Source organism: Mytilus californianus, unplaced genomic scaffold (genome assembly GCF_021869535.1).
Source record: "Mytilus californianus isolate M0D057914Y unplaced genomic scaffold, xbMytCali1.0.p SCAF_7, whole genome shotgun sequence".
Classification (NCBI taxonomy): Eukaryota; Metazoa; Mollusca; class Bivalvia; order Mytilida; family Mytilidae; genus Mytilus; species Mytilus californianus.
Window position 1 is genome coordinate 90766354 of NW_026262723.1, and position 72089 is coordinate 90838442.

A 72089-nucleotide genomic window follows, 5' to 3' on the forward strand; every position below is an offset into this window, starting at 1 on the left:
ACTTATCATCGGGTTTGTGCTAACATGAGCAACACGATGGTTGCAACATGTGGAGCATGATCTGCTTACCCTTCCAAAGCCCCTGATATCATCCCCGGTTTTTGTTGGGGTTCGTGTTGCTCAGTCTTTATTTTTCTATGTTGTATTTTGTGTACTGTTGTTTGTCTTTTTGGTCTTTTTCTTGTTTGCCAAGGCGTGTCCCTTTGGTATCTTTCTCCTCTCTTTTGTAATACATTTTAATATATTTTCCAGCTCTTAATTGTTATATATTGAAAAAAATGCTTATTTTATATTCCAGTTTTGATAGTGACTTAAATTTCTCCAATGCAACACGAACTAAAGCAAAAAGGGAAGTAATTTTTCCGCCTTTAATGAAAAATACGCATCGGCTGTCTTCGGCTTTTTCATTCGAGCGAAACTTATATTATTTGTTTTGATATACATATAATTATATGGCCTTCCAAATACCGTTTCGATTCCTAACATCACTGAAGAGAAATCCGGATATGGTGTACAAAATTTTTCCAATTTACACCTTTTGTTTGCGGTATACCATCTTTTTCGCAAGTTTATTGTTTTCTGTTTAGTATTAAATTAATAATTCAGATCCATTTTGTTACAACTGTGATCCGTTTATTTGGCAAACGCCAATGGCAGTCAGCAGGGTTTAAGAACATTTGTTGTTCGACCTATTAGTCAAATGCATTTTGTTAAAATATACTTTTTCACTTTTTTGGTCTTTTGAAAAATGTTGTTTGTGCTGTATTTAGACCCCTCTACCAAGAAATTTGTTTTGCATGCACACGTATAAAAATTGCGGTTTTTATCCAACGCAATCATAGGTTTGAACGTTTTTTTCAATTTAGACTTGCATATATGTATAGTCATATACAGTTGAGAGGTTCATAGAGATTAAAGCTGTGTTAAACAATATTTGCAAAATATTCTTTTCTTATGTACCTAAGTAAACTAATGACACTCTACAACTAGTCTTTTTATTGTTTCCTTTATAATTGTATTTCACGTTTAGCACCAAAATTATCTTTACTTAATGCTTTAATGATAAAAATCTTTACTTAATGCTTATTATATTTATTGTACTGTATAGCTTATAAATTGTATGCTCATTAACTTCGTACTGTATTTGGCCTTTTTAACTTTTTTCAATCGAGCGTCATTGATGAGTCTTTTGTAGACGAAACGCGAGTCTAACGTTCAAAATTTTAATCCTTGTATCTATAATGATTAGATATAGGAAGATGTGGTATGAGTGCCAATGAGACAACTCTCCATCCAAGTTACAATTTATAAAAGTAAACCATTATAGGTCAAGGTACGGCCTTCAACACGGAGCATTGGCTCACACCGAACAAGCTATAAAGGGCCCCAAAAAATTACTAGTGTAAAACCATTCAAACGGAAAAACCAACGGTCTAATCTATATAAAAACGATAAACGAGAAACACGTATGAACTACAAAAACAGACGAATTTATTATTAATCATTCATGTGTTCCCATGCCCACCTTACCCTCCTAAATATCAACATTCATTTTTTTTTACCTTTTTGGTGGACTGTCATTTTTATTTCGCATGAACTTATTTTAACTTAGACTTTATGAAGTTGAACGAAACCGCATTATGACAAAACAAAAAGATCAAGTAGAGCTATTTTCTTATCAGGATCAAACTTACTCCTCTTATCCATAACTGGCGACCATATAGAATCATGAATAAAAGAGAAAAACCTCGTACTATGCAATTTTTAACTAAACTGGTTTCTGTTAGAAGTGCAAAAACCCATTTAATCATTTCAGCTAAGACATTGATTCTTCTCTTTCCGTATTCAAGACATCAAAAGAATGCGACTTATCAACGGGTTTTAATTGTCGTGACTCTGCATTTCGTCGGCTGTCATTAATGAAGGAGAAACTGCTACACTTCCGAGACACTTTTGTGCCAGATTTCAAATGCTTTTATTCATAAAGATAAATAGCAGGCTATCAGAAAAATGATTTTCAGAAGGTAATAAGATAGCATTGAGGCAACTTAACATCAAAGGTCTGAGAAGGACAGGCAACTCCATGACCAAAAGATTTAAAAAAAAAGTCTACAAAACAGTACTCAGTAAACTAAAGATAAGAAGAAAGTATGTAGCGTGCACAATCTGGCTTAGATCTTTCATATCATACATAAAAAGCTCGTGGATTCCTTAAACCATTTATATGTCTCATAAAAACGTTTTAATAACTCAAACCCGATTCTATACTCCTCAGAGTTCTTTTGTTGACTACTAGTTTATTTTGAAAAAATGATTGCTCACTTAAACAATCTTACTAAAAAATATCAAATGAAAGTTATCATACTAGGCTATTATTGTGGAATAAGAATATTGAATTAGACTGCTACTATAAAAGAAACAAAACCTTTTCTTAAATCTAAAATTTGTTTTTAAAGTTGAAGACAGTAAAGTTATCATAATCCCTATAACTTTATTTTGGTACATTTGAAGCTATTTTTTAAACAAATATAAATTCTTTCTCCTCGAGCCTTTAATTATACAATGTCGGTTTATGGCTTCAACGTGTAAGCGGGTTCACATGATATTCTTGCTGATAAAGTTATTATCAAAAACAAACATGCCATTATTCTCTATATACTATTTTTAGTAATTTTGGATATTAAAGTTAATCCTACTGTTCTGTATAATATTTTAAAAGGTAAGTTTGACACTGTATCACTGCTTTAAAAAAAACATAACACGTTGTACCTAATGGCCTAATATCCATAGAGACCTTAACAAGCTCTATAACAGAATATTACTACGCTAATATTCGAGTAATCAAGAAGCCATATTTTCTTATATGTAGCTAGTTTGTTCCGTCAGCCATTAATGACCGCCTGATCCATCATAGATTATCGTGCTATAGGATCAAATCTAACAGCTTAAACTAATTTGGTTTCTTCAAGTACAAAATGTTTTATTAAATGCAGGTTATTGACATAATTATATTTTCAAGTAGGATCTGTGTTACTCGAAAACAATATTTTGTACAATGTATGATAGTTATAATATTAATGTATTAAATTCTACTTATACGGAAATTGTTAGGATTATATAATGATCTTATTTAAGTATTTTTGGTTATTATTAGTCCCCTAACCTTATATTTGAACTAGAGCTACTACCCCCACCCTTTCCCCAATTTTTAGCAACTATCACAAGTACCAGATAAGTAACCAGTTGCTATTGACTGTTTATTCTATTCTTATATAAAGTCATAATTATAAGAAAGTCTCGTAAATAATAGCTATTTGTTGAACTTGTTGATTATTTGAATAATATGAACATGTAATGCTGAATATCTCATTGTCAGTCTAACTTATTGAATTCACAAATACTTATTTTGAGATACAACTTCGTATTTATTGAAATGACCAGGCTGTCAGGCAAACATACCCTCCCCCTTTTTGCCCTGTATTTACCAATTAAAACAAGACGACGGCGGCAGTTGAGATGTATGTTTATTGAATAGACACCTGTTTGCAACAGTCCAGTATTTTAATGTTAGCCGTTGCATAGCAGTCATAGTAGCTGAGATACCAGGCCAATACACTATTAAAACGCTACCAACTCTCGGTCCGCTACAATATATACATTACGTAGAACGCGTGTACCTTTATGAGATTAATGGCACCAATGTCGAGGAAATAACACCAATCAATTCGATTGGTTTTTCCTTATGTATATATCAAATAAATAAATCTAATCAGTAAAGATTCAACAACAAGAGTTATTTCAGAATAATATATGTTTACCTTTATGATTATAGTGCGATGATAATATCAATACTACAAAACAAAATGCAATCTGTCAGGACATAAACGGCTTTGTAATATTAGCTACTAGTATGTATGAAATTTGTTCTTGTGACACATATTTTTAAATATATAAATATATAAATATTGGTATTTTTTGGAAAATGTTGTTTGTGCTGTATTTAGACCCCTTTACCAAGAAATTTGTTTAGCATGCACACGTATAAAAATTGCGGTTTTTATCCAACGCAATCATAGGTTATAACGTTGTTTTCAATTTAAACATGTAAATATATAAATATATATAGCTTACTATACTGTATTAAGCTTGGACGCAACTAATTATAACACAAAACATAATGTACGACGTGAAAAGTCTTGAATACTCTATGTAGATTACAACTAAAAACGTCTAAACAAAGTAAAACAACCTTAGATGTTCATAAAATAATCCTGATTTGAAAGATGAGAAAATTGCAATCAGTACGTACGGCTAAGCAGGCTTTTATATCATTATTAATTCCTTATCTACATATAACTTTTACAGGCCGAAGGATTTAAAATGTAAAATCAGTGTTTGCGCAGAAAATTGATGAACCTGGGTTATTTCCAAGAACGTCTCGTCCTTTTTCTAAAAACGTTCATTGGACGATAACAAGACCTTGTTGATATATATTCCGTATCAACTTCATAAATAATACATGATGGTCTTGAAGTATAGATTCTAGGTACTGACATTTTTTATCATCTTAATTACGTGTTATAGTGTTCTTTTTATTTGTCCTTGTATATTTTCAAAATTTATTGTTTAGTCCATTTTTGGTAATATCCTTTTGGCATGGCTCAGTATTTATATATCCAGCCATTGTGTTATTATGAATCCATCGTCTCTATATCTGCCATGATAGAATATTTTGTCTCTATGTTGAAATGCAGAAATTATTTGATTTATTATTTCGAACATAAGTACGTCACAGGTGAAGGGACTGCACCAATTGCCGTGCCTATTATTTGTTTATATATTTTCCCATCATATTCAAATACATTGTTTTCTAAAATGAGTCTCAACAGATGTATTATTACATTGACTGGCGGAGCATTGACTATTTTAATATTCTTGTAAAGGTTAGAAAATACATCAAGTAACACCATTACAAACTTAATTCCAATTTTAAATTCTATTTTTAGAAATTTACACGTGACGTCACTTTTTGTGGCGTTGATACATTCGTGTGACGCACAGTTCATAATTCTATTGTGCTGTACTTGTGTACTGTCGTAAATTAATTTTAGGTGTTCGTTGTTATTCTGTGGTTTACATGTTTAAATGTGCTATTATATTGTTTATCTATGTGTTTCTCTGTCCTGAGTGTTCTTGCATTTGTTTGTAATGTATTTCTGTCACGTAGTGTTGTCATTTTAGCGGTATTTTTAACATTGCCATATAATCGGGAGGTTTGGCTAGCCATAAAATCAGGTTCAACCCACCATTTTGTCTTAAAATGTTCTGTACCAAGTCAGGAATATGGCAATTGTTATCACATAGTCCGTTTTTATCTATGTTGGCGTTTGTTTTTGTAGCAGTTCAGTGTTTCTGTTGTTCCGTTTTGTTTCTTCTTATAGTTGATGTGTTTCCCTCAGTTTTGGTTTTTAACCCGGATTTGTTTCAGGTAAATCGATTTATGACTATTGAATAGCGGTATACTACTAATGCCTTTATTTATTGTGCTAAGGTCATTATTTGTATTAGTGTCTTTCATTTTTTGCTTATGTGCCTTGTCTATAGAGTGTCTATATGTCATCTTCTTTTTCTTTGTTAACATAGTTGTTTGTTTTAATAGTGATTAAGATTATAACACAATATTGACTACTGTTCCCAAATAACCTATTGTGTCAGTTTGTTTTGCTCACACATTGATGTCAATATCATGGAATTATATGCGTGGAAGTGGAAGTGAAAGTTTAGCTAGCTATAAAACCAGGTTTAATCCACCATTTTCTACATAAGGAAATGTCTGTACCAAGTCAGGAATATGACAGATGTTTTCCATTCGTTTGATGTGTTTGAACATTTAATTTTGCCATTCAATAAGGGACTCTCCGTTTTGTATTATTCTTGAGAGTTTGTTTTTGTTTTTTGTTTTTTGTTTTGTTTTGTTTTCTTTTTATTAAACTAGAAAGTTACTGGATTACTTGATATATACATTCCAAACAGGCTTGTTGTTGCCGGCTGTCCATTGGTGTTTGGTTATTATTTTAGTTAATTATTTATTGTTGAAATGCGCATCTGGTGCAGAAAATGTAGTACCGTTAATGTTATTACTACCACTTGGTTTATACCTCTACTGGTGGACTGATAGTTCCCGAGGGTATCACCAGCCCAGTAGCCAGTACTTTGGTATTGGCATGAAAAATTGGTACCATTAATATTATTACCAGTATGGCTGTAATTTATTTCATTTCATCTTATTTATAAAATCTGTACTTCAGAGACATTGAACACTTATTAATTTATATTCAAGGTACGCTCGATACTTTTTTTCATATGACCACGGCTGTCATTCGGTATATCGAGAAAAAATCATCGTAAAGAATAAGTAATGGTGGTCAAGTATTTCGATCTAACGTGAAAAATCTGGTATCGGAGCAGAAGTGCAATTTTATACAATTCAACTTCAAAATTGTTGGAAAACTCTGTTGTAATATAATCTACCGAAAAGGTAAAATAATCTACCGAAAGGCAGATCAAATCAGAAATAACAAATGTGTCTGTCAAAATGATTATTATTCATCAATAACAATGTGCACGAAGGTAACGAAAAATCAGTACTTTTGATGAAAACACATAAGATGACAAATGACTGCATGCGGATCAACAAAGAAAAACACATTTTAGAACCAATTGTGGTTACTTTCGAATTTATCATGCTACATTTGAAACTAAATCTTAAGTGTCTGATAGCGCAGTAAACTTTAACTTTTTTTTTTACTGAAAAACGTTCATATTAAAGAAAAGGAAAGATTTGTAATTTTTTTAACTATAAAGGATCGTAAAAGATCAGTCAACATTATAGTAATAAAACAAAGAGGAGATGGCGATAGAGCAGATTGTCACCCCGAGAAAACATTGTCTACCGAGGCGTTTCATGTATTTCTTTTTTTACATGTTCATTAAAATTGTCTCCATAAAAAGCTTCATATATGAGTTAGAGCTGATATTTTATAATCAGCTTGTATACATTATTGATACTTAAATGTTATTGGGTGTTTTGTATAATGAAAACAAGCTGAAGTCCCGCCTATCTATTGATTGCAGATAGCAATCTTAATTACAATGCTTGAGCAAACATTTATACAAACAAAGCAAGCAAGCCAAACAAACCTTTAAATTGCTAGCATTAGGATAACAGCTTTAATACATTTTCCTGCTCTTAGTTGTTATATTTGGTATACATTGTTTATTATATTTTCCAGTTTTAATATTGACTTGAATTTCTTAAATACAACACGAACTTTAGGCAAGAGGGGAATTATAATCACATTGTACTTACATTACTACAAAATCGTGTAAGACATCTTTTAGAAGAAGAAAAAATGAAAATTTGGACAGCGTCACCTTGATCATTTTTGAAATGTCTCGCCTGCTTATTTTTTAATCATAATTGAATAATGATGAGGTCAAGGTAAAATGAACCCTGCATAACAGACATGTTCACCTTAAAATCATTTCATTCACCAAATATTGTTGACCTATTGCTTAATGTACCTGGTAAACTGACAAAACCATGCAAAAATAACATTGACCAATAAACCATGAAAATGAGGTTAAGGTCAGACGAACGCTGCCAAACAGACATGTACACCTTACAATCATTTCATGCATCAACACCAAATATGATTGACCTTCTGTTTAACGTACCAGAAAAACTGACAAATCATCAACAATCAATATTGACCAATGAGTCATGAAAATAAGGTCAAGGTCATATGAAACCTGTTAGACAGACATGTACAACTTACAATCATTCCATACACTAAATATAGTGACCGCATTGCTTATAGTACCCGAGAAATAGACCAAACCACAAAATCTAAATATTGTTTAATGAACCATGAAATCAAGTTAAATTGAAACCTTCCAGTAAGACATGTACACCATACAATAATTCTATATATCAAATATAGTTGACCTATTACTTATAGTATCTGAGATATGGATTTGACCACCATACTTTAACCTTGGTAACTGATCCATGAAATGAGGTCGTCAGGTGAACCCTGTCTAACGGACATTTAGACGTTGCAAGGAAACCAAATATGGTTATCCTGTTACTCAAATGATAAGTGAGTAATTCACATGACAAAAGAACTCTATTTTTTTATCAAGCAGTCGCTGAACTATGAAAATGAGGTAAAGGATAATGGACATATGACAGCCGGAATCTTCGTAACATAAGGTATCTGCATTCAAGGTATGAAGCATCCATGTTTTATATCTTTTGAAATATAAAGCTTTATTCAAATATTTTACGCCCCCGGATTGTTATTCCATTCCTTGTCTCGCAAGTGAGACAAAGAATTACTAAATAATATTGCTGAAACTCAAACATAAAGTGTGATATTATATAACATTTTTAACAATTTGAGTGTCAAAAATCTAATGCAACCTTGTTATAATCCTACAATTAGTAGAAATTTGGCCTGATGTTACCTGTAGAGAACTGTTATAGATGAGAACTGGACATAATTCACCGCAAAAATGAAATTATACTACTTGTAAAACTCCATTCTGTAAAATTATGTGATATTTAACTACTCTTTAACTGACTTTCACACATCAAATATAATTACGATATCCACAATGATGGTCAAAGTATACTACGTAAGTTTCATATATGATCTGCAAATACAAGCTAGTAATTAAAATCATGAGTACAGCTTCCTCCTTGGATATTTGTGTTGCGGAATAAAATCAAAAATATCCAATATGTTAACTCGCAGCTACAGAAAGGAAAGACTATTTAAAACACGAAATAAATTTGATGTGCCAAACAGTCAAGCATTTCAAAATTGTATTTATCGTGATCATGCTCAAAATAAGATAGCGGCAATTAAGCAGCATCAAACGTTTAATATCAATAAGCCAAAATAAAACCAAACGTGCAACAAAACAAAATAAGGAGCACCTGTGCATCAGGAGGTTTTACAAAACAAATCAAACTTAAGAAGTACCTTGATGCATTTCATAGTAAAGGATTAAATTTTTTTTATAACTTAATTATCTTTACGTTAGATTCATACAACTCTCACCAGCGTAATTGCATTTATGTCGACAACTGTCAATGCTGCTTAATGAACACTTAATATTACTCACTAAGCATAGATTTTTTTAAGATAATTGTGATTTATAATGTATGTTGTTATCTTAACCTTAAATTCATTGTATTACAAAAGAAAGTCCGCTATATTTTACATTTTTTTTTTTTAGTAAATTCCTTCCTTTGAAAGCGTTTTAACTTCCTATTTTAAATTGAGTAATTTAAAAATATTTGAAAATATAATTTTGAGATGTTCAGTCGTTTTTTACATAGAAAATCTTACTTTTTTTCCTTAAAACGTTGAAATTCATCTGGAAAATATAATTGTACTGTTATATTGCCATATCAATTTAAAAAATGATTATTATTTGAAGAGTTGCAATGACAGTCTGTTGCAGTAATATATTTAGGCCAAAATTCCTTATTATCTATAGTTTCATGAAATTCTGTAGTTTGGTTTCACAGAAGTTTTGATGACAAACTGTTGCAGTAGTTTATATAGGCCAAAAGTTTAAAGGGGCAAAGCTCCTACAAAAAATGAATCATAATTTCCGGTGGATATGCACATCTACATAGTATGTCCTAATTATCTTCAAACATGAAATTTTGTTGTACGGTTTCAGAGGAGTTGCGATGACAAGGACAGGAATGACGGACGAACGGACGAACGGACGAACGGACGGACGGACGGACGGACTGAAGGACTGACAGACGGACGAACTGGTCAAAAACATTATACACCACAGAAGTTTGATCCATGGGGTATCATTATTTGAAGCATTGTCCACAGGAACAACAACATATTCATCGTGACATTTAACAGCTTTTTTGTCTCTGTATACGACTTGGTCGATCATTCACACAGTTTTTGAACTTATGGATTTGACGTTTTATCAGACCTGATTGTTTAGAAAAAAGTAAATCACAAAAATACTGAACTCCGAGGAAAATTCAATCGGAAAGTCCCTAATCACATGGCAAAATCAAATGACAAAACACATCAAACGAATGGACAACAACTGTCATATTCCTGACTTGGTACAGGCATTTTCAAATGTAGAAAATGGTGGATTGAACCTGGTTTTATAGCGGTTTGACCCATTCTGACAAAGTATCCCGTTCAACTTCTTCTCGTTTACCCCATACTCTGGCGTAGTCCTCAATGAAATCCATAATTGTTTTGAAATTATGGTTCCAATTGAAGTGTAATGGTTCTCTGAACTAAGGACCATGAGATATCACGGTTCGAAGATGTTCATGTTGATTATGTTTCGATCCCAGTAATAACATGGCCAGAGGGGCTGTAAATATTAGGCGAGTTGGATCAGTCACATGTCAGAGGATTTTTTTTTTTAGGTATTATCATAAATCAAGGTCAGCTAGCTTATAGTTAAATACTTTAGGTACAATGGGTTTGGTGTAACTGTAGGATACAATAGGAACAAACTGATATTGAAAATAAAGTAGAATTTTAGATGTTACCTCTTTGTGATGAAGACCGTTGCAGATGTTGATAGCATCAATTCCTTTATTAGAAAACTGAACACGAAGGAAATTGTACAAGTAAATTTGTGCTATTGTATTTGTACAAGTAATAACTTGTATGATGGCATCATACAAGTAATTACTTGTACAAAATGTTTGAACAAGTAATAACTTTTACAAAATGTTTGAACAAGTAATAACTTGTACAATTGAATAATTCATAGAGATTTCAGCTGTGTTAAGCAATATTTGCAAAATATCCTTTTTTGACGTACCTAATTAAGTAAACCAATGACACGCTACAACTAGTATTTTTAGTGTTTCCTATATAAAATTCTTCATATAGCTAATTACATGTTGTATGCTCCTCAAATTGCACTTAATTTGGCCTTTTTAACTTTTTCAATTCGAGCATCACTGGTGAGTCTTTTGTAGCCGAAACGCGCATCTGGTGTACACAATTATAGTCCTTGTATATCTATGATGAGTTTATTATCAAACATGTGTTCCCATGCCCACCTTACCTTCATATTTGTTACTTTATAAATTTATAATGCGTTTTAATTGTTTTCGACATAAATATGATTTCTCAAGTTGTGTAAAACTATTCATTCTTAGAATAAAATAATGATGATGGACCAGAAAAATCAGTAAGAAGGGAAGATATTGGCACCTTTTCTTGATTTTCGTATTCAAGGGGCCAAAATGTGTCCTTATTCTTCACTAACCCGAAATTAAAGATTATCGGCATATGCCGTTTGCTTGTGAAATATGGTATTTATTGTTATCAAACCTTCAGCTTATAGACGTCTCTTGGGGTTAAAACAAATCAATTATGTATCCACAACATATACCAGGGCCTTTTTTTACGTTTTTCTTTTCAGCTATGTACTCAATTTAAACACTGACATACCAATGAATGAATAAAAAAATGCTCATCTAAATCTATCAAATTGTATTTATTTTGTCTTTATCATTCCGTCTTATAATGTATTAAAAAAATAATTTTGCAGTATATTAGTTTTTTTTCTATAAAACGAGAAAAGTTAACGAACTTTACAGCGGAATGAAATGTACTTTAATAATATGAATTAGTATACGACAATGTATTGTTACTTTTGTTCGCTTGTTCGTATAGTCCATGATGTTGTCCGTCTTCCTCGGCTTATGGTTTTGATTGGCAGCTTTTCTCATCACTTGGCGTCCGTCGTCTGTCGTCCGTCGTCCGTCGTCGTCCATCGTCGTCATCCGTTAACTTTTACAAAAATCTTTTCCTCTGAAACTGCTGGGCCAAATTTGACCAAACTTGGCCACAATCATCACTAGGGTATCTAGTTTAAAAAAAATATGTCCGATGACCCTGCCTGCCAACCAAGATGGCCGACATGGCTAAAAATAGAACATAGGGGTAAAATGCAGTTTTTGGCTTATATCTCTGAAACTAAAGAATTTAGAGCAATGAGGTAAAAATGTTCATCAGGTTAAGATCTATCTGCACTGAAATTTTCAGATGAATCAGACAGCCCGTTGTAGGGTTGCTGCCCCTGAATTAGTAATTTTAAGGAAATTTTGCAGTTTTTGGTTATTATCTTGAATATTATTATAGATAGAGATAAACTGTAAACAGCAATAATGTTCAGCAAAGTAAGATCTACAAATAAGTCAACACGACCAAAACGGTCAATTGACCACTTAAGGAGTTATTGCCCTCTATAGTCAATATTTGTAATCTTTTACAAAAATCTTCTCTCCTGAAACAACTGAGATAAATTTAACCAAACTTGGCCCCAATCATCGCTAGGGTATCTAGTTTAAAAAATGTGTCCGATGACCCTGACTGCCAACCAACATGTCAGACATGGCTAAAAACAGAACTTAGGGGGGAAATGCAGTTTTTGACTTATGTCTCTGAAACTAAAGCAAATATATAACGGTTGCATTATTTCATGCATCAATTGTAAATATAAATATCAGGTGAGCGACACAGGCATATGATTATCACTTGACCTACGTTCTGACCGAAATACATCACAGAAAGATTAAAATAAACTATAAAACAATAATATTTTTTGATAAACAAAACTTTAAAACAAATGTATTTTCGTTAACTAAACATCCAAATTGTATAATGTCTACCTAAAATAAAGGAGAAGTACGATTTGAAGCTAAAATGGCTTCAGAACCTTTATTTATTTTTTTTTTTTATTGTTTTTTTTTTTTTTTTTTGCATATTTATTACTCCCTTATTACGTTTCATATTGATTAAACACACTGTTATTTTATTTTTCCCTTTAATAAAAGCATAACCAGCTTGTCATTTCTTACTTTCAATAATTACTCTAGTATTTTTCATTAAAATATCATCCTCGTAAAACAAAACGGTTCTAAAACTGTAAGGAGAAATAGTAAAAAAGTTTATAACATATATACGGATGGACGGACATGTGCAAGACATTCCATCCATCTCAGCTCATCTTCGTGTCTGAAAGTAAAATTTTCCTGACATTAATTCACATGCTTCAAGTTAAAATATTAAAACATGTTTACGAAAAAAAAAATCAACACAAAAAAAGAAAAGAAAAAAGGAGGGTTTATGCCCCAAGCACCTGTGAAATAGACGTAAACTTATATCGCAGAACGCGAAGATGACCCCCTCCCCTCTAAAAAAAATATTGAACTGTGAGGTGAACAGTATATTTCATATTAACCTTTTAAAAAAGAGAAAGGATACCAGAAGACATTGTATATTACACAACTAAAGCAAAACTAATTAACTTGTATACCTGTTATTTGTAAAAGAGATTACTGATTTTAAGATAGAATATAGGTTTAGCCATCTGAAACACGACCATTGTTATTTAGTTATATTATTTTGCTGTTTCGGTCAATTGAAACAAGTTTCATAGTTGTGTTTACTTTATTTATCCAATTCAAATAAGTGCTTGTTATCTAATATGTAACTAATGAACTATGTGTTATAAGCATTTAAGTATGCACACATGTGTGCTAATAAAAGAAATGCACTATAAACAAATCTGTTATAATTTTATTATCAATTGAATGACTTTGCGCCAATTATCTTCACGAGCTACTCCGTTTTGGCTGAAACTTGAAAATATTGGACAAGATTGTGATAGCATGTAAAAACTTAAATATCAGTCCTGTCATAAATATTAAGTTTAAATCAATGTTAAATGTCTAAATAGAACGGGTCAAACAACCTTTTTCTCTCCGGGCTTTTGCTGATTGACGGCAGAGGAAGAAATTCAAATCTAACGGACATTTTTTCAAGTGTATCTTTATCTACATGCGTTCCGACAAGCTCTGTTCCAGCAATTTTGAGTAATACTTGGCCTTGGACTACTTGTGGCCACATTCCATTTGGCGGAGAGATAAGTATGGATCCATGTTCCTTGCAACCTTCATCTGTAGTGTAGAAAAGGTCTTTTTTATTACTTACCATGAATTGACATTTAAGTGGATCATATCTACGGATTTGCATATAATCTGAAAGAAAAGTTTTTGACGCATCAATTTTTTTAGTTTGTCCAATACGAACTTCTTCGTCAATTTCAAAAAGAACTTCAAAAAGATTGTTGCACATTTCTCTCCCGTCCCTGAGAACCTTTTTTTCCGGATCATGAATACTTGGGTCGAATGCTTTAGAAATAGCAATGCCATAGGTATAATAGCATACTCTTGATGATACAACGTTTGGATTGTGGCCATAAATAACAGCCCCTTTCAATACCGCAAGCGCTCCATCTGTTGGTATAAACACTTCCAACGATGGGAATTGCTTTTTAATTGCATGTTGTAATGTGTCATCCTCTGAAAAACCACCTGCCATCATTATTACACTTACATCAGAGCATCTTTCGTGTTTCAGTAGGGATACTACTTCATCAATGATCGTTCGTATGGTTTCAGAAAAAAATGTTTCAACCAAAGAACCTGCAATAGATAGTTTGTCTCGTTTAAGTCGAACAGTTTCATTAAATCTTGAACTTGCAATAGCTGTTTGAACGTCTGATTCTTCAATATCAAGGAACAGTTCAATCAGACTTAAAGGCATGCGAATGGTTAGTGATTCCTCGTCTACCACTCGAAACATTTTTTTCTTTACCTCAAAATCTCTCAGTAGTTGTAAGAAATCTTCTCCGTTGTTCCTTTTAAACTTATTCATAACTTCCTTTCCGAAAAGTTCTTTAAGCATATTTACGTATTGTTTGTTTATGCATTCACCACCCCATGGACCACCGCATTCTTTGTGAATTATTTTGAGCTCACCGTTTTCTAAAACTTGTTGAGCAGAAATGTCTACGGTACCACCTATCAAAAAGTTAGAAAAATATACTTATAGAACTGAACAGATTATAGTAAAGAATATGTTAATATAGAAATAGACAAAAAATATGAAACACCAGGGGTGCAGAAGCCGTGTTGATATATACATGGATTTGTAGCAGATTGTTGAGTCGGGAACTTTTTTTGTTTTGTTTTTGTCGATGAAGACTGAAAAGGCATTTAACATGATGAAAACAAAATAGTTCCGTTTCAGTCTATTAACTGCTAATGCAACAATGACCTTGACCAAGTGACCCTAAAATGAATAGAGATCTTCTCATCCACAAGGCACAATGTCCACGAAAGATTTGACCTTTACCATATTCCTGACCCCCCAAATAAACAATTGGAATCTCTTTCTTTTTAAGGGACTTACTAAAATTAAGATTGGTGAAGGTTGGATATTTAACAACAAAAAATTAGTATCCGTAAATCAAAATTATCCCAAAATCCTTTACAATGTATATCAATTACTGCTGTTATCTTGACCCTTGTTCTATTGGCTTCAAAATCAAAATGTTTTTTTTTTAACTCCGTGTCACATTATCCACAAAAGATTGGTGAAGATCTAACTCAAAAGACATTGTCCGGAATAATTTTTTTTCTAAATTTCAATATAATTCTAGGTACTGTGACCTTTACCTTTAACTACTGACCCAAAATGTTGATACCACATTAAACCAAAATATGGTCTAAATGTCAGTCTATAAATAAAAACTTTGACCTTGACCTTTGATATAGTGACATCAAAATTAATACGGGTCTTATTCATCTTTTGGGGCAAAATCATACCGACTTTGGTAAAAGTTAACAAATAACATCCGAAAATTAAAACATTGTCCAAATTTTAGTTTATCAAAAACTGTTGTAACCTCGATTTTTGACACATTAACTTCAAAAATTGAAAATTAAAAAAAAAAATTCTCACCGCATGGTAAATTATCAAAAAAGGACATTGCTCAAACGATTTTGTCCCGATACCGAAATGTTTGGGTCAAGATTTTCATCCTTCAAGATCACTTTATATTTGTTTCAAACACTGTTACTGTACTGTATCTAACCTATTATACTGTCTTTTACTGGTGAAAAACAGATATACTCTTTACATTAAGTTCAAGTCTATAATATTCTGACATTATTTAAGAAACAAGATTTTGTTCTTTGTAGGTCCAAGTGTTACATGAACATACAAAATTACAAAATTTGATAATTAAGAATATAAACAAGATTGTTAAGCCATAGCGAAATGTCCCCGTGCTGTAAAAATAAGGAATGAAATGCGCCATTGTGGTACAATAGTCAAAATATGGTAGAGTCCGATACATTCCATACAAATGATCAAATCAAAACGACCGTATAATATGGTCAACTACACATGATGGCAAACAGTCCTAGAAAGTATGAAAACTTCTGTCAAACGGTCTCAGAAGAGTTGCGTTCACAAGGTGACACTATTACAATACTCAAAAAAACAGTCAAAGTCAAACAACTTTCGTATAGATGGTCGGATCAAAGTGCCAGAATGTAATAATAAACAATCCTACAAAGTACGAAAGCTTTCTATAAAACGGCATCAAAGAAGTTGCGTTCGTAAGGTGTTATTAGAGATTTCCAATAAAATGACATACGTACCTAACTCGACGTACGCACGTAACGGGACCGGTTATTGCTAACCTATTAATTTTGTTAAATGCGTCATTCAAGTTTTAACTTAGTATTCTTAAACTATAAAACCCATTCAGGATAAATTTTATCAACATCAAGTATTTCTAAGATGATGAAAAACGAAAGAAATCATGATATTTATATATCACGTGATTATTGAGATTCCCGCCAAAACTTCACTGTCATAAGACCACGTATATACACGTATCTTTACCTATCATACGATTGATTGGAGTTGTCTTTCATGGTTTTGACCATGACTTTGTTTTCGATATACTTTGCTAATGAACCTTTTATTATTTAATATTTGACATGCTTTTATTTGTCGTTATCAGATTGGTGTCCCTTTTTCCTTTCGTCTCTTAATGTTTTATAATATTTAATTTCCTAGGGTATTTATTATATGACAGAGATTTTTCAAGCAATTTCAGAAATATCGAATTCAAAGTGTTAGTCAGAATTTGTCTCTGTTAAAGTTGATAACTGGGATTGCATCATACTTTATTAAGCATCATTTTAAACAATATCTTCTTCTGCAGTTAATCTTGTTTATTTACAATCTCCGATTTTTTTCCCCAAGGGAAAACGTTCGACAAAGGGATGTGTATATTTAAAAATAATTAATACATGTCCTGTACTTCTTTAAATTTTAATAGTTGACATACACTTTTCTTTCAAATAAAAGTCAACTAACATTAAAAAAGAAGAATTTTGTAATTAATAATATAATGATATATGTAAATAAATGTGTACACCAATTCGTTATATAGATTGTAATTTGGAAGGTGTGATTTATTAGCAATTGATGACTAATCTGCATATAAACATTGACCGCTGTGGATAGTAAAATATCAATTAATAGTTCATAGTAATTGGCTAAAAAAATGTCCTGTCCCAGGTATCTCTGATTAAAAGTGGACGAAAATGCCAATTTATATACTTGTTACACTTTTAAGACAACTATATTGCCACTTCAGTCTTTACAGTAATTTTCTTTTTAACACGTACTTTTAATAAGTAAGGCTTGATATTGTCATAGTTGTTTTTGGATTAAGACAACTCTTACTAATCCAACTAGAAGTGGATTCTAAAAGTATCACATATTGATTGAGTTAAGCAAAAATGTTTAGTTTCAATTTTTGTCTCGCATTAGAGGTATATATTTATATATAAAAGTTAAACTCTACGACATATCCATGCATAGGATCACCACTGAAGGTGATATACGGCTGAAAACACATTTTATATCAATAATTACTTTGAATATGTATATATGTGTAAACCAAGCTCTCTGAAGGAAGGTTTTTACAGGTTGTTCTTATGTCGTGCTGTTGCACCACTGTCCAAGGCTTAGGGGGTGGGGGTAGAGCACTCATTCTTTATGTGTCTGTCCCATGTCAGGAGCCTGTGGTTTACTTGTTGTCGTTGGTTCATATCTGTTATATTTGTTTTTCGTAACTTGTTTTGTTTTAAATCAGGCCGGTAGTTTTCTCAATTGAATTGTTTCATATTTTTCAAGTTGGTTCCATTTATAGTCGACTATACGGTATGGATTTTTCTCATTGATGAAGGCCGTACGGTTGCCTATCATTGCTTACATCAACTTCATTTCTTATTGGCAATTATGCCATATCTCCTTATTATTTTTTTTTAACTAAATACGTTTAATATTCTCAGGTAATTTAACATTTAAGAATAAGCTTTCAGTACCTGGGAGTACTTGAAGATCGGTATTCTGTGTCTTTCATCATAAAAATGTGATTGTTTTGGGCTTAATTCAATATTGATTAGTTGAGCTATTTCCAACTGAATTTTACAGGTTTTTTTTTCTTATATTGTGCTGTTACACCAGAGTGTCGAGCGCTGGTAAACGCGTTTAATCAGGCCAAATTTTATATTGGCTTTCCCAAGTCAGATGCTTTCAATTCAGTGGATGTCGTTGGTTACTTTCTGTCATTTTTGTGTTAATTTTACTCTTGTAAAAATGTTTATTTTCGTTTGAAAAGTTTACATTTTTCAAAGTCAATGCCTTATATACTAGTATCTGATAATACGGTATGAGTATTTGCTTATTGTTGACGACAGCACGAGCCACTGTAGTCGTAATTCACACCATTTGGACTCTGTTTGATAGTTTGACCTCAGGAGTGTAAGGAATAAATCGACAAAAGAATGCATGCTAAGCATACTAATGGTTTTGAAGAGAAAATTAAAAATATTTGTTGAACGGACAGACTGGCGGACGGACAGACAGGATGATTGTAATATGAGTGCGGGTACAATATTTTGTCAGTGTATGTATCGTATATGCTAGTGGTAAGGAAGTCTGGATCAAAACGGGGTAATCTCTACTTGTTAAAATTTTTTTTTAACTATTTAGAATATTAATTGCATGCCTACTGGATATCAGTACAATAGCAAGTCACAAGGATAATGGAAGCTGTGGAACACCATTTTACAATAAAAACTAAGCTTTTTGATACAAAGAAACAAGGAGAAAAATCAAACAAATTATGCAACAAAAAGTGATATCAAAACAAAACAAGTGGTGCTAGACTAATAGTATATGCACTTTATATGCACTTAAAGCATAAAATATATGAACAGGTTTTTATTAAATATGGAATTGACTGGTAGCAGGCCAGCCTCGATTACGGGTTCAATTATTTTGTTGGACAATTAGATCCAGCGAATCGCTATCATTTCATCATCCTTAATATATATGTAATATTTGTCGCTGGATATAAGACATACATCAGTATCATCATCATCATCATAAGTATTATAGTTTGAGGCTTAATCTTCGTCGCATTAATTATAGCTTGTAAGTTTTATAGCTTGAGGCTAAATTCTTATCTGATATTTTAGCCAATTTATGTCGAGAACTTATTTTATGCATGCATCTCTTTGCTACATAATTTTTATAAATGTCCAAGTTAAAGCCAATAGAGATCATAGAAGTATGTTTATCAAATGATCATGTCTACTCATAATTAAAACAGTAAGAAAGCGATTGACTCGTCCGACTAAAAAGAAGCACAAAAACAGCAATTACTAGAATTTCAAAATAAACTCCATGTACCGATCTTAGAGTATTCACAGCTACTGAACACTATCTTAAAAACAACTACAACTAATAAATACAGAATAATTATGCAGTCTAGAATATTAATCAATTATTTCGTACTGTTACACCAGGCCCGTTAACATGTTTAACCCCGCCACATTATGTATGGATGTGAGTGTCAAGTAAGGAGCCTGTAATTCAGTGGTTATCATTTGTTGCTGTGCTTTCGTTCATTTTTTTGTACATTAATTAGGCCGTTAGTTTTATCGTTTTTGTTGTTTTACATTTGTCATTTTGTGGCCTCTTATAGCTGACTATTCGGTATGGGCTTTGCTCATTGTTGAAGGTCGTACAGTGGCCTATAGTTGTTAATTTCTGTGTCATTTGGTCTCTTGTGAAGAGTTGTCTCATTGGTAATAATACTACATCTTCTTTTTTGTACATATCGCAAATTAAGTAAAAGAGTACATAAACACTCTAGAAAAGCAAGACCTTGTGTCATTTCAAAAGCACAGAGTGTCTGTAGGACCATTAGTGTTCATAACTGTATAGCAGATTATATGTAGTTTCTATAAAATGTAATGATAACTTATCAGTAAAAGATACATAATTATTAGTTAGTGGGATTATATATAACTAAATAAATGAATATTTATATTAAAAGAAACATCAGAAACAAGAATATGTGTACATTAGATTACACGCCAGTATCACATTTCCGTGTTAAGTGAGCTCTAAATCCAGGAAAAAATCCAATTCAGTATGTAGTCTTAAACTTCTAAATCTCGTGCGAGATGTCTAATGTTCAAACATTGTTGTTTTTAAAACGTATTTATCAAAGTCAAACGACAATCATTTATTTTTTTTTTGGTGCTATACAATTTGTGGTTATGGCCGGATCCAAGATATTTGAAAGAGGGCGTAGTTCCCGATAATTGAATTTATACTGCCGAGCGAAGTTACGCGAAAAAATATTGGACGATTTTATACTAAACATTTGTATATAGATAACGTGGAAAATGTGAGATGTTCAAAATTACTTGGCAATTGAAAGGGGGGAGTACCCCCTCTACCCCTGTATCTGCGAATGCACGTTTAGGTATACATGATCAAAACCTCGTCCCATGCATTATTATAGTTAAAGACTAAAAAGCACTTTTTGATAAATGTATCAATGATATGAATTTCTGCCCACGTCAAATTATCTTGAATTAAATTATAGAAAAAATTTTTTTTTAAAGTTAGTCGCGTACACCTTTTACATTCGGGTGTGTTGGAATCCACTTTTTAAACGTTAAAACTTATAAAAACAAAAAAAGAGATAACCTTCTCGCTTCGGATTTCATTATTTTAATATTTTCATGCTAAATATTTACTTGGTAGTTTTTTAAATTCATATGTTGTGAAGAACTGAAATATGGGTCAAGTGAAATGACAAGAAATGATGGGTGTATTTGATTACAAGTTGCTAGCTTAATTATTCCATTACAAATTTGTTTGTCAATAAAATCATTAAAAATTTAATAACAAAATATTTAAAGATTAAAAAAATTAGTTGGGGTTGATTTTTACATTAAGTCTATATCAGCAAAAAATGCGTGTTCAAAGAGCAAAATATGCATGCAGTGTATGCTCCCCTCCGTCATGCTTCGATGCAATAGGACGATATACGTTGAGTTAGGTCGGTTGTGTCGAGTAAAGTCATTTTATTGGAAATCTCTAATGTCACAATACTATAAAAAAAAAAAAAGGTCAAAGAACCATTACTCCTGCAAATATATCGGTAAAATATGGTCAAAACCAATCCTTCTTAGTATGAAAAGTTTTGTAAAACAGGATCAGAGTTGCGTTCACAAAGTGTCATTCCAATAAATCCTGTAAAAATTGTCAAATCAAACTGACGATTTAGCAGTCAACAGGATATGAGGACAAATAATCCTATCAAGTATGAAAGTTTTATGTCAAACGGTCTGTGAGTGTGAATGTGTTACGAACGGACGAACGGACAGAGACTGTTACCATGCCACTTGCGCCGCAACCCGTTGGGGATAATAAAAACAGTTTAAGTTTTAAAATAGTACCTCCAGCATCAACAACAATAAATTTTCGACCCGGATCATTTTGTCCAACTAATTTATCAACAGGAAGAAGGCTTGAGTAAATAGATGCAGCCTCTGGCTCATATACTAGACTAAACTTTTCACCTTTTATACCAACCTGATAAAAAAAAATCAATATGAGATAAAATTCAATATGGATTTTTAGTATGTGTACGGATAAGTCTATACATGTGTAGTTTACACTTAGATTAAGGTCTTTGACTACCCATAAGGGTATCGCATAGTGTGTAAGCTTAAAATTGTACATTATCTTCGTGATATTTGTATTGATCACGGATTTTAAAGAATATTTAAATAAAAAAGTAATTCATTTCTATCCGATAATTGATGTTTTATTCTAATTCCCTTTTATTCTTTGGCATCTGTTGCACTCAAATGTAGTAATAATATACATTGATGGTCCCACAGAGATGTAAGTTGATATTTGTTTTATATTTATTACAAAGTTCAATTGTCTAGAAAAAGATAGAACCTTATTGATTGTATGATATAAAGGACTCATGTCTTACTATGCACGCAAACTGATTTTCAACTAGATGCTGACTTGCACATTTAGATCGAAAACTCAAAGGGGGATTTAAACTTTTGTTTTATATGAAAAAAATATAAGGGATGTTTACTTAATGCTTAACACATCATAAAAAAAAACACGTTATAAATTTCATGCGTCCGCAGCGCTTTTCTGGATTTACCTTCATCAGGAACGCTCCAACCCGAATATTTGAAAGCCAAGTTAGGATCTTATCATCTTTTTTTCCAAACATTATCATTTCCAACCAAAGATCCACTTGCACAATTGGAGTGTCTTAAAAGGGGATTTTTTTTAAATTCATATATCCTAACATTAAGTAGTTGATCCTATGATTTAACTAGGATTATGAATGGAAATAACACTGCTACTAGAGATTTCCAAGAAAATGACATTACTAGACATAACCAACCTATCTGAACGTATTTCGGCCTATTGCATTGAAGCATGACGAAGGGGAGCATAGACTGCATGATATTTTTGCTCGTTGAATACACATATTTGGTTGGAATAGATGTTATTCGAAAATCAACCTAATCTGCCATTTCAAATCAAAACATATTTTATTATTGAATTCTGGATTATTTTATTGACAAAAACCTTTTAAGGGAATAATTAATCCAGTTAATTGTAATCAAACGCACTTATCATTACTTGGTCATTTCACTTGACCCATATATTTAGTTCTCAAAGGAAGAATTCTTAAAACTACTAAAATCAAAATTAAGTTTGAAAGAATAAAATAATGAAATCTGAAGCGAGATGATATTTTCATTTTTGATTTATAAGTTATAAGGTTGAAACAGGGGTTTCAAACACACCCGAATGTCAAGGGTTTACACGACTAACATCTTTTTTCGCGTAGTTCTATCAATTATTTCAAGATACTTTTGTCAGAGGGAGAAATTGAGATAACTGATGTATCTGTATCTGATAACACTTTATCATCTTTCTGTAGAATTTTATAAGATGGAATTTATTAGGATGCATCTTCAAGTAAGCAAATGATTACACTTTATAAAATCAGGGTTTTTTTTTAATTATAAAGATGCATGGGTTCTATGGAGCGTTTGCATACGTAATTTAAGGTCATTGCTCACAAAATGTGTTTTATGAAATGTTTGGCGTTCAGCTTATAAAAATACGTCTAAAAAACGGACATGTATAGAATATTTGATTGCAATTTTGTTAAGTACGATACTTTTATTTTCATGAACAACTTATGATATCAAAGGGATGTTATATTTTCTAGTTTGTGCGTCCATTCATTCATTCGTCCCGTTCCAAATTTAAAATTTTTGAATTATAAACCAAATCAGGGTTTTACCTGTATCAGGTGGTTTACTTAACATAGAGATGTGATAATGTAATGGGGCTCGGTGTCTTATGACCGCATATTCTTGGTTTGAATATACATGTACATGTATGTGTTTTTGCAATATTCATAACCGCCTCGGTGGTCTTGTGGTAGCGTGCTTGCCTCTACTACGGGAAGTCTTTGGGTCTATCCTCGGCTGGTGCAAATCAAATATTGGTAGACTCTCTGCTAAGCACGCGATATTTTTGAGTAAGAGCAAAACATGGTCGGTCCTGAGTCAGAATAATGTTTCCCGGTAGGACATGTCTTTCTGCGTACTGTTACCTTGTAAACTAACACTTTTAAAAAATTGGACCAGCGTGTCGGTCTAGTACAAAGTGGGTTCATATTCATCTCGTCCTGAATGTGCATACTTAAACTACATAAGCAAATAACACTTATAGTGCAACATCCTGTTGAAACTTATATCTTAGCGCTGCGCAAACTCATGATCTTCTACAATGCATATGGAATAAAAACATTAAAGTTATTAGCATGCCGTTTTGACTGGATTGCGCATCGGAAAGTTCAAACTTATTATCTTATTGGTTTCTTGTTTTCTGTGTTTCTGACTTATGACACATACAACTGTTGTTGAGTTATTTTCCTAACATAGTTTACATGTACTTATTATAATTATTATTATTATCTTGATCATATTGTTTTCTCGTACATAAACTAGTCCACAGCCCAGTGTCTCTGTCAAAGATATACCATTACTGTAACCCAACTTTTTTTCGCGGATACTTTATTTCGCGTTTAGCCCTTTCTAGCCCACTTCGCGGCAATTTAATTTCTCGATTTTCAAATTTACTTGATGTAGTTAAATAAGGAAAGATCTAAGTTTTACATATTCGCGACGATTTATATTCGCTTATTTTTTCTACTAGCGAAATTCGTGAAAATGAATTGCTCGCGAAAATTAGCTGGTTAACAGTATACCTTCACTTAAAACGGTAAATGTATAAAGTTAAATTGTTTTACAAAGACAAGCGCCTGTGTGTGCGCGACATTTCTAGAAAACCATCAGTCTTCGGTATAAGTGCACTGAACTTACATCTTTAAATATGCATAAAATAGATTTAAGAAGATGTGGTATGAGTGCCAATGAGACAACACTCCATCCAAGTCAAAATTTATAAAAGTAAACCATTATAGTTCACAGTACGGTCTCCAACACGGAGCCTTGGCTCACACTGAACAGTAAGCTATAAAGGGCCCCAAAAATTACTAGTGTAAAACCATTCAAACGGGAAAACCAACGGTCTAATTTATATAAAAAACGAGAAACGAGAAACACTTATGAACCATATCAACAAACGACAACTACTGAACATTAGATTCCTGACTTAGGACAGGTGCAAACAAATGCAGCGGGTTTAAACGTTTTAATGGTACCAAACCTTCACCCTTTTTCCGAAACAATAGTGTAACATCACAACATAGAAAGACACACTATAAAATATTAACTGAAATAGCTTAACTCAATCAAAGGACATATTATACGTGTACAGTCCCAATAGAGGAAGGAAATATTTTTACAAAATAAATAATTTTGATGTTCATAGTACGAATATATTGTAATACCAAACACTTATCAAAGCTGGTATATAGACCAGATATAACCCTGAATAACATTAAATAACAAAAAAGCAATACAATTAGTATCAACAGGTCAAATAAACAAGAAAGTACGATTTGAGAGTACTCGCAGTTACTGACAGCTAGTTAAAAGCCAAAACAATTAATAATAAAAAATCATGCATCAGAGACTAAAATCAACTAAAACACATCCCAGGGATTTAGTATTTTAACGTCATGGACAGTCAAAGAAGACATAACTAGTGCAATGCCAAAAATAAATGTATCGACAGACAGTAGGATAGTTAGATGTTTAACCTCTTTATAGATCAAAACGAACGTGGGTGTGTCTTTATACATCCCGTTTGAAAGGAATACAAATTAGTTATGTTTTAATTTGCTGATGACAAAATCGATATTAGTGCCAATGTAAACTATATTCAAAGATCTAATTACAACATTGGTAAGATAACCCTTACTAATAAATTTGTTTAAAGGTTCGATGAGTTTACACGGATCACATAGTGATTTCCGCGCTTTAAGTACAATATTACCGTAAAATTTAGGATGTGAAATACCGTTTTTAATCAGTGTTCTACAAGTACAGCCAAATTTACTAATCAAATCTTTGTATCTATGAAAGAATTTAGCAAAAGTTTTACGTAATTTATGGTAACGAAATCACTGACTTAATAATTTACCAGTGATGCATTGATTACGTTCGTTAAAATCTATGACATCACTACACACACGGGCATAACGAACGAGTTGGGATATAAACACCGTATGATGGAGCCAAAGGAACATCGCCGTCTAAAAAAGGAAAATTAACAATAGGGAATGAAAAATCGTCTCTTTTGTCGTAAATTTTCGTATGGAGTTTTCCTTTAGAGATTGAAATGTCCAAATCTAGAAAAGGACAACTACTGCTGTTTAGGTTAGATTTAGTTAAATTAAGTTCTATTGGGTAAATTTCGGTAGTATATTTAGAGAACTCTGGAGTATTTAACGAAAAAAAATCATCTAGATAACGGATGGTATTGTTGAATGTATCAACCAAATGTAACGATGACGTGGCTTTACTGAGTTTTGTCATAAACTGAGATTCTTAGCAATACAGGAATAAATCTGCTATTAAAGGGGCGCAGTTAGTGCCCATAAGAATACCTACTACTTGTCGATACACTTTATCGCCGAAACGTACATATATGTTGTCCAGGAGAAAATTTAAAGCTTCAATCATATCTTTACATTTCCAGTAAGTGTATCTACCATACTTTCCTTTTTCGTTACAGAAAAAGGGTTTAAACGAGTTACAGCAAATAAATTTGTAATGAGATTTTTCAAAAGACCATTTAATTAAATATGAAAACTTTTTCTTGATAAGATTGTGTGGAAGTGTAGTATAGAGAGTAGAAAAATCATAACTGTCAACAGAATTAAAAGGACCATCAAAAGCATGTATTTTATCTAAAACCTCTAAAGAATTTTTAACACTCCAAAAATTATTAATACCATTATTTTCATAAGCTTTATTACAAAAGTTAATAACAAGTTCTTTGATAGTAGTAAGGGAGGTAGTTAGAAGCACTGATAGATTGGTAGTAGAACACTTACTAGATGCGGAGATGAAACGGAATTTAAATGGTTTTTTGTGCAATTTAGGTAACCAGTACATAGTAGGGACTTTCAAATGTTCGGAAGAGGCTTTAAGCTGGGTAGTGGCAATGATATGCTTGTTTACAATATGACTCTCGGTGGAGCGTACGGACCTGAATGTAGATGAATTTGTAATTTCGTTTTGGAGAACTTCCGTGTAGTATATGCGTCACACCACCACTACATTATTTGCTGCTTTGTCTGCCGGTACGAACACAAACCGCTTTGCGAGTACTTGGAGTTTATTTTTTATTCTGGAAATGGGAATATCATGAACCCTATTACTAATTTCAGAATTGTTTTCAAAATGAGATATACGAATATTAACAGTATTCATAATTTTATTCAAATAACTGTCTAGAGATTTTTTATCAGATTTTTCACGTTTACACCAATTTTTACAGTAGACAGACAGAGCGTCTTTAATGATCTGACGACACTGTTTCCAATCTATTTTAGATGGAGGACGATATTTCGGTCCTTTCTTAAGAAAAGTTATGACCTCACGGCCTTCGACGATGTTGAGGTCTCCTGTAAGGACATGACCATAGGGAACATATCTAAAACTAGATGTTTCACAATCTCAAGTGGAAGGAACATAATTTTCTATATTGACGTCTGATGTAACTGACGTATAATTTAAAATCAAACTTCTGCTGGTTTTTTTATGAGAGTACGAAATAATAGGTGGTTCTATATTATCAAAATATGGAGGTATTTGGCTTTGGATGGTAGAGTCATTGAATATACTAGATAAGTTAATAAAATCAATACCTCTATTTATATATTTTAATTTAAGAAAATGCCGTTTATGATTTTCAGGTTTATCGATACTAGGAAATAGCCTATGATGACAAAAGGCTGTAATAATACGGGTATATTCATACATTGGGCTAAAAAAAAAAATTGTATCACACTCCAGAAAAATAGCATATAATTTACTTATTGGTATCTGACCCAGTTTGCATAATACTTGATGTCTGCCATTATTTTTTATTATAGATAACAGATCAGCAAGTGTATAATTTATACGATGTTTAATACGTTGATTACGGTTTTTGAACGGTTTCAAGTGGTTGGAATTTAATAAATTTTAGATTGTTATTATGCTTATCTAAATGTTGATATATCAAACTTTTGAATTTTTTGGGTCTACGAAAGCGGTAAAGGTGTTCTTGATTTCTTTTGTAATACGCTCGTCCCGTCTGTCCCACATATTGAATACCACACTAAGGTTGGGTTCAAGTTACCACATATATAAGGTTTTGAGTTTTTCAGGTAATGTCACAGGAAAAGGAGAGCGAAAAAGCTCTCCCGTTCGCTGTTGACCGTACAGTATTTTGTGAAGTTACTCTAAAACAGGTTAGTCACTTTTTGGCATTGCACGGGAAAATTTGTGGATATCCACGCGCATTTTTGTTAAACAATCTGGCTGTAGAGGCATTACAAATACGTTTGTTTAAGCACGTGGATATCCTAGAAGTTGTGTTGTTAATAATTTTCTTTCCATTACATAAAATCATGATAATTAAATAGGGGTATAGGAAAAATAAAAAAGACCGGAGGTTGTAACAATGAATAAGGATCACAATTACGGAATAGGAAATAATAGGCAAAGCAGTAAAAGAAATCTTACAAAAACTGTTATAAAAGGCCCGACGTAAAGACTTAAGTATTACAATACTGACATATAACAAACACAGGGCAAAAACAGAGATTGTAAGAAATCTTAGTAAAACCATAGCAGGGGGCAATAATAAAAATAGCAGGCGTGGATGAGTATTTATACATCCAAACACCATAATATATAATTGACAATTAAGAACAAAGATATAATAAACCTGTGAAAGCTCTCTCACAGGCAAAAAACCCATAATTGAAAAATATAAGGGCATACACCACAAGCACGGGGACACATTCTACTGCATCCACACAGCAAAGTATTCTTTGTTTAACATAAGGTCCATTAAGGGGTTCTTTAAAGGAACCCAAAGATTAATCGGATGATTGATTGATTGATTAATTACTAGTAATAGATTGGTTGATTGATTGATCGCTTTTTAACGTCCAGTGGCAAGTTAAATGCATATTCAGGACGAGAAAATGTTAACGTTGATGATGATTTATGAGTTTTAGGGTCCGGCTATCCATTATGATATTGCGGACTATCATGCCCATTGTCGCAGAGTTGGTTCTGCTTGTCTGTTAGCTTTCATTTTGCTTCGACTGCTGTGTTGTTGCTGGTACGGAGTGTTTGGTCGCTCGGATAGTATGGTAGCTTGTAGCCTCTTTTGGTGTTGATTTCAAGGACGACGTATGCGGTGGTGTGCTTAGTAGGTCAGGGTTGTCGATGTCAAACCCCTCATTTAAATCCATCCTACTACGCTTGCCTCTATCTGTAGCCGAAGTGTAGGAAATAAGGCGATGACATGCCTTTTTAGCGTTAACGTGACATATTAATAAGCCTTTATTTGTACAAGACAGACACGCTTAACAGTCCGCAAGAACGCGTCATCCTATCATTTATGATGCGTGCTTAACAGGGAAGCAGCAAATACCAATTTTAAAGTCTTTGGTTGTATCCCCCCAACACCCCAACCTGGGATCGAACCCACGACCTCACGCACTCGAGACGAGCAATCTTCTACGAGACCAACAAGGCGGAAGGAAAGCAAGAGGGATGGGGTTTACTACATAATTCTAGATGGAAAACATGTTTTGTAATATTTTAGAAGGCAAATTGTTGCATTATCATGGCGCAAACATAATTTTTAATTTTTCAGCATCATAACTTGATAGATCCCTTAGACAAATCGGGTAAGGCTTGGTCGGAGAAACTCTTGCCATAAAAGGTTTGATATGGCCCTTTAAGGTTTCAAGAGAGGTACAAATAAGATAATACTGGTTAATTTCAACGTAATGATTGGACAATTGTCCAATAGGAGATCAACCGATTAAGCTTGGTCAAAGAAACCAATGCCCAATTATTTTACGAATGGGACCCAAAAAAGAAGTTTTACTATTTTCATAGAGGTTAATAAGGGTATAAATATCATAGTTCGAAATAATCTACCAAGTTTAACTGGACATCTGCCCCAAAAGCATCCAGGCTAGGGATAAGATTCTTGTGACTTTTTAGAGTCTATTGTACTTAAGCGCATTTCGTTTAGATGTCTTTATAATCGCAGTATTATATTCATACTTCATTTTTGTTGTTGCTGTGTAGCTCTTGATTTACCCGCATTGTCAAAACTACTTATGATGCCAGCAACTCTTCAAATGAAATCCACTTACTTATTATTGTCATTTCATTCTACTACACTTACATATTTTCGACTATACCGAACACAACTGTATTTTCTTACTAAATATAACATTCGGGCATTGTTGGTGAGAAAAAAAATGAACAAGTGCTAATTTAAAAATATTCGTAGTCAGAATAAATGAATTACCAGAAAAAATATTGGAAACGTAGTCGAAGTATTTTACAAGCATGTAGCTAAATATTACCGTGTGATATTGTATTTTAAAAACGTTGTATTTTATGTTAATCGAGACAAGAAAAGGAGAATCGGTATCCCATTTTTTTTTTTTATCTTTAATACGCAATTTAAATTTTCAGTTTACCAGAATTCATAACTTGTAAGGTATCTTGAATTTTTCAGCTGAATCCCTCAACACGAACTTACAAAAAACTTTGAAGGTTTGGTAATCATGACAACAAAGCCACCTGTATCGTTATATACGATTTCAGAGCTTGCGCAAATACCGTATACCTTTTCAGCTGATTCTCTCATAAACTGTTTTGCGGAATCATTCCATATTGATGGTACAGAAACTACCCAAAATATGTCGTCTTCAACCGTGCCAAGCTTTCTCCACTGCATTTGCTGAACAAAATGGTCTTTCAAAAAGCCAATTGCAGCAGAAAAAACAGCTTTTGCAGATATACTTTTTCCGCCAACATCCAGCAATTCAAAATCTACTCTTATATCCTGTCCTGTTTGAGATATTTTATGGACTTTTATCTTTGATACAACTACAATTCGAGCGCAATAAGATATGAAGTTGGCCCAGGCACTTGTCTCTGTAAAGAAAACACCTATATACCTTTACTTAGGTATATTTTTTTTACACAGACAGGTGCTTGTTGAAGCGGGGTAAAAACTCATAAGTAGAAGGTTGAAAGACGAAACAAATGACTAAAAGAAAAAAAATCGAAGGACAAGCAACAGTTCCTTAAACTTTAAATAATAACGTCTAAAGATTAACAACAGGAATTCTACTATTATATTAAAATGCTCCAGAAAGGAAAGCAAATGATCTGACTATGTATTAAATGTTTATAATCAACACAAGTCATTTTATATGAACATTGGACCTTTTTCGTGTTCCATGTTAAAAAGAAGTAATTTTCCTTGAAAGTGTTTCCATACACGGGGTCAAAACCTAAAAATGATGAAATCTTGTGGAATTTGATTATTAGAAAGGTAAAGGATACACTAAACCACTTTTCACAATTTTACTTGTATCCATGACATTAAAATATAATTCAGGGCTATGCATTGCTAATGAAGACATTTGTTCATACGATATTGAAAAAATTAAAAATGTTTTAAATAAGTTGCATCCTAAATTTATTGAATATGTATTTAAAAGATGATACACCGAAAGTAGTCTAATGTGGATAATTAAAATCCATCTGAATCATTTTGTATACTAGTACATTCTAAAAAATAAAAATATTTGTCAAATCTACTTACCGTACGTTTAACGAATGCCTACATGGCAGTGTAATACAATTATCATTCGAAAATAGAAACTAAAATGTTTTTTTTTTAATTTCAATTTTGAAAAAGTGATTTGTATATCAAATATGGGAAACTTTATTAATGCAGCGTTTTATTTAAGCAACTCGATTCATTTAAGGGGTTTCCCATTTACTGCGAGAGGTTGTGCGTTCGAAATTCTTGACTTAATAATTTACCAATAATACATAAATCACGTTCATTGAAATCTAAAACGTCACTACGGACACGGACAGATATATATAGCGAACGAGTTGGAATATATAAACCATCGTACGAAAGGAATACAACAGTCCAAAAAAGAAAAAAAACTAACAAAAGGGAAGGAAAAATCGACCCTTTTGTTGTAAATTTTTGTGTAAAGTTTCCCGTGTAAATAAACTCATCATAGATACCAAGATATACTTTGATACGCCAGACGCGGATAAAATTGACTATCTAAATCTAGGAAAGGACCATAACTTCTGTTTATATTTCAATTATTCTAAGTAAGTTCCTTTCGGTAAATTTCGACAGTATATTTAGAGAATTCTTGATTATTTAACGAACAAATTTCATCACGATTACGGTAAGTGCTGTTGAATTTATCAATTAAAATGGAATTTAGACGTGTCTTTATTTAGTTTGGCCATACACTGTGTTTCAAAACAATACAGGTACAAGTCTGCCATTACAGGGGCGCAATTGGTGCCCATAGGAATACCTGTAATCCAGTTCTTGTTGTTCGCTGCTGTCTGCCATATTCTGTTAACGAAATGTTGCTTGAATTGGATTCAGACAAATAGACTCAATTCGAGCCAAACCAAGAAACTGAAAACTATACCTCTGAGAAAATAAAGCTTTTCAAAAAGGGTTCATGAATTAGAAATAAATACCTCTCCGGCATTTACAGCACTATACAACTGCATTTTGAACCTTTTCAAAAAATACCATTGATCTGCTTTATTTGCGTTTAGCAGCTCTTCATATTTGTCTTCGGCTTCAAATCCAAATGAGTGAAACTTTTTATCCGGATCAAACAGAAGAACAGCCGGAACTTTTGTATGAACTGGTCCGTTTCCATTATTCCATACCGATGTGGAGATATCCAAAGGATTGTTTTTATATTGGTATGCAAATGAGAATGCATATCCTACACCGGAACTTCCAAAATCAATCGCAACTACAGGTATTTTTGTTTCAGCCATTCAGTCTCACTGTTTTCTACTCTGAAATTATAAATATACATCATATTACCATTTTAGGCATAAGCGATTTCCACAACGAAGGTAAAGAAAATTTCCAACTGATTTTTACAGTTTATTTTATGTGGCGCTGTAACACCGCTGTCCCGGGTTACGGAAGGGTTGAGCGCTCATGAGCATGTTTAAACCCGAAACATTATATATGTGCCTTCCCTAATCAGGGTCTGTAATTCAGTAATGTCGTTGGTTGCTGTTTATTATATTTGTTTTTCGTTTATTGCTTTATCATAAATAAGACCATTGCTTTTTTCGTTTCAATTGTTTCAGATTTTGTCATTTCGGGGCTCCGATGACTGACTATACGGTATGTGATTTACTCATTGTTGAAGGCAGTTCAGTGACCTATAGTTGCTTAATTCCGCTTCATCTTCACTCTGTTAGATAGTTGTCTGATTGTCAAGCATACCGTTTTCTCCTTATTTGTAGTTATGAACCGATTTATGATACTGAATATTGACGGAAGACTTCTTTTTCTCTTTTAAAAGTAAATTTGGTGTCGTTTTAATAAGTATTTACACACTTGTTATTGCATGAGAAAGAACATTTTGAGACTAAATGAAATTAATTTACATATGTCTGGGCTTTTCAAGTGGCTTCCAGGTTTTATTGGGTTATATCGATGCTCTGAAATAATATAGATTAATGCATTTAAGTCTGAAAAATAAGGAACAGGTTCAAACTAATTAATTTTCAAAACACAGATACAAAGAACACGCAATAGAATGTCTTTGAACGAGTTGAATAATGCTGCATGTATTCACACGTTTCATAAAAAAAAAAGCTTCCATTAGATTGATTTTAATATTTTAAGCGGTCATTGAATAACCCATAATATTTTTTAAAAGTTTCATTGAGTCAAATGAAAAAAATACTGTTATTGACCAAAGGGTAAAATTTATTTTGATGAAAATATTACAGAAATCAGCAACCAAATTCAAAGATTTGTGATTTAAATATTTGGGAAGGAAATCAATATTTGAATTCAGACCATGTTTTAGAGAGATTGAGTTTTTTTATGGAACTTGAAATTTTTGTTTTGATTTGCAATTAATAATGTTGCGCATAAGAAACGAGAGTTGCATCAAGGGTCCTATTTTATGTTGTAGATATAAAATGTAAATCCACCTTACCTTACAGGAGAAATAAAATGTATTACTCAAACAAGTCCAAGTAAGCAAGGGTGGATAAATTATATAATAAATTGAATAGAAGCAAACCAACACATTTCATCAATTCAGACGTCATTTTAGGTGGCAAAAAATGTCAGTAGTTGTGTTCTTTGTAAAATGTTAAATTCACTATTATATAGACTAAAGTTTGCAATTTGTATAATATTCGTGCATTACTCAAATAGTAATATGGGAAATTACAAAACCACTACACTATATAGAAAATGTATAAAAACCTTTCGCATTAAATCTTCGATCCGCAGTTAATATAATTTTCAATTCAAATGTTTAGTATAAAATATAGCGGTATATATACAGTTTTTGACCAATGTTCAAATCTCATAAATCGATTAAGAAGACAAATGAAGATAATAAACAAACACTGTGACATTTTCGGTTGTTTAGAAATACATGTATATCATTGCAACAAAATGAGTTGTATGATGCTTCATACATAAATCGCCATCCTTACATTTGACGACAACGACATCACCAGTCTAGTATTGCTTTTTATGTTGTGTTTTTTACTTTTTGATATTTTAAATTCATTTCAATTTGTAATATGTAGTCAATGTTTAATACAGGCAACAGTAGTCTACACATGTTCAAATGTCATAAATTGATTCAGAAAATAAATTAAGTTAAAAAACCTGCAGTAATCGCATAAACTCCAAAAAGAGCGAGATAGGATCCGTCGACAGGCTCAGCGTCTCCTGCAATGCATGCATCACCAGCATGCTCATCCACACTTCGTAAAAATTTCTAAAAATGTAAGACCGTGAAAACATGTCGCTAGTGAATTGAGACACAGACACGCCGTATCAGTCGACCAATTCGTGATGGTGACCGTAAAACCTATGTAGTGATGATTGCATTCGTTATTCCTCAAAAACACCAGCACACACCGCTGTCAATGTTGTACGTATAATGTGAACATAGCGTAAACGTATCAATTCAGAAACGTAAACGCCATACGATGGGACAGAGGGTATGTTACTGCTGAGAAATGGAAGTTGACTACGGGAAAGCTGAAATCATTAGATTAGTCAAAGATTCTAGTTTTATGTCGTCCATCTGTGTCAATATCTGGAAAAGATCATGATCATAATTTTTTAGTGTCAGTAGTAGAGTTAATTTCAAGTTCACTAGGAAATTTGAGATGCAAGCACTCACTAAAATGTGAGTTATTGAGTGAAGGTTTTTTTTAACGAATTCTGATTCAGATGAGTACAAAAACAAGTGTGCCCATTGGAAAGACGACTGGTTGTTAAAATATCAATCTATCAAAATAGTATATCATTATTATATTTCTTTATATTTATTACCATGTATTATCTTTGAATCTAGTTATGATTTTACTAAGAATTCTTATACTTTCTGTATTTGCCCTGTGTTTGTTATATGTCTGTTATGTTTTGCTTGTGTCTTTGTGTCGTGCAGATTATTATTTTTTTTTAAAGAATCATTCGACTGTTCTACTTCTTTTTTATATATTCCGTTATTGTAATCCTTATAAAATGTTATGACTTTCGGTGTCAATTAATTATCTCTAAACCCTTTAATTTATCATGATTTGAAGAGACAGAAAAAAAACAGTTATGAGAACGCATGAGCCTACATCCTGTCAATACTGTCTATTATATTTTGGCATTGCACAAGGTAATGCGTTTATCAGACTGTAATGACGTCTTTAAACTAAATCCGTTGGATGTGTACTGATTGATTCTTTAGTTTTGAAGAACATGATTTATCTATTAGTAATTGACTAGCTTTCAGTAACTGCAAATACTCTTATATCGGCGCTTTGAGTTTATTGTTTTTATATTAGTTGTTTTTGTGAGCGTTCAATCTTTTGAGTTAAGCTAATTGCAGCTGATTTTTACAGTTTGTTCTTAAGTTTTGCTGTTACTTCACTGTCCCAGGTTGGGGAGGGGGGGTTGAACTCTCACAAACATATTCAACCCTGCCACATGCTTGATGTGCCCGACCCATGTCAGGAGCCTGTATTTTAGGGGTTATTATCTGTCCTGTTTGTTTTTCGTAAATTATTTTATTATACATTATGCCGTAAGTTTTCTCGTTTAAATTATTTCACATTTCTTATGCCGGGCATTTAATTGCCGAAGGCCGTATGGTGACCTATAATTACTTATATTCACTTATTTGAACTGTTGTGAATAATTGTCTCATTCACAATAATACTACATCTTCTTATTTTTATATAAATATACCACAACTCCACGGATTTTCAAGTGCTGAAAAAAACGCATTTCTAACATAAATCTAACCAGCATCAATCGAAACTCTCGTTCTAAATTGAGCACTTTTTATAATTGTATCATAGGTCGCAATGCGGTCAGATTATTAAACAAAGATGCACGTGGATATGAAGAAATATTACCGGGCAATGCCAGGAAATGACAAACCTGCTCAAGATTATCTTCTGTTAATCATGTTAGGTTAACAGTAAACGAGAGTTTTTGCGCTCTCCTTTTCCTGTGACATTACTTGAAAATATTAATCGACAATCATACCACATCTCCGTATTTTTATAAATTTACTGTCGATTAAAAAGTTCTGCATTTTGATGATATCATCTTTGGTGTGTTTGCAGTGTGGTCCTCACAAAGTAATACTTTTCCTATCCTAAAGCAAGGAATTTGTATCTTCGATTCCTGTTTTTGTAGAAAAGGCAATAGTAACAAAGATATACGTGACCTTTCAATTGAACATGGGAAAGTTTGATTATAAACTCATCATAGATACCAGGATTAAAATTGTGTACGCCAGGCTCGCGTTTATCAACAAAAGACTCATCAGTGATGCTTGAATCAAAAAGTTAAAATGCCAAATAAAGAACGAAGTTGGAGAGCATTGAGGACACACAATTCCGAAAGGTTTTGCCAAATACAGCTAAGGTAATCTATTCCTGGGGTAGAATAAATAAAGGCAACAGTAGTATACCACTGTTCAAAAGTCATAAATCGATTGAGAGAAAACAAATCCGGGTTACAAACTAACACCAAGGGAAACACATCATCTATAAGAGGAAAACAACGAAATAACAGAACACAGAAGTGCAACAAAAAACAAACAACAATGCAACATTCATAGAAACGAACTATTAAATAACAACTTCCATATTCCTGACTTGGTACAGGACATTTTAAGATAAAATGGTGGGTTGAACCTGGTTTTGTGGCTAGCCAAACCTCAGCGCTTTATGGCAATGTTAAATATACCGCTAAAATGACAACATTACATGACGGGAACAGAAAACAAATAAATGCTAAAACACCAAAGACAGAGAAATACATAAATAAATAATATAATAGTACATTTCGACATGTTAACCACAGAATAACAACGAATAACTAAAATAATTTAGGACAGTACACAAAAACAGCTTAATAGAATTACGAAGTGGGTGTCTGTAACTCGAATGGATCAACGCCACAAAAAGTAACGTCAAAGGTAAATTTCTAAATAAAATGGATATTTTTTAGAAATTAAGTAGAAAATCCTTTAAAATTTCTAAAAATTCAAAGTTTTGTAAACAGGTAATTTATAAGTATGACCATATCAATGATAATTCATGTCAACACAGGAGACCTAACTACTGGGCTGGCTGGTAATAATACTAAAATTATAATGATTGAGATTGAAGATTTTGGAGTAGACCTTTAGAATATACATCCGATTGACACCACTGTTTCAATATTCCTCATCGGAATATTTTTTGGAAGGACATTTTAAAGTAGAAAGAATGGAAGTCAAACATCTAGAAGACTTGCTGTATATCGTTTTTATATGTTTTTGTGAAGTTTATGAATCCAGTAAGTATGTTCATAGCAAAGGAGACAATGATGGACATCTAATATCTGGGTTTTTTTGTGAATGATGTAGGAGTATATCTTGAATTCTCAGATTTGCTTTTAATTCCACGTTCTTTAGTTAGGCATTCCAAATAATTATTAGGGTATACAAAATAAGATTGTGTGATGCTGCGTCTGCTGGAAAAAAACAACTTATTTGTCGTGAGAGGACGACAAGGTATCCACTATCTCGGTATTCTTAAAAGTCTTAGATGACTATGTGCTCATGGTATAGCATAGGTATAGCATAGATTTTAATGCACTTCTGGATACATGGCCTAAGAGCCTTGATATTTTAAGATCGGTTTTGTTTTATCTGTCTCAGTTATTCATTGTTATGATGTCATGGCCCATGCTTATAGCTATAACATGAACAGCAGAACTATATGTGTATAGAGAAGATGATCAAGAGCAGTCAAGGAGATTTGGATTGTACAGCCTTAAGGATAAATTTATAATAAAAACCTGTAAAATGAATGCGCAAATGTAATCAAAAGCTGTAATAATCTTGACTCGCAAATGTAATGCCCCGCTTTATATTCTATATTAGATGTGGGGGCGGGGGGTTAATCTTTATTGTAAAATTATCAAGATTTTATAAATGTTTCAAATTTATCCCTGTAAAACAAACATACCTTAGAAAACATAAAAATTTAAATAAAATTATCTATCTACGGCCATAATATTACAATGGTTTACTTGAAAGGATAATTTACAAAGAATAGCTATTTGCTGAAGATGAACTATTCCTATTTTTCTTTTAACATTGTTTACTGCCAGGATGACTTGACGGAGGGATAACTCGACATTCTAATCGGACTTCATGTCTTATTTTGTCATGAATTTAACAGTTTTAAGTAATATTTTTGAGGCATCGAATGCCTGATTGAAAGTCAATTGTTCGTTCTGTGTTAGATAAACATTTGGTATAGACTGCAAAAAGTTAGAGCTATAAAATGTATAACTTTCCAATCTTCTACCGAAGATTCAAATTACAAGAGTAATAATTGACGATATCAGTTTTCACGGGAAATAAAGTAGAAATATATATAAGGAAATTACAAAATATTAAACAACGAAACAAATTACAATTCATTTACCACAGAATAGAATACAGTTTATAGACAATAATAGACTAATCAAAAAGAAAATCATCTCATTTGGTAACGTTTTCTCACTAAAGCAACCAGATCGAGAACTTAGATTTTAAGATAAAAGAATAACCTATTATGAATACAGGATCAAGACTGACTGACCTCGTATGGTGAAGGAATAAACTATAAATCCATAGATATTTTTAAAAAAAATACATACAAACAAAGCAAGCAAGCAAACGAAAGTCTAAATCTACAAGCATTATGAAATTAGCTCTAATATGAATATTAATATTGCGTTTATCAAAAATATAGAAGCCCTTTATATTGGCTAATACTATTAAACCTGTCTTTCTCTTATAGGTACAACAAAGGTACTCAACTTTATTCATGGAGTCAATATTGTTAAGACAGTAAATAACGCTAACAAGAAACATTAGAAGAAACAATTAAAACAATGAAATTCAAAATTCAATTCAAAATTAATACCAAACAAAAAACGACAAATATTAAAACAAGCTTTCATGGACAGAATAAGACGCTTAATAAGTGTTCCCAATCGAGGGATTCCAAACAAGAACCATTATGTACGTCAAGGTCAGATCCGTTCAGATAAGATAAAGAGGCTAGCAGGGGGGCTTGAAAGATGTTGTGAAATGGTATTTTACTTTATATTTTTACACAGAAATTCGCTCGCAAGTTTCCTTAACGTTGGTTGGAAGCACTTCATGTACATAAAATAAGGTGTATATTTGTCATGGTATATTTAATTCAAATCTATTTTTATGTTCTTTTGATGTAAAATATAAAACTATGAAATACAAAAAGGAGTAAGAAAGTTTCCAATATATATACGATTAACCAAAATATCTGATATTATCATAAAACGTAAAGACCTAACAGGGAGCAAGATTGACTGTATACAGCCACATAACAAAAAATAAGTAGACGGAGGTCACTATTTTTGGCAAGGGGGAAAGTAAGTTTGATACATTTGTAAAATATATATAAAGTCGATGATATAGTTTGAGCCTTGAAACTATATCTGCAATATTGAAACTATATTTTTAGTTACCGAAACTTTGCTTTACAGAAATTATATTTATCAAAAAGAGAAGAAGAAAAAACCAAATGTAAGCTTGTTTTTTTGGTATTTGTTAAGTCATACCTTATAATGACACGTTAAACAATCTAACGTTTTCTGAGACGATTTGCTGAGATTTTATTTCATCGGTCACTCAAAAGAGGTGAATGTGTTACGCGAACCAAACAAAACCTGAATAACAAATTGCTTATTTATGATACAAATGTCAAGATGTGTGATGTAGGAGTAGATAGAACTATAAATTCTGTAAATGTCTTTCAAATAATTGATTTAACATTTACATCACAAAACTTTCTTTGTAAACACTCATTAAATATCTCGTGGTTGTTAGACCTTGATTCTTAGTGTAAACTTGTTTATATTCGTCTTGAAATCAATTCCTGTAAGGTTTCAATCATCAATATTCACAATGTGATTTGTCAATGTTTTATTAAGGGGGCATTAGCTGTCAAATTCATGTGCACCGATTTGACCCAAATTTTATTTATAGTTACTAGAACGAATATCTAAATTACATTAAGGTCAAAAGAAACAATGCATGGGCTCGCTATAATGTATCAGCATTTCGTACGGCTTTAGACCAGACGTCATCGAATCAACCATCGAGATGACATCAGAAGACTGCCGACGTTCATATAATCCGATATAAACATAAATATGAATATACGTATAAAGCGAGCACGTGAAATCGGATGTTCTAGGTCTGTTTGATCTCATGTCATAGGTTAAAATATATGTAAATCATCGTTTTACCTGCATAAGAATGATTTTTTGTGGGCCGGATCAGTTAACGAAATGGTTATTCCTGGTTATATTTTTCTATGTGGAAATTCTTTTCTTTTTAATGAATGAGCCACATGATGAACCCACCCATCACCTCTAAATGTCAATTTAAAAGGTTGCATGAATACGGATTCAAAATAGTTGAATTATTGACTTGCAATAATACAACAGTGATGTTTTTAGCTTATTTTGACGAATTGAACTAAACTGACTGCTAATAGAGAAATATTATATCTTTTTTTTAATTCCGCTTCTATACATTCATTCGGTACATTTCACATATGTCTTATTTGTCAGTATAGTCGAGTTACTCGTGGTTCGTCTACAGTGTTTTTGTTTTATGTCGTTTGTTTACAAGTGTGTTTACTGTTTGGTCTTACATGATCTTGCCTTATATAACAGTTTTTTTTTCTATATGTATGTAAAAGTTAATATAATTAATCAGCTATTTCATTTATATGATTTTTAGTTTAACGCAATTATATGCAAAGGATTTTTTTGTTAATACACAGTTTTGATTTAGAAGAAAAACTTACGTGGTTAGAAAATACAAATAATAACACCATTACAAACACAATTCATTTTAATATTATTGTCATGGTTAGAAAATACATAAAATAACACCATTACAAACTCAATCTTATATTCGTGTCTACAATAAAACAAATATATTCAATTTTTAGAAATTTACCTGTGATAATATAAAGTCACAAAAAAGACGTCACTTTTTGTGGCGTTGATACATTCGTGTGACGCACAGTTTATAATTCGTTTGTGGTATCCTGGTGTGCTGTGGTGGATTCATGGGAGGTGTCCGTTATTATTCTGTGGTTTAAATGTTGTAATGTACTATTATATTATTTATATATGTGTTTCTCTGTCCTGAGTGTTCTTGTGTTTGTTTGTACTGTATTCCTGTCATGTTATGTTGTCATTTTAGTGGTATTTTTAACATTGCCATATAAGCGGGAGGATTGGCTAGCCATTTTTTTCTTAAAATGTCCTGTACCTAGTCAGGAATATGGCAGTTGTTATCAAATAGTTCGTTTCTATGTAAGTTGGCGTTTGTTTTTGTTGCAGTTCAGTGTTTCTGTTGTTCCGTTGTTTTCCTCTTATAGTTGATGTGTTTCCCTCGAGCTCGGTTTTGGTTTGTGACCCGGATTTGTTTTCATTTAATCGATGTTTGACTATTGAACAGCGGTATACTACTGTTGCCTTTATTTATAAATAATCGAAAAAAAAATAATATCTTATTTTTATGTTGAATTCGTAGCTAATGCCCCTTTTTAACAAACCATTAGATTCTTTGTACTGTTATTGATTATTCTGGTCAATCTATGTTAAAACGAAATTGGCGTTGGATTGCTGTATCATTCAAATTAATTAAAATTTTAAAAATTGAAGTCGCGGTTTTTGTAGAAACGCTACTTTTTTTGCAATTTCATAGTCTTTCAATTTTCACGTTACAGTTCAGTTAAAGACAGTAATGAAACTTTAGAAATTTTTTAACTGACTCATGTAAAATTTTGATAATATTACATCTTTTCATTTATATCTCAGTCTTACTCTATGCGTGGAACTATATATAGACGTCAATATAATATTTCCATTGTCTATGCTTGTGAAATTTATTTCACCTTGACAATCAAATTTAACGAATGATTGTAACATATAAGTTTGTATGTTATTCAAAAAATTTGGAATTTGAAGAACCTAAAAATAATATTAATAGATTAACGAAGGGTAAATATGGGTTCTAAACTAATGCTATTATGACATAGTTTGAGAGATATTCCTTGTACAATGATTATTTGTTCAATTACATCACTTCTTTGGTATTTCCAAATTTCAGAGTGTGATGTTAGCAGTCTAAAGTAAGTTGCATAATAAAGAATATGACACACTACATGCAACTATCAACTATTTTTAAGCGTTCTGAACATGAATGAAACCGCTCAGACAGTCCCGGAACATGCACGCACTCTCATACCAAATTCCATCCTGCAGAACACAAATACGCCAACAATCATTTTTTCCACGAACAATTAAAAACTGGAACAGCCTTCCTCTGAGTATTGTTATGAGCGACTCTATAGAGTCGTTCAAAACAGCCATCTCAACCTACTCCTACAGTCAGTAAATTCATCATGTGTAAATAGTTTTATCTTAATATTAAAAAGAAATAAAATAAAAATATACACTACCACTATGTAAAAATGTTATTATCAATTTTTGATTTTAATTATAAAAAAATGTGAAATTTTTCACTGTATATACGTCTCCACAAAGCAATGCGCAGTACAAGTGACATAAACTTCAACGTGTTGAAGGCGGTCACTACAAAGTAGAAGTAGAAGTAGAAATGTAGACTGGTTAAAAGAAAAAGAATATGATTTGAAAACAATGCTTTGAAATAATTTTGTATCGTTAACCATATGAACAGAATTTGGAATTGTTGTGGGAATTTAGGAACGTTTATTTTTCAGATCACATTCAGATTTGTATCTGACAATTGATTTGTAGAATAATTTCCAGTTGTTCAAATGATATGACTGTGCTTGAAGCTCTTTTGGAAAGCGAACAACGACAGAAAGAAGTGAGGATGGATTGTGTCATATTGTACCTTAGACGAAGTAAAAGATAAATACCACATATTGTTTAAAAGTCCTCTGCACACACTAAAAGTTGGTTTATTATTTCATTAATTTGCCTCAGTGAAATGACTAAAAAAGGATATAAGTATCTGTTAATATTTACTAAATAATCTATTCTATGGCTATATTTCGTAAAGTAAACTATAAATCTTTTTTTGTTCACTCAAAAATTTTAAAAACCGATATGAGGATTGAAAACTTGAAAAATAAACATTGTTTGATTAAAATTTTTAATTTATCCTGTGCAGATATTTGAAGCCTGAATGCCCCATCTTCAAAATTAAGTGTCCTCTCTTCTTTCAGTCGTTGTTCGTTTTCCAAAAGAGCTTCAAGCACAGTCATATCATTTGAACAACTTGAATGAGAATCTAGTTGCCAAATTAGATGTGGTAACGATTCAATGCAGAGAAATGTCATAACCTAAAATTTACGTCAAATCTCCCGCATACATCTGAATAAATCAATGTTTCTGTTTATGCATGCCTTATAACTTTACCTAATGCCTCATTGCATAAAAAGCCTTCAATGTTAAATGCCAGACATCGTTTTATTAGATTTTCTTGTAAATAGTTCTAATCAAAAGGCAAACACTGTGACCTGTGGCTAATATGGTTTAGAGTAAATGTCTAAATACAGAAAAACATCCTGAAGTTTGCGGATAATTAGGGGGGAAAACAAAATCATTTCCAGGGTAAGCCTTTAAAGAAAAATGCGCATCGGCTGTCTCCGGTTTTTTCATTCGAGCAAAACTTATATTATTTGTTTTGATATACATGTATATATATTTATATACAGTTGAAATGTTCATAGAGATTTAAGCTGTGTTAAACAATATTTGCAAAATATTCTTTTCTAATGTACCTAAGTAAACTAATGACACTCTGCAACTAGTCTTTTTATTGTTTGCTTTATAATTGTATTTCACATTTTGCACCAAAATTATCTTTACGTAATGCTTATTATATTTATCATACTATATAGCTTATTATAAATTGTATGCTCATTAACTTCATACTTTATTTGGCCTTTAAAATTTTTAAGAGAATGGTCGGGAATTTGGGTAGGTTTTGTGTTTCCCGTTTTTTTCCCCTAGCAGAAGATGAGGTATCTACCAAATATCAGCCGTGTGAAGGAAACATCAAGATAACTTAAAGGTACAATGTTCATAGTTATTTTAACAATTCTTTCTAGTATCAAATTAAAACGGTTCAGCAAAATATGAGGGTTTTTACGATATGATTGATTAGTTCTTATTAACAAGAAAATCCAATATAGTAAGAATACAATCAGTAAATTTTATAGAACCATTGTATGTTGATAAGTTACAATAGAAAATGAAACATCTATCCCATCGAACTTGAGATAAAGGATACAACAGATACAGTTAAGTCTGTCTCATATCTTGACTTACATATAGAAATTTACAATGAGGGTCGGTTGAAAAGACATCTTTACGACAAAAAAAGGATGATTTCAGCTTCCAAGTTGTGAACTTCCATTTTTATGTAACAACATTCCATCAGTGCCTGCATATGGAGTATATCTCTCACATTTGATACGATATTCCAGGGCTTGTATTTCCTATCATGATTTCCTTGATAGAGGATTGCTGCTCACAAGGAAGCTATAAAACCAAGAGTTGGTTGACCGTTATAGAATATCTGTTTTACAAATGACGACGAATATGTTCCAACTGTCGTAACCACAATCCCGTCCTCTTTTCCCCGAATGTGAACTACCGAATTAGACTTATCACTGGGTTTGAGCAATACGACGAGTATCACATGTGGAGCAGGATCTGCTTACCTTTCCGGAGCCCCTGAGATCAGCCCCGATTTTTGGTGGGGTTCGTGTTGCTCAGTCTTTATTTTTCTATGTAGTGTTTTGTGTACTGTTGTTTGTCTTTTTGTCCTTTTCTTTCTTGCTATGGTGTTGTCAGTTTATTTTCGACTTATGGGTTTGAATGTCCCTTTGGTATCTTTCGCCTCTCTTCTAGATGCTCTTTCTTTGAATACTCAGTGTTTATTTTTCTAAATAGTTACACAATCTTTAAATTCATAAAAGTCCAGGAGTACAACATTTAATTACATATGTTTGACACATATGGGTTTCATTTTTGATACCAATCTACTTAATTGCCAATAAGATGAGGTCACAAAAAAGAATTTAATTTAAAAAGTTTAATAGTTTGTTTTTCTGTAAGGATAGGCTCATAACAAAATGACACGATGATCTCAAGGCGAAACTATGTTGGCAGTTTTTATAATTCAAAATTACATATAATCAAATATGAAAGACTAATGTCTGACAATTATCTGAAGGATATTACTTGATAAATTTATAAAGCATTTTGACTTTCGAATTCAAGGGGCCAAAAGGTGTCCTTCTTCGCTTACCCTCAATTAAAGATTATCTGCATATTTCGTTCGCTTGTAAAATATCTTATTTATTGTTATCAAACCTTTAGCTCAAAGACGTCTCTCGGGGCAAAAACGAACTAATTATGTATCCACAACGTATGAAATGCCAAAAAAAGGCAATTATTTGAGTTTTACTTTTCAGTTATTTGTTCAATTTAAACACTGACATACCAATGAATTAATACCAAAAAAATCTCATTTAAATCTATTTAATTGTATTTCTTTTGTCTTTACCATTTTTATGCTAACATTTTTTTTAGTATTCTGATGAATTGGTAAAGGATAGACATTACCATAAAATAAAGCATTGAAATTCATCAATAATGTCATCATGTCCTCCTACCTGATAACCTTATTTCTTGTAATATGATTTATATTATAATCTGTAAAAAAAATTAAACACAAAAAAAAAGAAAAAAAAAAGGTTTATGCCTCAAGCGTCTGTGAAATAGACATAACTTATAAGAAGAACGAGAAGATAACCCCCCAAAAAAATAAAACGGTGAGGTAAACAGTAAAATTTCATATTAACCTTAAAACAAAGAGAAAGAATACCAGAGGATTTTATTTGTATACTACACAACTAAAGCAAAAATAATTAACTTGTATACCTGGTATTTAAAAAGATATTACTGATTGCAAGATAGAACATAGTCTTAGCTTTCTGAATCACATTATTTTGCTGTTTAGGTTAATTAAAATAAGTTTTATAGTTGTGTTTATTAATTCAAATCAAATAAGTGCTAGTTATATAAGATGTAACTAATGAACTATATATTATATTTTGTCAATATAACGGAACTAAAAAGCAACTGGAATACAAGTGGGAAGTGTAGCTAGCTATAAAACCAGGTTTAACCTACCATTTCTTCGGAAAATGCCTGTACCAAGTCAGGAATATGGCAGTTGTTTTACATTTGTTCCGTTGATTGATTTCCCTTTCTGAATTTGCCTTGGAGTTTGGTATTTTTTGTTTATACTTTTTTATAAGTATTTAAGTATGCACATTCATGTGTGCTAATAAAAGAAATGCACTATAAACAATAACTTTATTTTGCTTATGAATTACTCTGCATCATATATGTTCACGAGCTATTTCATTTTGGCTGAAAATTGAAAATATTGGCCAAGATTGTGATAGCATAAAAAAGCTATAACATAATAGTCCTGTACTAGAATTATTGACAAGCTTAATTCAATGCTAAATGTCTAGATAGAACGGATCAAATAATCTTTTTCTCTCTGGGCTTTTGCTTATTGACGGTAAAAATTCAAATCTAACGGACGTTTTTTCAAGTGTATCTTTATTTACATACGTTCCGACTAGCTCAGTTCCAGCAATTTTGAGTAATATCTGGCCATCAACTACTCGTGGCCACATTCCATTTGGCGGAGAGACGATTATAGATCCATGTTTCACGCAAGTTCCATCTGTAGTATAGAAGGGATCCTTTTTAGTACTTACCATAAATTGGAATGTCTTTGGATCATGTCTATACTTATCTGTATACCGTGTAAGGAATGTTTCACGGACATGAATAGTTCTTGTTTGTCCAATATGTACTTCTTCATCAATTTCGAAAAGAACATTAAAGAGATCAGAGCACCATTCTCTTCCGTCCCAGAAAAACTTCTTTGTCGGATCGTGTATCTTTGAGTCGAATTCTTCTGCAAGTCTAATACCATAGGTATAGTAACATACTCTTGATGATACTACATCGGGATTGTGACCATATACAACAGCTCCTTTCAACACCGAAAGAGACCCATCTGTTGGTATAAAAACCTCCAACGATTGAAATTGCTTTTTAATTGCATGTTGTAATGTGTCGGCCTCTGAAAAACCACCTGCCATCATTATTGCACTTACATCAGAGCATCTTTCATGTTTCAATATGGATAATACTTCATCAATGATCATTCGTATAGTCTCAGAAAAAAATGTTTGAACTAAAGATCCTGCAATAGATAGTTTGTCTCGTTTTAGTCGTACAGTTTCATTAAATCTTGAACTTGCAATTTTTGTTGCAACGTCTGATTCTTCAATATCAAGGAACAGTTCAATCAGACTTAAAGGCATGCGAATGGTTACTGACTCCTCGTCTTCTACTCTAAATATTTTTTTCTTCACTTCAAAATCTCTCAGTAATTGTAAGAAATCTTCTCCGTTGTTCTTTTTAAACTGTTTCATAACTTCCTTTCCGAAAAGTTCTTTAAGCATATTTACGAATTGTTTGTTAATGCATTCGCCGCCCCATGGACCACCGCATTCTCTGTGAATTATTTTAAGCTCGCCGTTTTCTAAAACTTGTTGGGCAGAAATGTCTACGGTACCACCTATAGTATCAAATAAAAATTTAGAAAAGAATTTACTTATAGAACTGAACAGATTATGGTAAAGAGTATGTGAATATGTGAATAGAAAAAAACAAAACACTATGGATTTGTAGCAGATTGTTGAGTCCGGAACAAAATTTTTTATGCCCTGAAGATAAAAAAGACTTTAACAATTATGGAAACAAAATATATCAGCAAATTACAGTCTATTAACTGCTTGTGTAATTTGACCTTGACCAAGTTACCTTGAAATGGTTAGAGGTCTTCTTCATCCCAAAAGGCATATTATTCACCAAAGATGTGACCTTTACCTTATACCTGACCAGTAAAATGGGGTCTCGTCCTTACCAAAGGTCTTATTCAAACTAAGATTGGTCAAGGTTTGATATCTAACTAAAAAACATTATCCCGGAAATCAAAGTTTAACCCAATTACCATTATATCAATAACTGCTGTGATCTTGACCCTTGTTCTATTGGATTCAAAATCAAAAAGTGTATTTTTCCATCCCATGTCAATTATCCAACAAGGATTGGTGAAGATCTGACCCAAAATACATTGTCTGGAATAAACTTTTCTCAAAATTGTAGTCTAACTCTAGGTATTGTGATATTTACCTACTGACCCAAGATTTTGATTTAAACCACAATTTGTCAATATCAATTTATAAATTGTTGTTTTTACCTTGCCCTTTGATAAAGCGACATCAAAATCAATATAGGTTTTATTCGTCCCTTGGGGGAAGGTCATACCGTGTTTGGTAAAAGTTAGACAAATGGTTTAAAAGATAACATTGGGAAACCAAAACTTTATCCAAATTATATTTGATCAACAGCTGTTGTGACCATTAACTTTGACATATTGACATCAAAATCATGAGAAATATTTCTCACCGCATAGTGCATTATCAAACACAAATGTTGCTATATCAATTTTGTCCTGAAACTGAAATGTTGGGGACCAGTGGAATATATTTGTATCTTTCAAAATTAGTTTATATGTGTTCTTTATTTTCTAAATATTATACTGTATCTACTATAACCTTTTATACTGTCTTTTACTGGTGAAAAACAGATGTTATACTCTTGACATTAACTTCAAGTCTCGAATAGTCTGACATTCTTTGAGAGACGATTTTTCTTTCTTTGTGGGTCCAAGTGTCAGATGAACATACAAACATTACAAAATTATATAACTAAGAATATTAACAAGATTGCTACGCCGTAGCGAAATATCCCCCACGCTGTATATATAATGGTCAAATTATGGTAAAAGTCCCACATCTCCCATTAAAGTGGTCTTAACAAAACGACCGTATAATATGGTCAACTACACACGATGGCAAACAATCCTACCAAGTATGAGAGCTTTCAGGAGAGTTGCTTTCATAAGTCTACACTTTTACAATACTCAAAAAAATGTCAAAGTCCAACAACTCTCGTAAAAATTGTCGAATTAAATTGACGGTATAATATGGCAATGTACACATGATGCTAACCAATCCTGTCTGAGAGGACTTGCGTTCACAAGGTGTTATTGTTACTTTACTCCACTTAATAGTCAAAGTCCAATAGCTCCCGTAAAAATTGTCAAATCAAATTGGCAGTATAATTGAGTCAACCAAATATATTGACAAACAATTGTCCCACGTATGAGAGCTTTCTTTCAAATAGCATCAGAAAAGTTGCGTTCACAAGGTGTTACTGTCCCAATACTAATAATAAAAATACTTAAAGTCCAATAACTCCTGTAAGAATGATCTAATCAAAATGATGGTATAATATGGTCAATTGCACATGGTTGCAAACAATCCTACAAAGTACGAGAGCTTTCTATAAACGGTCTCAAAAAGTTGCATTCACAAGGTGTTATTGTCACAATAATAAAAAACAAAAAGGGTCCCATAACTTCTGTAGAAACGGTCAAAACAAAATGGCGGTACAATATGGTCAACTACACATGATGCAAGAAATCCTACTAAGTATGAGAGCTTTCTGTACAACGGACTCTGAGGAATTGCGTTCACAAATTGTCATTGATACAATACTAAAAAAAATGGTCAAAGTCTTATAACTCCCATAAAAATAGTCAAATAAAACTGGCGATATAACAGTCAAGAAAATATGACAGCAAAAAATGCTACCAATCATGAAAGCTTTATGTCAAACGTTCTTAAAGTAATATTGTGTTTTGGACGGACGGACGGACGGACAGTAACCATGTCCTCCGCGGCGAAACGATGGGGTCTTAAAAAATAGTTTAACTTTTAAAACAGTACCTCCAGCATCAACAACAATAAACTTTCGACCCGGATCAAAAGCTTTCAGGATGACAGCGCCATTTTTTCCAACTAGCTTATCAACAGGAAGAAGGCTTGCGTAAATAGATGCAGCCTCAGGCTCATATACTATAATGAACTTTTCACCTTTTATACCAACCTATAATTAATCAATATGAGATTAAATTTAATATGGATTTTTGATAAATCCAATATGGGTTGTTAGTATGCTTACGGATAAGTTTAACTATACATGTGTAGTTGACACTAACAAATTCAGGTTTTGATATGAAATTATCTGAAAACTACTACTACAGTACTACTACTACTACCATGGGTGTGTTTAAGGACTTCGAACACCCATAATGCGTAAGTTTATTAATTAAATTGTACATTATCATCGTAATATTTGTATTGCTCACATATTTTTATGAATATTTAACGAAAAAGTAATTCATTTATATCTGGTCATTGATGTTGTGTTCTAATTTGCTTTGATCTGTGGCATCTACTTGCATCCAAATCTAAAACTAACATGACGTAAATAATATAAATTGAGGGCTCAAAGGTGTGTAAGTTGATATTTGTTTTATATCTATTAGAAAGTTCAATCGTCTAGAAAATGTAGAAACCTTATATATTGTATGATACAAAGGACCAATGCCTTACTGTGCATGCAAATTGGTTTCCAACTAGGGACTCACTTGCAAATTTTGAGCGAAGACTCAAAGGGGGGTTTTACCTTGTGTTTTATATTTAAAAACTATAAATGTATTAATATAGTCGGTAAGATAAATTCGTTACACAGTGTGCTAGTTACCTAATACGATATATACAGGGTCAGTAAATTCCATATGGGACGAGAGCTTCGCTAGATCACTAGCACACTGTGTAACTAATGATATCCTCTTTTATTCCAAATATTATCAATTCCATCCAAAGGTCCGCTTTTACAATTGTAGTTGTTTTAAAGGTGACTTTTTTTTAGTTTATATATCTGAAACACTTTCTTTTTTATTTCAAAAATATTCGTATCCAGAATAAATGAAATTACCAGGAAAATGTTGGTAACGTAAATGAAGTTTTTTACAAGCATGTTGCTAATTATTACCCTGTAGTACTGTATTAAACGCTATATTTCAAGTTAATCGAGACATAAAAACCAGAATCGATATTCCAACATGTTTTCATTTTAAAATATGCAATTTAGACTATCAGTTGACCAGAATTCAGAACTTTTTTTTTTCAGCTTGAGCCCTCGGCAATTAAAGTTGAGTTTTATCGTTTGTAGTGGCCTGTAAGGCCTCTGTTGGTTCTTAGCTACCAAACATTTCCTATTATCTGGTTTTACTTTGACGTTCATCATTAAGTCGTTTTTCGTCAAAAATATAATTTATATGTGAAGGTTTTGGTAATCATGACAACAGAGCCACCTGTACCGTTATATACGATTTCAGATCATGTGCAAATACAGTATACCTTTTCAGCTGATTCTCTCATAAACTGCTTTGCAGAATCATTCCAGATTGCTGGTACCGACACTACCCAAAATATGTCGTCTTCAACCGTGCCAAGCTTTCTCCAATGCATCTGCTGAATGAAATGGTCTTTCAAAAAGCCAATAGCAGCAGAAAAAACAGCTTTTGCAGATATACTTTTCCCCCCAACATCCAGCAATTCAAAATCTACTCTTATATCCTGTCAACAGATTTCAAACATTATACAATGCTGTTTGAGAAGTAATGTGGGGTTTCGGGCGTTAGGAAGTGCTCATGAAGTCATAAACTAAGGTTATAGCGCAAAAATATATGAATTTGGCACAGTCACTTTTCATTGTAAAGAATATAACTATATACCTTTATTAAGGTGTATAGGTATATATTTTGTACACATGCAAGTACCTTGATGCTTTAAGTGGGGCCAACAATCATAAGAAGAAGGTTCACTGAAAAAACAATGACTAAAAGAAGAAAAAACGAAAGGAAAAGCAACTGTTACGGTTCACGTAACTCTACACAATAAAGTTTAAAGATTGACAACAGAAATTCAACTAATATATTCAAATGCCCCAGAAAAGTAAGCAACCGATCTGACCATTTTTGTTTTTGTTTTAACAACACAAGTCATTGTATATGAGCATTGGACATTATTAGTGTTAAATGTTCCATGTTAAAACGATGCATGATCAATTTTCCCGGTAATTGTTTCCACTCACGGGATCAAATCCGAAAATGACGATACGTTGGGGGTTGTTAAAAAGACAAGGGATACACTAAACTTTTTTTTTACAATTTAACTTATATCTATTTAAAGGTTATGCTTTGTGTTGCTGATCAAGACCATGTTGATACGATATTGAAAATTGTACATGTTTTTGATAGCTTGCATCGAAAGACATCCTTTACCAAAATTTTTATTTAAAGGATGATTCACTCGAAAGCAGTTTAATGTGGATAATTAAATGCACATCTGAATAATGTATATACTGTAGTCTAGTACATTTAAAAAAAAGGTTTTTAAATCCACTTACCGTACGTTTAACGAATGCATAAATAGCATATAGCATTCGTAAATAGAAACTAAAATGTTAAATGTTTTTAAATTTTTATTTTTAAAAAGTAATTTGTATATCAAATATGTGGAAACAATGTTAATGCAGCATTTTATTCAAGCAACTCGAATCATTAAAGGTGGTTCCGCATAGTTCCGGTTGTGTCTTCGAAATCCTTGACTTTATAATTTACCATTAATACATAGATTGCGTTCATTGAAATCGAAAACGTCACTACAGACACTGGCATAGCGAACGAGTTGAAATATATATAACACTGTAAGATGGGACCAAAGGAACATTATCGTCAAAAAAAAGGAACGAAAAACCGTCCCTTTTGTCGTTAATTTTTTTGTAGCGTTCTTTTGTAAAACTCACTATCTAGATCTAGGAAAGGACCGTTATTTCCGTTTATATTTGATTTATTTAAAGTATAAGTTCTATTGGCTAAATTTCGGCAGTATATATAGAGAATTCTTGATTATTCAACGAAAAAATATCATCAAGATAACGGTAAATCTTGTTTAATTTATCAATTAAAATGCAATTTAGACGGATCTTTACGGAGTTTAGCTATAAACTGTGATTCACAACAATACAGGAACAAGTCTGCTATTAATGGGGCGCAGTTGGTGCCCATATGTATACCTGTAATCCAGTTTTTGTCGTTCGTTGATGCCTGCCATATTTTGTTAACGGAATGTTGCTTTAATTGGATTAAGAAAAATAGACTTAATTTGAGCTAAAAGAAGAAGCTTAGAATTATACCTCTGGTAGAATGAAACTTTCCAAAACCGGGTTTATAAAATAGAAATAAATACCTCTCCGGCATTCACAGCACTATACAACTGCATCTTGAAACCTTTCAAAAAATACCATTGATCAGCTTTATTTGCGTTCAGCAGCTCTTCATATTTGTCCTCTGCTTCAAATCCAAATGAGTGAAACTTTTTATTCGGATCAAAAAGAAGAACAGTTGGAACTTTGGTCTGAAGTGGTCCGTTTCCGTTATTCCATACCGATGTAGAGATATCCAAAGGATTGTTTTTATATTGGTATGCAAATGAGAATGCATAACCTGCACCGGAACTTCCAAAATCAATCGCAACTACTAGTATTTTTGTTTCAGCCATTCAGTCTCATAGTTTTCTATCATGGAATATAAATGAAAATCATTTATAAGCATAAACGATTTACACAATCATAGTAAAACAACCTGGTACTCCTGTTTAAGATAATGTATGTTAAAGACTGAAAGATATATTGAAGATCTAGAAAAAATAAGAAATTGTTGTAAATGTAAAGAAAACAAATGAAATGGAAAACGTAATGCATCTTGTAACAAATTTCGATAAATGGAATAATGAGCGAGAGCAAATGTTTACTCTTACATATTAATATTGATGTGACTGCGTGGTAAGTATTATCACCCTTTACAACATAAAACAATCTGATCTGCAATAACATTAACGGTACCAGATGCGCATTTCGACAATTAATATCTCTTCAGTGATGCAAGAGGCCAAAATATTTGAAAATCCAAACACATAATGCAAACGTTGAAGAGCTGATAAAACCAAAAAAAGGACCAAACGTAAAGCCAAACCCAGAAAAGGAATCTGAGCTATGCATGAGGGAGATACTTTCCTTAATTCAAAATGATTTCGAAATTTTATAACAGCAAATTCAAATAAAACAATATCGGTATTTTCATGCCAGTATCGAAGGTTTACCATCTAGATACACACCATGTACAATACATCATGCAAGAGCACAACATAAGGAAAAACTGTAATAAACTGTTGACACAGAGATATGATTCGCTTTTTTGTAATTTTGATAGTATAATGCAAATATTGAATCCAAATGGCAATATTTAAACATGTAAAATATGCAAAACATTGAAAGTCAATGAACCATGACTTATGGTGCAGGACCAAATAGCTCAATGGAAATGAGAAGTGCCAATGCTTATAAAACTGCATACCAAATACCATTGACTTACCATAAGTGATTCTCTTTACAATAACCCAACACAAACTTTAATATGTAAACAATGTAAAAGTTTCCAAGTCCATGAATGATGAGCGGGTTGGGGGTCATATAATGGCCATGGCGAAAATACTTGCAAATGCTAATACAACTGCATACCAAATATCATTGACTTAAAAGTAGCGGTTCCTCTTAAACTGATCAAATCACAAACGACTGAGGGGACGATGCCAAATAATTTGCATGAAAATGAGATGTGCTTATGCTTATGCATCTATATCATTGACCATTGGCCATATATCATTGACCTTACCCTAGTGGTTCCCTTAAATTGACCTAATCACAAACTAATACATGTATAGTAAGCAAAAATTTCAAAGTCAATAGGCCATGACTGAGGTGGCGGGTTGAATAATCTCCGTGGAAATGAGATGTACCACTGATAATGCATCCACATACCAAATATCATTGACCTATTACTAATGGTTTCTCTTAAACTGACCTGAACACAAACTAATACATGTAAAGTAAGCAAAAGTTTCAAAGTCCATAGACCATGATATAGGGGCGGGGCCAAATAATCTATATGGAAATGAGAAGTGCCAATGCTAATACAACTGCATACCACTTGTGGTTCCCCGTAAACTTACCTAACATACTAATACATTCTCGACGCCGCCGCCGTCGGAAACAGCATACCTAAGTCTCGCTCCGTCAGGGTGAGACAAAAAAAAGTTGGAAAGGGTGCATCTGGAAGAGTTTGGTTTAAATACATCTGTTTAATAAGGAGATAAGTTAATGTTTTAAATCTGTACACCCCTGCTTTTTACATATTAAAAATTCGGGAAATTGCCAATGCCCGCATTTTTTTAAAAAATATATTGATCTATCATGACGTAAAATTTAACCAGGTTTTGACCATGCTTTATAGTTAAACATAATAAATTTGATAATTTTGCTAAATTACAAGTAACAAAAACTTTCATGGTCTTTTCCAATACACATTAAATATTGCAAATGACTACATATAACAAATCGATATACTGGAGCTTCTTTGACACTTGGAGGTTCAAGTAACGTGTGCAAAAGACGTATTGTGTGAAATAGAGACAACAGACGATTATCGATGTTTAAATCTCACAAATTTATTTAAAATATATACAAATCAAGGGAAAATCTTTTGACTTGGTACCGTGCATTTAATCAAATACTCAGGACGATCACCTATAGTTGCTAACATCTACGTCATTTGGTGTCTGGTGGAAAGTTGTCTCATTGGTAATCATACCACATCTCCTTATTTTATATTACTACCGGAAATATGAAGTCCGAATACGAACCATCTAACTTCAAAAGCCTTGCAGCATTGTCTCATTTTAAACATCCTTTTATTCTCTAACAAGAACTACCTATCATCTGGATTGCTACTACGTTGATGAAAACATCTTTTCTGTGTTCATTATTAGAAGCCTTTGTTTAGACTTTTGTTATATCCGATCTAAATCTTAATAACCGTATTGCGTAGACTGCCTATATGAAATTATCTTTCCCAAAAGTAGGCTTCGTCTGAAACAATCTGCATAAATCAATCATCTCAACAGCGAGGTCATTAATATATACATGGAAGGGGAAAAGACCGATGATTAACCCTGCGGAACTCCCGTTCTCTTTCACCACGACACGTTCGAAATAACATTTTAACGGTACCAATTTTGACTGCACCAGATGTGCATTTTGATAACTGTCAAACACAGAATTTTAGATAGATTTATCCGATATGTCATTACACTCATCAAAAGGCCTGAATTAAATAATTGTTTTACTGCAATATTTTGTATATATATTCCTTCACTCATTGCACTCATACGCGTAAAAAAATCGAAAAGTCAGTTGAATTCAGTTCAAGGAAGCATAATTAATATACTAAAGCCCTTGCAGTATGACGTCCGTACTTTTATAATCCACCTCCGTCCTCACTTCAATAGTTGAATTCGCAGTTATCATGAATATATAAAATGTATGTGTGTGTCCTAATAACCCACGCCTGTATAGGTAACTATCTCAACTATATCGAAAATCCATGAGACAATCAGTAGATCAGTGTATTGACAAGCGGTAGATTTTGAGAAAAATGTATCAGATTTCGGACTAAAAGTAAATGTTATGAAAAGAACTAACCAGAATGGTTTACCAATATGCAGCAGTGGTCAACATTTATAAAAAAATAAATCAATGTACTTAAAGATTTCATGGTTAATATTACAGATAAAACGATAAGCCAGTTTTCATATTTCAAATAACACAGTTTAAGACATTCTTAAAAATGTGTGGTTGTTTTTTTCAATTAACCTATTCTATGATATGTTTTCCAAATTACAGAAAATTACTTTTTTCGCCGATTTTCTATTGTTCTTGTGTCACTGGTTATCAAACTAATGCAACATTCGTCTCAACAATCGTTTAAGGAAGTGGCAGCTTTTGATATCCAACTTTACATAAAACTACAGAACAATAACAAACAAAACATAATAAACTTTTTTTTATTGAATAATAAGGAGATGTCGGGACATACTTCAATGAAAAAGCATCCAAAAACAAAACAATTATTATAACAAACCAATTATATCTGAAGGTTTCTTGACTTATACACATCCATTATGGAATCCAAAAAAGAATTCAGAAATTAAGTTTACAATTAGTAACATGACTGTCAACGAACTCCAATGATCGTAAATTTGTGAAAAAAATCTATGTTCTTTACTAGAAAATAAAGACCCATCTTACCTTACAGGAGATGGAAAGTTCTTATAAGTTGTCAAACAAGTCCAATTAAACTTGGTAGATACATATCATTATAAATATAATTTTGGAACGTGAATAAAAGCAAAATAACACCTGACTTTAATTCAGACGTCATTTAATGTAATAAATGTAAATATATGTATTTTTGTCAAACTCTTTACTATACATTATTATATAGACCAAAGTTTGCAATTTAATTAATTGTTGTGCACTACTCAAATATAAATATGAGAAATCACTATACCATATACAAATAATATATATATACCTTTCACAGTTAAATCTTTGATCCTCAGTCAAGATGATTTTCATTTCACAATTTATCTAACTACATATCAAAGCGTGATTTACATTTTATATTTGAATATTCAACTGCGACTTAACCTTTTCATATTGATTACCGGTAGTGGGTTTCAAATGACAATATGTTGTGGTTACTTTCAGACCTTTTGGCATAGGAACCTCCATGAACAGTAAAAAAAGGTTAGAGATAATTTCCTTCTTCCATTTACCCAATTGAAAATAGCATGACAGAAGCTTCCAAATTTCTTAGATTACAGTGTTGCGGATAAATTTATATATCTTAAAGTGTAACAGACAAATTCTTTATTTTTATGTGGTCCTGTGGTGCAAAATTATAGTGAACGTGGCAGCTTATTCCTAATTTGTTTTATTAAAAAGAACGGCCAACGTAAATACAAATATCTTGTTTTCAAACACAAAGTTCTCGGAGACTGACACCATCAAGATACTTGATTTCTTTATTAAAAGCATATATTTGTTTCTTTTGGAAAACGTGTTTTTCACAAACAATCTGCATTCATTTGGAAACCAACTGCTTTGCTCTTCTTGTCGACTTGTTCCTTTGTTCATTTGGACGCAGGCTATATGCAGGAGCTTCTTATGAAGAACGAAAAGAAGCTAGCATTACCCTTTAACTAAAAGGTTCCCCTATAAAGATGATGTCATCTCACAAATGTTAATATATATATATTACGTCAAAATCTGTGGCAACTTTACGACAGACGTTCGCAAAATTAGCCAAGCAATTTTAGATCTACAAATTTGCAATCCCCTGCTTCTGTGGCATCGTGGCAATAGCGACTGCTGCGTGTCCACTCTGCCACACTACGCTCTATTTAAGTTATTTTTCGTTAGTCGAGTAATTTTAGATCTACAAATTTGCAATCCCCTGCTTCTGTGGCATCGTGGCAATAGCGACTGCTGCGTGTCCACTCTGCCACACTACGCTCTATTTAAGTTATTTTTCGTTAGTCGAGTAATGCCTTTCCTTGTCGGCTTTATTTAGGGTTGAAACATTGAACATGGAATGGCAAAGAATATAAACACAAAAACATAACATTGAAATTTCGCATTTAATATTTTTATAATTTTGCTATGCGATTTCATATTCTTTAAATACTTCTGTTTTAAATACTACAGCTATTATCTACTATCTTAATAAATTCTGTCGTTTGAACTAGGTACTTTTTTGCCAGCATTTGCATTTGTTCTATAAATGCAAGAAGTTTATAAAGGAAACATACAAGTGGCAAAAGACAACGAAAAATACCAAATTAAAATGTAGCATTACGGTTTGCAAACAGTCTTATGTTATGACTGTTCTGTTAAGGCTTTTTCGGTTTTATATTGTCAAACGGGTGACATATTTTTACCCTCCATATGTTTTTTTTTTTTTTTTTAATATCACTAACGTACCTCACAACGGTTAATCCAGAAACGTGTGCTTTGCGAACGGAAATCGCATTGTTTGACATCTAAAGAGTAAAATAACAAAAAATACCGAACTCCAAGGAAAAATTTAAAACGGAAAGTCCCTTATCAAATGGCAATATGAAAACTGAAACACACCAAACGAATGGAAAACAACTGTCATATTCCAGAAGGATGTAATTTGATTGATTAATAGTATTTGTTTTATTTCGAATCGAAGGGACAGCAAATGTAAATTTATCTTATTTTCATTTGGATTTTCGTACAAGTTCAGTAGTGTAAAGTTAAATTTATACAACTTCTATTCTCGATAACTAGTTCTTTAATATTTGATTTTGGTCTTTCAACTAGTGTAATGGTAAATTGGATATATATTTCGTTCGACAAAAAAGAAGCATTTATGTGTAGCCATATACCAATTATAAAACACCACAACGTAAAGGGAAGTTTGTAAAACTCATATTTAGTAAAATACATTGTTCATTAGTGCGAGATGTTCACACAGACAGGTATTCATGTATTATGCCATATCAATGAGGAAAAGGAAAAAGAACTTAGAATTTATTAACTTAAAGAGCAGACTGACGCATATGATATAAAAAGAAGATGTGGTATGATTGCCAATGAGACAACTCTCCACAAGAGACCAAATGACACAGAAATTAACAACTATAGGTCACCGTACGGCCTTCAACAATTAGCAAAGCCCATACCGCATAGTCAGCCCCGAAATGACAAATGTAAAACAATTCAAACGAGAAAACTAACGGCCTAATTAATGTACAAAATAATGAACGAAAAACAAATATTTACCACAGCAACAAACGACAACCACTGAATTACAGGTTCCTGACTTGGGACAGGCACATACAGAAAGTGCCGGGGTTAAACTAGTTTAGGGGCGCCAAACGCTCCCCCTAACCTGGAACAGTGGTGTTACGGAACAACGCATGAACAAACTATGCAAAACAATAAACGAAAAACAAATATGAGAAACAACAAAACAGAACAACCTCTTAATTACAGGCTTCTGACTTGGGCCAGGCACGTATAGAATGTGGCGGGGTTAAACTAGTATGAAGGCGCCAACCCTCCCCCTAACCTGGGACAGTGGTGTAACAGTACAACATAAGAACAAACTATAAAAATCAGTAACTCATCAGATGGATACAAATAGAAATACATCTAACAAAAACACAAAGTGGACGTGGACGGGTACTTGTACATCCCAATGACCTGGTACATAAAACAAATGCAATGCATAGTATCGTTAAAAGATAAAAACGACTGATGTGCTGACATGAAATCCTTGATAGTGTCGTATTCTGTAAATTTACAGGTTATGTAATGTTAAATCACTCGAAACACTAAGGTTATTCTATTCCCATGCATACATAGACAGCCTTGGCGAGATTGGAATATCTTTTATTTATTTGTTTATTTGGTTTTCAATGCTTTTAACTTATTGATTTGACCTATGGAACGATAGTCTGGCGTACTAAATCAATTGCATCTTTGATGAGGGTGAATGTTACTGTTGTTGGGCGTTTCGTCCGATAAGGTATCAGCGGTCTAGTAGTCAGCACGACATGCAATACCTTTGATGCCTACAGTTACTGTAAATTTACCGGTCATGAAATGTTTAAATCACTCGAAATATTAAATGGTTTCTCACCACAATTTTTCTGATTATTTTTAGTTGTCAATGCACTCCAGCTTCGCATTGGTTAAGTCTTCCTTTTGTTTTGATTTGAGCGAAATTATGTTGACAAAACGAGCGTTTGACGTTATTAATAAGCTTGGTGTCTTAGATAAGTTCATGCATGTTTTTGGATATTTTCAATTGCAAGAAAAAACATTCAATAAGTAGGTTTCTTTTTCGTGTTCTCTTTATGATGTGGATGTCAATTTCTCTGATTTTAGACAGAATATTCCATTATGCACTGATTATTATTGAAATAAGACGCATATAAATTGCCTTGAGAAATTCATTTTAATAAAGATTTCCGCATTGATAGCATCGGAGAAAGCACAAACAACTTCATTATTTCATAGATTGATAAAAAATATACATTTTTTATAAATAAGCAGATAAAGGAAGTGCAGTTGTTGTGATGAACAAGACCGGCTAGATCGACGAGTGGAATCATCAGCTCTCTAATACTATGTTATAAACATTTAACATGTGATCTAACAAAATAAATCAAACACACATATAAATTTGGTCCTCTCAGAAATGATTAATGATAAACAAATAGAAAACGACACGAATAATTACTTACGCCAAAATGAAACAAGCACAGCCAGACGATGTTATTCAAAACTCCAAAAAGAAGGGATTCCTTGATGACCAATATTGCATCAGCCAATTGCTACCCTACAGAAAAAAAAATAGAATTCGTTGATTACCACCTTAGACCAAATGTAGTCATAAAAATTTGGAGTACGATTATTGTACTCAGACTCAGAATTCAACCAATCAAAATACAAACACTAATATTCCGAAAAATAAAGGAATAACTGCATGCGTTTGAAAAAGTATGGAACATTCGTACAGACAAATACTGTATATTGCAGTTACTTAAGCTATTGCTAGAAAATAACAACTTTGATTTGCGTTTTTCGAAACCATCACAGCTGTTAAAAATGGGGTCATGATAACTGATCTCAACACAAAGAAAACGGACAAAAGCAGTGTCTTGTTGTTGGTAATAGACTGAAAAGGAATGTGTTGGTCTAAAAATACTTAAATTATTACTATCTAGATGTTGTTGATATTCTTTAGCTAATATTTACAAACTCATACTCTCAGACTGCAAAAAGATAATAAGGAAAAATGGGGATTTCACATTTTACATAACTCTTGTAATTGAAGACATGTAGAAAAACAAACCTGTTAGAAAATGTTAATATAAAAAAGAAGATGTGGTATGATTGCCAATGAGACAACTCTCCACAAGAGACCAAATGACACAGAAATTAACAACTATAGGTCACCGTACGGCCTTCAACAATGAGCAAAGCCCATACCGCACAGTCAGATATAAAAGGCCCCGAAATGACAATGTAAAACAATTCAAACGAGAAAACTAACGGCCTAATTTATGTACAAAAAATGAACGAAAAACAAATATGTAGCACATAAACAAACGACAACCACTGAATTACAGGCTCCTGACTTGGGACAGGCACATACATACAGAATGTGGCGGGGTTAAACATGTTAGCGGGATCCCAACCCTCCCCCTAACCTGGGACAGTGGTGGAACAGTACAACATAAGAACAAACTATAAAAATCAGTTGAAAGAGGCTTAACTCATCAGATGGATAAAAATACAAATACTACAAATACAAGTGGACGTGGACGGGTACTTGTACATCCAAACAACAAAAAGACACTAAGTACAGATCTGAGAGTACTCGCAGTTACTGACAGCTAGTTCAAAGCCAATAACAACTAATAAAAAAAATCATGCATCTAAGACTAAATTATCAATCCGTACACATCCAACATCCAATGGATTTAGTGTAAAGACGTCATAAACAGTCAGAGAAAAACATGACCTCGTGCAATGCCAAGATACAGGTATCGACAGATGGTAGATCCATGAATGTTTTATGTATATAACAATAATATTTAGTTTGCTTTTAATTTACTGATAACAAAATCAATTTCAGTACCAATAAAAACAATATTTAATGATCTAATTACAGTGTTGAATTGGTAACCTTTTAGAATAAGTTTATTTAAAGGATCGATAAGTTTACCAGGATCGTTTCTAAATTTCCGGGCACGGTAAACAATATTGCCGTAAAAAAGAGGATGTGCAATCCCGTTTAAAATAAGTTTTCTACAGGTACAACCAAACTTCAAAAACAAATCTTTATATCTGTGGAAGAATTTAGTAAAGGTTTTAAGTAATTTGTGGTAACGAAATCCCTGGCTTAATAATTTACCAGTAATACATAGATTACGTTCGTTAAAATCAAAAACGTCACAACAGACACCGGCATAGCGAACGAGTTGTGAAATATAAACACCGTAAGATGGTGCCAAAGGAACATCACCATCCAAAAAGGGAAAATTAACAATAGGGAACGAAAAATCGTCCCTTTTGTCGTAAATTTTAGTGTGGAGTTTCCCGTGTAAAACCGAAATATCTAAATCTAGGAAAGGACAGTTGTTACCGTTTAAATTTGATTTATTTAAAGTAAGTTCCTTTGGGTAAATTTCGGCAGTATATTGAGAAAATTCTTGATTATTTAACGAAAAAATATCATCAAGATAACCTGTCAGAAAATGTTAATGTCCGAAATAAAAACACGAGTTATAATTTAATTTCCATAAGTAAAACACATTTTTGGAAAGTCAAACAATACAAAACTAACAGCATAAAAACAAAAAAGGTATAATAGCATAAAACAAAAAGGGCCTAACAGCATAAAAACAAAAAGTGTCTAAAAAGAACGGTTCAAACTGTCCAAGGTCAACTTTTATGGAGTTGTAACTTTAGATTTACCATAACTACATAACTTTATGAACTGTATTTTTATAATGCATATCTTTAAATCATGCTAATACCGAAGCACTACCGTAAAGATATATTCAGTGAAACAGTACCATCAGCATCGCAACGAAATAGTATATATATTCACATGACGTATTTTGTCATGAATATAACAGTTTAAAGTAATATTTTTGTGAAACATCGAATGCTTGACTGAAATGCCAATCTTTCGTTTTTGTGTACTGCAAAAATTAGACCTTTAAAATGTATAATTTTCCCATCTTCTCAACAAAAGATTCAAATTACATGAGTAATAATTGATGATTTCAGTATTCACGGAAAATAAAGTAGAAATACAAGGAAATTGCAAAATATTAAACAACGAAAAAAAACAACAATTCATTTACAGCAGAACTGAAAACATTTTATAGACAATAATGGACTAATCAGAAAGAAAATCATCTCTTTTCGTAACGTTTGTCTTACTAAAACAATCAGATCGACAATTTACATTCTAAGATACAAGGAATAACCTGTTCTGGACAGATCTAGAGGCTGGTTGATCAAGAGGGGACTGACTGGCCGCTTATGATGATGGGATGTAATAGTTATACACCGAGGGATAGGTGTGTCTGGATAAGAAACCCCGTCGGCCGGCGGCCGGAGGGGTTTCTTATCCAGACACGCCGTATCCCGAGGTGTATAACTAACTTACACCCCATTCTAAACCCTATATTTGTTAACATTGATTATTAAATAAAAAAAAAACCGATAGCATATTTATTGACAATATCAAACCATGATTTATAAGAATTTTTTTTTATTACATGAAACCCCACTAGTAACCTTTCTTAGGGTATCTTTGCTCAAACTTTGACAAGTGATTATATTTTACAAATGTCAAAGTTTTTTTGCATATTCCCGTTTAATCCATGTGCTCAAATGGATCAGCGGGTCAAGGTTGACCGTTTCGTGTATTCTTATTACAAACATAAAAAAACATCATGCTCCTTGTATGCAGTTGTCAATATGGACGGATATAAGACGGACATTTTGTGGCGAGCGTTGGATTTGGTAGAAGAGACTTAAGATAAAGGCAATATTATAACCCAAAGTACTTACCTGTATCAGTGTAATAAAGGTAATCATAACTGTATTTTATATCTTACGGTTTTATAACCCCCCCCCTTTCTTCTCGAGAATAAAATAAACAAACATTCATATTCGGACATACTAAGGGATAGGTGTGACCCGACTACCAGACATGCTCAACATTCAAAGATACAGATTTAATATATAGGAACTCCCTTTTTGGGGGACAAACAGGGGCTGATCCAGCTGGGGGTTCCCAACTCAAGAGAAAAAAAGGGGGGGTCCAACCATTCGAATGCATTGATCTTTTAAATAAAAGTCGGGTCCAAACCGCGGAACCCCCACCCCCAGATCGGCCAATGGATAACCAGGGGGGGGGGGGGGTCCCGGGAGTTAGAATCCCTATTTTTTTTTAAAGACCAATGCTTCAGAATAGAGACATATGACAGGGATAAAAAAAAAATACCTTCAAGCAAAGGAGTATTTAAAGGATTATTTTTGTATTAAAAAAAGATGCTTAATTTTTTTTTCGCTATTGGAAATTCCTAAAATGTGTTTTTTTAATATCTTGAAACAATTTGTAGTGAACACTATTAGTAATTTCTTATGTTCATGCTATTTAAAAAATAATCAATTTCTATTGTTACGAATAACAATGGACTTTGTTTGCGGGATGTAGAAGCAGGGGTTTCCAGAAACCCCGCTCGTCACACCCTGTGGTCAACATCCTTTGTTATTCGTAACAATAGATCTATTCAATTTACACTTGTTTCAGAAATAGAAACTATGAAGTATAACAATAGAACTGGGGTGTAAAAATTATTAATGTATAGATATTTTAAAAGTTATTGATATAAATATATATATATATATATAACTCGTCTAAACATCAGCCCAACAATGTTAGATCTGTAAATTTGCTTTCGCAAATATTTTGTTCTTCCCTCGCCGGGATTCGAACTGATGCTACTGAGATATCGTGACACCAAATCGCCTGCACTGTATCCGACGCGCTAGACCACACGACCACCTAGGCTTCTCAATAATAAAGCTTTCGGTGTCCGGGTGTTACCTTTCCTCGTCAGTTTTAATCTAGCGTCGTAATACAGTACATGATATATAAGGCATGAAGATGGAATTGTTACAGATCAGCTGAAATATCTATTGTAAAGGATCCTACAAATTAATGCAAGATACAGTCACAGAAATAATTATATTTATAAGTACGTCTGAACCAGTGACAACTCTACAACAGATTTATCCATCGGATCACCAGCAGTGATGGTGATACATGGCTGTGTACATTCTGTATATACAACTCGTCTAAACTTCAGCCCAACAATGTTAGATCTGTAAATTTGCTTTCGCAATTTTTTTTTATATATATATATATATATAAAATGACTGAATAATAGCCAACGATAAATCTTACGGGGCGATGGATCATATAAATATGATACAGTACACTACAAAATATAGTATATAACCAGTCTAAAAGGGTACAACATCACCAAAAAATGACAATAAACGAACAAATGTAACTATAAATATTTCGGATAACAGATATCCTTCATCAGTATGAGCACGATGTAAAATGAATCAGATCAATCTATTCTGATTATTAAACTATAGCAATCTTGAATTCTATACAATAAAAAAAGTGAAACAGTTTCACCCGAACATCATATGTAGAGACGCTAATAAATTTTTAAAAATTCCAAAAAACGTCTCAAAGACATGCCTAAAATGAAAATAGTAATTAGAGATATGAACTGGCACAACTCTAAAATTCCAAAATGACGTCAGTTAAGATGTTACAACAACTGCGTGTAAATACATTCCCAAAAAAACAGCACTGATCGATATAAGCTGGTAGAATATGTCAAACAGAGGCTGCGTATTTATTATCCCAAATAAATAGCAGTTTTATAATGAAAAGAAAAAATAATAGTAAATTTGGGCTAAGGTTAAATAATTGGACGTGGATGCGTACTTGTACATCCCTACCAAATGAAAAGAACCCTGGTATTTAAACTAGTAAAATTCAAAAAATTCAAAAAGAATCCTTAAAACTTTAAGAGTCAAGTAAGGAAGCCGGAGTAACTGGAAACAAATGATGTCAGGAAAATGAGTGATGGTAGGGAAAATGAGTGACTCATTCTATGTTTTTTTCATTTATGCCCTCTGGGGAAACTGTCCTTAGCTTTCTTATCCAAAACCTTTCCCGAGCAAGTCTTTCGGCCCTTGACCAACCCTCGTTGTGGTCTATGATTGTGATTGCAAGGTTTTTGAGATCAGCTTGGGCGTGCCCAGGTGATCTCAAATGACGACTTACGGGGAGGTCGGGCTTGCAGGTGTAGTCACTTCGATGACCATTCATGCGTTTGTTGAATGGCTGTTCTGTCTCGCCAATATACTGCATATATATATATATATTGCGTTAATCGATAGAAAAAATGCCCCTTTTTCAAAAATGTAGAAGCCTCCTCTGATGGATTTATATTGGCTAATGATATTAAACCTGTCTTTCTCTTAAAGTAACAATACGACCAGTTGCACTCAACGTTATTCTTTGAGTCAACACTGTTTAGGAAGCAAATACTGAAACTAAAAAATTAAGAAGAAACTTTTAAAAAGAAAATCAAAATTCAGTTCAAAAATAAAAAAAATGCAAACTACAATAGATTTTATAACAAGCTTTCATGAACAGATAAGGAAACGTTTACATTAAGGTACTAGTATGTTGTTTTTATTGTACATGTTTACACAGCTATATCTCGTAAAACTGATATTGATGAACAACTGGTTTGATGTACTTTAGAACTAGATGAACATTGTATATACTTACAACCAGCTGCATATTTTAAACGCATCATAATTGATACAAATGGTTATTTTAGCTAGCTGGTCGAAAAAATAATGTGTTGCTCCTTAACAAATTAGGATTACATATGTTGTCATGATAATTTATTGATATCGTTTGATTTTCAAAACGCCGTCTGTATCAAAATTTGGCATAATTTGCTTTGTGATCGCTTTTCGTATATCACTTGATTTGCCTCAAAATAAAGAAAAAAATTCAGAATTACTTTCTATTACTTCTTTAATTTTCATTCAGATCACATTCATTTGATTTATGTTAAATTGATAAATATAGAAAACGCTAGATCAGTATTCCCGATTGTGGAATTCCAGACAGGGACATTTAAGTACGTCAAGGTCTGATCCGTTCAGATAAAGACTTTTAAAATGTTGCGCAACTGTATGTTCCTTTACATTTCTTACACAAAAGATTATCTTTCAAGTTTTCTAAATTTTGGTTGGATGCACTTTTATGTACATAAAATAAAGTTAACATTTGTCGTGAAAATTTAAATCTAATTGAATGTTCTTTTGATAGACAAATATAAAAACTATAAAATATAAAAAGGGATAATAAAGTTTCCAAAATCTATACGATTTAAAAAAAACAATCAAAAAGATGAATGTGTTACATGAACCAAATACTACTTGAATAACAATTTGCTTATTTATGATTCAAATGTCAAGAAGTCTGATGTAGGAGGAGACAGAATTCGATAGAAATTCTGTAAATGTCTTTCAAATAATTGATTTAACATTTCTTCACAAAACTTTCTTTGTAAACACTCATTAAATGTATCGTGGTTGTTAGACCTTGATTCTGAGAGGAAATTTGTTTATATACGTCTTGAAATCAATTCCTTTAAGGTTTCAATCAATATTCACAATATGATTTGTCCACGTTATTTTGACAAAACTGTATACCATTTGTACTGTTGTCGAGTTTTCTGGTCAAACTATGTCGAATAGATCGGTTGTGTGGATTACTAAATTATCATTCAAATCCGCTGTATACAACTAAAATAACGAGGTCCAATTTGTTAGTCGGCATGGAATAAAAAAGACGAATCAAAGAATTCAACTTTATATATAACTAATATAGGACAATGGTGTTGTTTAAAAATTACACCATTCCAGGCCCTTTTGTTTTCCACATAATTAATATTACCATTAATTAACAAGTTCCGGGTCGGATCCGATACCAATACCAATAGTACATGTCACATGTAGTTTCCGGTTGTAGTTACCTGTTACCTTTTGTAAATCCCTCCTCTATCGGGAGAACCTGGAATTCTTCCAGTAGTTGTTTTTATATTTGTTACACTAGAGTACACTATTTAATAAGTCTGTTTTCTTCCACCTCAATACCACTATTGATTTTGGTTAATTAGTAAAAAAAAATAGATTTAGTTTATAGTAAGTTTATTGTAGTAAGAAAACCAGGACGGGTTCAAACAGAAAGATTTTGAAAGCAGAGAAAAAACTATGCACCTAACAATCAGCATGACTTTATCAGATGCCAATACGAATACTAAAAATCCAGGCTAAAAATAATGCAAAGGTACTTTAATTCAGTCACGGACCGCGATGTCGCGGGTGTGTTCTAGTAAATTAAAATTTTAAGAATTGAAGTCGGTGTTTTTGTAGATAAACTACTTTTGTGTATTTTTAATTTCATATTACAGTTGAGTTAAAGACAGTAATGAAACTTGATAGAAAGTTTTAACTGACTAATGTAAAATTTTGATAGTGTTACATCTTTTTATTCATATCTCTGTCCTTCTCTGTGTTTGTGAAATTAAGTACACCCTGACAGTCAAATTTAAATAGAAACTGTAACATATATTTTTGTATAAATTGTTCCAAAATTTGGAATTTGAAGAACCTAATAATAGTAGTAATAGATCAACGAAGGGTAAATATGGGTTCTGGACTATTGCTATGCTGACATGGTTGGAAAGATATTCCTTGTACAATGATTATGTGTTTAATTACACCACTTCTTTGGTATTTCCAAATATCAGAGTGTGATGATAGTAATCTGGGGTTAGTTGCATTACAGAGAATATGACACTCTAAATTCAACTATCAACTATTGTTAAGCGTTCTGAACATGAATGTAGACTGGTTTAAAAGAAAAGGGGAATGAGATTTGAAAACAATGCCATATGAACAGAATTTAGAATTGTTATGGGAGTTGGGGAACGTTCTTTTTCAAAATCACAGTCAGATTTGTCTCTGACAATTGATATGTAGAATACTTTCCGATTGCTCATATGATAAGCCCCTTTGGAAAACGAACAACGACAGAAAGAAGAGGGAACAGATTATGTCACATTGTACCTTAAACGAAGTAAAAGATAAATACCATATATTGTTTAAATGTCCTCTGCACACACTAAAAGTTGATTTATTATTTCATTAATTTGCTTCAGTGAAATTACTAAAAAATTATATAAGTATCTGTTAATTTTTACTAAATAATCTATTCTTCTGCTATATTTTGTTAAGTATGTAAGAGCCAAGTAGAATATTTGTTTTCACCCCAAAAGACAGGAGACCTGAAAACTTGAAACATAATGATTGTTTGATTAAAAATTTGAATTCCTTTGCAGGGGCGCATTACATTAGCACGCATTTGGGGATTAAAATGTTTTACGTTTGCGTGCAGCTTTTGATTACATTTGCGCGCATGCATTCATTTTGCAGGTAACACGGGTAAAAATTAAGATAATTGATAATAGATATGACTTAAGTTATGAATTTGAAACATTTTCTAAATATAAATTAAATTATACATTTTTTGAATTACAAAAAAACAATAAAGTGATCATGAGAATTCTGTAAAAACTTTAGGCTTTCATGTAACTTAATTGCGAATATTTCAGTGTGAAGGGTTCTGTTTCCTAATTTTACCGAATAGTGATCAATTTAAGTCAGTTTGTAAAGTTGCACCAAGGCACAAACATGGAGTTTCGTTTGTCCGAAACAAATCGGGGGAAACATCCTTAGTGTACGATGGATTTACTTTCTGAATCGACAGAACACTTAAGACCAGGGTTATTTCATAGCTATGTACCGTAAAGAATTTCAAAGGAAGGATAACAACTGATCAACATTCAACAGCCATTCTAAATCGTTACTGTGAACATACACATGAGTGCAGAAAACTTGAGAGGCAGATTATACGTACGGTTGTAAAGAGAAAAGCTACAGCAGACATAACTTTTCGGCCTATGAAATTAGTATTTACATGTGAGTTTACCTGTAAAATAAATGCGCGCAAATTATGTGATCAAAAGCTGCGCGCAAACGTGATGGTTTTTAAGCGTAAATATAATGGTAATGCGCGAAAATGTAATGCACCGCTTTGCAGATATTTCTGTATACTGAATATCCCATCTTCAACATTGAGGGCCGAGTTTTGTCCTCGTTTTCTGCAAAATAAATTTGACCCCTGTATTCAATAACACGGATCTTTTTCACTTTCCAACTTTGCTTTGCAAATTAATATTTTTCGTTGGATAATTTTAACATTTTTTATTTTTATCACATTTTATGATAAATTGGAGTTGAAACTTGTGAATCGTTACTTTTGTTGACTAGTATATATGCTATATAGTCATAATTTAGCATAAGGGTAAAAGGTGTACAAAATGACAATTGTAAGTGGGCTGAATCTGCTTATCCTTCTGGAGCACCTGAGATCACCCTGGTTTTTGGTGTGGTTCGTGTTGCTCAGTCTAGTTTTCTATGTTGTGTTTTGTGTACTGTTGTTTGTCTTTTCGTCATTTTCCGTTTTTTTTTTGCAATGGCATTGTCAGTTTGTTTTCG

The 72089-nt window shown here is 32.6% G+C and overlaps 1 protein-coding gene and 1 long non-coding RNA gene across 2 annotated transcripts; both read right to left on the reverse strand.

The window, feature by feature from the left end:
• Nucleotides 1–13450: 13450 nt before the first annotated feature.
• LOC127709556 (heat shock 70 kDa protein 12B-like) lies at nt 13451–58156 on the reverse strand. Its single transcript, XM_052215161.1, has 6 exons — nt 58041–58156; nt 54086–54413; nt 52193–52411; nt 50714–50873; nt 14177–14953; nt 13451–13458 (listed from the first exon to the last, which is right to left on the reverse strand). The coding sequence occupies exons 2-6, from the start codon at nt 54395–54397 to the stop codon at nt 13451–13453; spliced, it is 1476 nt and encodes a 491-aa protein (XP_052071121.1). The 5' UTR covers nt 54398–54413; nt 58041–58156.
• Nucleotides 21832–32958, reverse strand: LOC127708762 (uncharacterized). Its single transcript, XR_007985370.1, has 3 exons — nt 32630–32958; nt 30723–30941; nt 21832–21917 (listed from the first exon to the last, which is right to left on the reverse strand). It is a non-coding gene; the product is annotated as an uncharacterized LOC127708762 (long non-coding RNA).
• Nucleotides 58157–72089: the final 13933 nt, after the last annotated feature.

Bases quoted from the DNA above. Each gene is read 5' to 3' on its own strand.
- LOC127709556 (XM_052215161.1), bottom strand. From the start codon at position 54,397: ATGGCTGAAACAAAAATACTAGTAGTTGCGATTGATTTTGGAAGTTCC. The intron at 52,412-54,085 runs GTATTTATTTCT...ATCTGTTGACAG, and splicing joins GTGCTGTGAATGCCGGAGAG to GATATAAGAGTAGATTTTGA. The intron at 50,874-52,192 runs GTATACTGTATT...GATTAATTATAG, and splicing joins TGAGAGAATCAGCTGAAAAG to GTTGGTATAAAAGGTGAAAA.